The sequence below is a fragment of the Carica papaya genome, chromosome 8 (assembly GCF_054855325.1).
Source record: "Carica papaya isolate Zhongbai chromosome 8, ASM5485532v1, whole genome shotgun sequence".
Classification (NCBI taxonomy): Eukaryota; Viridiplantae; Streptophyta; class Magnoliopsida; order Brassicales; family Caricaceae; genus Carica; species Carica papaya.
Window position 1 is genome coordinate 7,977,479 of NC_142316.1, and position 72,089 is coordinate 8,049,567.

At 34.8% G+C, this 72,089-nt stretch overlaps 3 long non-coding RNA genes and 1 pseudogene across 3 annotated transcripts; 3 read left to right on the plus strand and 1 right to left on the minus strand.

The window, feature by feature from the left end:
• The first annotated feature begins 26,739 nt into the window (after positions 1-26,739).
• Positions 26,740-27,059, plus strand: LOC148240451 (proteinase inhibitor-like; annotated as a pseudogene).
• A 22,109-nt stretch (positions 27,060-49,168) lies between these two features.
• LOC148240452 (uncharacterized) lies at positions 49,169-50,227 on the plus strand. The gene is made up of 2 exons (XR_015813983.1): positions 49,169-49,765; positions 49,921-50,227. It is a non-coding gene; the product is annotated as an uncharacterized LOC148240452 (long non-coding RNA).
• Positions 50,228-57,295: 7,068 nt separating this feature from the next.
• On the plus strand, positions 57,296-57,907 carry LOC148240453 (uncharacterized). Its single transcript, XR_015813968.1, has 2 exons — positions 57,296-57,433; positions 57,581-57,907. It is a non-coding gene; the product is annotated as an uncharacterized LOC148240453 (long non-coding RNA).
• A 1,282-nt stretch (positions 57,908-59,189) lies between these two features.
• Positions 59,190-62,608, minus strand: LOC148240454 (uncharacterized). Its single transcript, XR_015814118.1, has 2 exons — positions 59,665-62,608; positions 59,190-59,567 (listed from the first exon to the last, which is right to left on the minus strand). It is a non-coding gene; the product is annotated as an uncharacterized LOC148240454 (long non-coding RNA).
• Positions 62,609-72,089: the final 9,481 nt, after the last annotated feature.

Here is a 72,089-nt window from a genome sequence, read left to right on the forward strand (position 1 = left end):
GAAAACATGCATGCGTAAACCAATGTTGTTGAATGAAAAGGCTTATTAGGTATCATGGAAAAGAGTGTATGGACTTAGTACATAGGGTGAACCCTACCGTGGACATTACCCTCAACCGTACAGGGTTGGGAAGCCCCATACCAGATGGGGTTGGGAGTTTATAAGTTCCGCTCGTATCGGACGGGGTATTGAGATAGTTTTTAGTTATGGTGCCCATTATCACACAGGGTCTGGGGACAGCTGATTGATTTACAAGGAAAGTGTATGTATCCACACATAGTTAGGATCCCTATGGGCCCCTAATGATTCCGATGGGGAAAAATAAAATTGTAAAGTAGAGATGGGTATGATAAGTAACCCGACTTTAGGAAAAATAATGAAGAACCCAACGTTTCATGTCTATTGGAATGTATGTTATTTATGATTAAATCATCATTCTGATCTTATCTTCATGTATGGCGTTTGAGAGACTACTAGTTAAAGAAGAAAATCATAACGTTTTTAGTAAAACATATAAGGAATTCATTAGCATTCGGGTTTTATTAAAAGCACACTCCATTGGTCGTTTTATGTTTTCTATAATCCTTTTATTTCTATATCAATGGTAAAGTGTTGATATTCTTACTAAGTTAGTGTAGCTCACCCCTTTCTTATTAACCATTTCAGATCAAGACCAGGATCCCGAACAGCGAGAGACTAGTTAGGACATTATCACTTTTTGCTCTGCCAAATTTGAATTGAGGTTAATAATTACTTTGTAGCGGTTTTTCTCATTTTTAATAATTACTTTGTAGCGGTTTTTCTCGTTTTTAAGTTCTAAATATTTGTTTAGTCCCTTGGACATTTAAGTAAACGTGCAAGGAATGTAACCTTTAAATCTTTAATTCTCCCACTCAATGAAAATTTCAGTATTATTTATATTATTATTATGATCAGGCTAAATGCTCAAAATCCTTGTTAAGGAATTAGGCTTTTATCATTGGATCAGAGCCAGGTTCTTCGGAAATATTCCCTTCACATAGGATTGGAATGAATTTTATGCAATTCGAATCTCAAACTATTGTCATGTAATGTAGGTAAGGAAACATGAGAAAAGGAAGGCCCCTGCTAAAAAGAGCAGCCCGAGAGGGATCATTACGGGAGGATGTTGATTGGCTCTTCGAAATGCTTAAGAGGTTTATATCTACCCAGCAGGCTAAGGATGAGAGAAGGGAGTTGTTTGATCCCCCTCTACCCCTACCACAGTATGAACCACCTCAGCATCGAGAGGATCCAATACCCCCATGATACAACCCATTTCCTCCACAATACCATCTGACACCTCCACAGTACAATCTAATACCTCCATCGTATAATACGGTGTTCTAATAGCACCACCCATTTCCTCCCTAGCATAATCCAGTTCCCCTCCAGTAGGACCCAGCTCTGCCTACGATGGACCAGACTACATCGAGCAGCACAAGAGACTTAACTCATCTACTTTTGCAAGGATATCCACTTTTGAGGAAGCTAAGTACTAGTTGACAGAGACAGAGAAGGCCTTCACGATACTTGGGGTGATTCTAGAACAAAAGGTTGCCTTTGCCACGTATATACTCGTAGGTGAGGTAGGATGTTGGTGGCAACTCAAGCAGGTTACTCTGTCCTCTCTAATCACTTGGGAATAGTTTGTGCAGCCTACAATGTTAAGTACCTTCAGGAACATCTCTGACATTTAAAAAAAATAGAGTTTGCACAACTGGTCTGCGGTTGCATATGCGGAAGTGTCCAACACTACGTGAGAGAATGCCCGAGGAATCAGAATCAGGCCAGGTCTGCGATCCAGGGTAGAGTCTACACGCTCACCCACCAGGATACTGAAGCCAACCCATATGTGATTCAGGGTATGTATACTATCTGCAAACATCTTGCACATATTTTAACTGACACTTGTTTTTTGCATTCTTTTGTTTCATATACTTTTACTTAATATTTAAATGTACTACTTGAATCTCTTGATTTTGTATTATTGGTGTCTACACTTGAGAATAGAACATTACTGGGAAATGTCATATACAATCTTGTATCATGAAAATGGCAAGTAGGGAATTGAGTGTAGATCTAATAACACTAGATACGGGAGATTTTTATGTAATCCTAGGGATTAAGTCGTTAGCGACTTATCATGTTATCGTTGACTGTTACCACAAGAGACTTATATTCAACATCTCTAATAAAAAACTCTTTTACTAATTAATAAAATCTCATATATTGTTAACATATGGTGGTAATATATTGAATTTAATCTTATGCCATTAACTTAATTATTCTTTTTCTATGATAGGCAACCCCTTGGAAGATATTTGCATCCAAGATATTCCTTTTATTTGAAACTTCCCTGACGTATTCCTTGATGAAATAAATACTAGGGCTGCTAGTATATCGAGAAGTAGAATTCACCATTGGTCTTCAACCTGGCACCCAACCCATATCGATCGCCCCATACCGAATGAGCCATGTTGAAATGGAATTACTGACAAAATAGATCAAAGAGCTGCAGGACAATCGTTTCATCTAACACAACATATCTCCTTGGGGTGTCAGAATTATGTTCGCAAAAAAGAGTGATAGGATTTTGAGGTTATGCATAGACTACGGAGAATTGAATAGAGTCACAATTAAGAATGAATACCCTTCATCAGGATTGATGACCTTTTTAATCAGTTATAGGGTGCCCAAATTTTCTCTAACATTGACCTGCGTTAAGGATACCATCAGGTAAATATCAAAGTAGAAGACATCTCTAAGATGACTTTCAGAACCCAGTATGGACATTATGAGTTTCTTGTCATGCAGTTCGGATTGACTAACGCACTCGTAATCTTCATGGATTTGAAGAATAGGGTCTTCAGACCATTCTTGGATCAGTTTATCATAGTTTTCATTGATGATATCCTGGTTTACTCTAAGAACAGGGAATAACACACTCCACATCTTACCCAAGTCTTATAGATTCTTAGAAAAAAAAAACTATATACAAAGTTGAGTAAACGTGAATTTTAGCTTGAGCAAACTTCTTTCCTGGGACATAATATCGAGAGAAGAAGTGTTAGTGAATCCCGAAAAGATTGAGGCAGTGATGTGCTGGAAGCAACTGACAACGGTCAAGGAAGTTAAAAGTTTCTTGGGTATGGCAAGTTATTACTACAAGTTTGTAAAAGGATTCTCAAGTATAGTAGCCCCTCTAACACGACTCACAAAGAAAAATGTCAAGTTTGAGTGGAATGAGGAATGTGAAAGAAGCTTTACAAAACTCAAAAAGCAACTGACTACCACACCAGTGTTGACTCTACCAAATGAAACAGGTGGATATACAGTGTACAGTAATGCATCCTATCAAGATTTGGGTTGTATTTTTATGCAGCAGGGGAGGGTCACAGCTTATGGGTCCAGGCAACCGAAAACCATGAAAAAATTACCCCACTCACAATTTGGAACTTGCAGTAATTATCCACACCTTGAAAACCTGGTGCCATTACTTGTATGGAGAAATGTTTGAAATCTATACAGACCATAAGAGCCTGAAACATATATTCACACAAAAAGACCTCAACATGCGTCAGAGGCATTGGATAAAACTTATTAAGGATTATGATTGAAATATTTTATACCACCTAGGCAAGGGTGATGTGGTAGCTGATGCTCTCAGCATAAATAATGCAGGCATGTTAACTCATATGATGGTCTCTTAGTACAGAATAGTAAAGGCCACGCAGTGAATACAACTCCAACACTTAAAACGAGCCACATGTCTAGCTCACTTAACAGTCCAACCCGAGTTAATCCAGAGGATCAAGGAGGTTCAGTTGGCCGATTCTACTTTAGCAAACCTTAAAAATGATACAGAACTGAGGTTGAATCCAAGGTTCTAAGTTTCTACTGATGGGTTGCTAAGGTTCCAAGACAGGCTGTGTGTTCCAAGCGATGTTGATTTAAAAGAGATATCATGATAGAGGCTCACAGTTTGAAGTAAGGCTCACAGTTCGAAGTTCACCATGCACTTGGGAAATACCAAGATGTACCAAAATATATGGCCTTGGTTTTGATGGAATGTGATGAAAAGGGATATTGTTGATTTTGTCTCAAGGTGTCTCAAATGCTAACAGGTTAAGGCCAAACATCAATGCCTAGGCAGTCTACTCCAACCATTATCTATTCCATAACGGAAATGGGAGTATATCACTATGAATTTTGTAACATGATTACCTAAAGTTCGTTCTGGTCATGATGCAATTTGAGTAATAGTCAATCGACTCACTAAGTCCTCCCACATCTTAGCCATTAGAGTAACAGACCCTTTGGACAAGTTAGCTAGGATTTATATTTGAGGGATAATCAGGCAGCATGGGGTTCCAATAATAGTGGTATCAGACATGGACCCCAGGTTTACCTCTAAGTTTTGGACCAGTTTTCAGTAGGCGATGGGGACCAAATTATCACTCAATATGACATTTCACCCTCAAACAGATGGACAATCAAATAGGACTATTCGAACATTAGAGGACATGCTCAGGGCTTGTATCCTAGATTTCGGAGGACACTGGGATGATCAATTACCCCTGATAGAGTTTGTCTACAATAATAGTTACCAAGCAAGTATCGGTATGACTCTAGATAAAGTATTATACGGTCAACCCTGTAGATCACCAATCTATTGAGAAGATGTAGGTGATAGGAAATTAATCGGCCCAGAACTTGTAGAGGATACCACAGTGAAGATTGTCAAAATTAGGAAAAACATCTAAATAGCCCCGAGTAAACAGAAGAGTTATGCAGACACCCAAAGGAGGGATTTAAGAATTTGAGGTAGGTGATCAAGTCTTTCTTAAAGTCACCCCCCTTAAGGGCATCACTAGGTTTGAAAAGAGGGAAAAACTAAATCTTCAGGTTATCGGACCATTAAAAATTTTGGACAAGATTGGAACTTCTGCCTATAGATTAACACTTTCACCAAAACTATCCAAGGTTCATGATGTCTTCTATGTGTCAATGTTGCGCAAGTATAACCCTGATCCTTCGCATGTTTTATCCTACAAACTGTTCCCACTTCAAAAGGATCTTTCTTACGGAGAAATAACCATCAGCATCTTGGATCGAAAGGAGAGAGTACTTCACAAAAGGAGAATCCCTTTCATCAAAGTCTTATGGCTGAATCACTCGCAAGACGAGGCTACTACGAAGATATAGTCGGACTTCAGGGTTAGACATCCTTAACTGTTCAATGAGTAATAACAATTTGGGGGATCAAATTTTCTTGAGGGAAGGGGAGTTGTAGCACTTGAATTTGAGATGTGCCCATTTGATTTTCAGTTAATAAAAATAATTTCATTCATTTAATTTCATGAATTTCCATCCATTTATTTCCTTTTTTTCCTATTCTATTGCGGAATAAGTAAATAAAATTAATTCATCACAAAAATACAAAAAAATAACTAAAAGGAATTTGTTTTAGACCTTTTTGAAAATAATTTTAAAAATATGGGCATAACTGTAATATGGGGGGGCTATTTAAAAAGAAATTAAAAAAATCAGGGGTCAACTCGTAAAAAAAAAAGGAAAAACAGGCAACCTCAGTAAGCATGACAAAACATAGCACCTCGGGTGGCTGCTGCGTCAGCATGTGTTTCCACACAAAAAGTAGAGTGGTCGATCTGCGTGCTAAACAGATCGGATGGCCCACATCCATTTCCATTAGCACGAATGGCGAGATCTCAATCCTGCGCGAATCCAAATAGTTGACCCCGATCACCCACATGATGGATCCAATGGTCGCATGATCGACGATCCTAATTTGCAAAGCTGATCGATCAGACAGTCCCCAAAGCATGAAGGAGAAAAATCTGAGTTGGCCCGAATAGAAGGGGATTAAACAGTTCTTGTTGATACTCCCAGGCTCGAGTGGACGGTTGAGATTAAAATAAGAGATGTATTTAAACCTTTCTTTAGTCAGCACCCAAAAACCCTAGCAGACACCCCAACCAGAGAAGAAGAAAAAGGGGCGGTCGGGAGAAGCTTAGCCGTCGGAGGGACGATGATGCCACTGTGCCGAAAACTTAAATAAGCCGGTAAACACAATTTTTCTTCCCATTCATCCTATTTTTTCACCCTAGGTCATTATATTAACCCTAATGCAGGAGAAGCCAAGGAAAGCCACAACCTAAGAGAGAGGGATGATGGAGCACAGTTGTGTCGTCGCGCAAGAAGTCGAAACGCGACTAGTAAGGCTGAAATTTCCTCCCTTTCTCTGTAAAACACTCTCCTCTCCATGATTTAACTAATTTCGTTTTATTCTCGTTAGAAACCTATTTCTTTATTTCCAAATGTTGAATTTATTCATTCCAAATCATCGAACTCATTCCCTCTCAAGATAATTTAAGTTGTTCAAGGGTATCTAAAAAAGTTGATCACATAATTACACTTAATTATTTACTTCATGAAATTATTTACTCACTCCCTAATTTATACTCGTCCAACACTTCAATATTTCCTCATGATAATATTCGCTATTAATTTTAATTATTTAGACCCATTCTATGACGACGTAACTACGTTATTATTGCTTCTCATTCACTAATTCTTAATGAACTTTCCTTATTTTATTTAATTATTATTATTATTATTTTAATGCCATAGCTTTTATTGCAATCAATACTACTATACAAATAATACTTATCATTTCAGAAATTTAATAAAAGCTTTATTAAATTAACTTAACTAATTCTCAAGACTTTTAGTCCTTGAAATTTATTTTTATTTACACAACCCATTACTGTTTATTCACAATACGAGTAGATGATTTGTTTGGATGTTTCTTTGGGCACAAATAACCATTAGCTTCAACCTGCTTTATATGTTTTTTTTTCTAGGCTAGAAGTCCAATAAAATATTCCTCCCTAACCCATCTTAATAATCAGAACTAAGTACCCTTTCCAGTAAACCAGAAGCCCACTAAGGCTTAGCCCATTTGGTAGTACTTTTAATTTTTCTAATTTACTTATGTTTTAATTTATTTTTAAATCAGTGTAACACCTCATTTCATTCTTATTTCCTTTCTTTTCTTTTAGTTGGCCCAACTCTTCCTTCCCAGCCCATTTAAGGTATGCCCAATCAGTATTTAAGTCTCTATTACAGCTACCCCCTTTTTAAAAAAAAAATCAAGCCTAGAGGCTTACTGGACTTGGTTTGACCCAATTTGCTGCAGCTTTCTAATTTGGGCCTAATGGGTTGTAAACCCAACCTGTTACCCGCCCCCAAAAAAGGAAGGCTCATCTTCTTCCTCCCGACGCCTGGGAGATCCAGGAAACCTCAATCACTCCTTGTTTCACCATATTTCAAACTTATCACTCTACACCATCATATACATAATGATTTCCAAATTTTTCAATATCTTCATTTTCAAATATTCTTAAAATAACTAACCTCCACATAATACCATAATATTCATTCAATGAAAAAAATCAAATCATTACATAATTTCAAAAATGGGGATTTAGAATAATAAACTACTCTTATTTTTCCCTAGATTTTGGGATGAATGATGGTCGTAGTGCGGTGAATCTTTCTTTTATCAGTTATCTGTAAAAAATGAGTTGACAAACCTTATGTTACCTCGGCATTTCGTGTAGGATACCAAACTACTTTCGGGTTTAAGATTAAAATGAATAGAGGTCATCTAAGGTGAAGAATTTGCCTTTGGATTGACGATGGTACGCCACCAAAAGTGAGCTCGTGCGGCTACTCCCCCTCTCCTTCCTTCCTTAGCCGATGGCTCCTAAGTCTCTTAAGGCTCTTGTTGCTAAAATTTTAAAAAATCCTTCTTACTTTTATAGCATTTCTAATTAAATCTGAACCGTCGAAATTTGAGAAATAGATCATAACTGTTAATTATACAACTTTAAATTTCTCAGTAACTTTTCAATTAAATCCCTGTGGTCTAATTTTTTTCTCAATTTATTAAAATTTTTCAATATTTTAAATTTATTTAATAGATTTTACCAATCCACTTCATCTATCATAAAACATCCATATACATTTTTTTTTGGGGTCATTACATCATCGATTATATGATGTCCATACTTGAGTGACGGACTTATATCTTGCAAAAAGGTTGGCATAAAAAGTAGTCCTGCAGCGACAAATAGTGCCAAAAAATTGGAGAATCCAATTTTGCCATATTGGAACCAAGAGAAAGTTTTTGGAATAGCTTGTATACAGTGGTTCTTTAGTTTCAGTGACTAATTATATAGATACTTTCTGTAACGCTCGCTATAATAAATTAATTTAATATGTACACCCTTAATTAATTAGATCTCTTAATTAAATTATTAATTTAATATAAAAATTCAAATTTTAATCATCAAGCAAACTTATATTAACAAATATATTATGTTATAAAAAAATTACTTTCATATTTTTTGGCTTTGAGGTATTTTATGTTCAATGCACATGATTGAAAATATTTGCCTAATCATTCAAAAAGAGAAAAACAAAAGAAAATGTTTATCCAATCCCTCAAATTATGGGTCAGATTTTCCTTATTTGGGCAGATCATTGGACTCATTAGCAAGTTCAATGCAAAGTTTGTAATGGTACCTAGAGTTTATAATAGTGGTAAAATTCGGTATATACTAAATAATTAATATTAGATGGAATTAAATAGAACGAATTAGAATACAGTAGTTTAATTTAATTTTCAATTTGGAATTAAATATTCTGAAAAATCTTATCTGATTCCTTTCAGATTAAATGGAATGACATTTTAAGATATATGTATTCTTTGATTATTGTTTTGTTTTATTAATTCTGTAAATTACACATTAAATGAATAATTAATGTTTATAAAATTTATTATTTACTTTTTATTTTGATTAGATTTATTAATTATTTTTTAATTAAAAATACATGTAAGCAAAAAATGTAAAATTTATTTCGAACTGAACCAAATGAATTTCGATAGTCTTTGTGGTTTTTTTTCGTATTCATTTTGATTCAATCCAATTTTATATTAATAAACATCCAAGAAATATCATACATAACATATTGTTTGAGTATTAATTTTCGAATGATTTTTTTCTTTGTGAATTTTTATAATTTAACCAGATGTATTCCATAAAATTAAATTATTTAGCAATATATAACTTTGAAAATATTTTAATAAAACAGTATATGAAGGATATATCAATATATAACTTTGTAGATATATATTTATATTTACTTTACTAAAAGATCTATACTTTATACGCTTAAAATTATATTTATTATTAATAGTCCAGAAAAATGGACATATACATGACAAATTATAAACTACAGTTATGTATTATAACTCATTGCTTCCTTCCTATAATTCAATATGCATTAGTTCTATATTTCCTTTTTTTTTTACGAGCTACAAGTTCATATCCCTGTAACTATTTCATTGACAAAGTGACATCTACCAGAAGATGGAGACAATCTATCCTGAAGTCTATTATTTTCAAACAACAATTTCATCTCACGTTAACCTGAATTTCGTGAGATAAAAAGTATTCTAACGCTTCTATGTTGTATCTCCTATTAACTTTATTGACACAAATTTGAAAGAATTCCTCATCAATTATATGATGTTCATACATGGGTGATGAACTTATATCTTGTGAAAGTGTTGGTATAAAAAGTAGCTTGGCGGCAACCAAAAGTGCTAGAAAAGTGATAGAACAATCCAATTTTGCCATATTGAGACTAAGAAAAAGTTTTTAGAATAGCTTGTATACAATAGTTCTTTAGTTTCGGAGATTAATTATATAGATTTTTTTAATGCTCTCTATACTAGATTAATTTAAAATGTACAACCCCCATTAATTACATCTCAATTAAATTATTAATTTATGATAAAAATAAAAATTTTAATTATCAATTAAACTAATATTGTCGTATATATTATGTTATAAAAAATTAATTTCACATTTACTAGCTTTGAGGTATTTAATGTTCAATCCAGAAGATTAAAAATATTAGCTCAATCTTTCTCAAAGAGAAAAACAAAATAAAATATTTCTCTAACCCCCCAAAATTACGGGGCAGATTTCCTTATTTGGGGAGACCATTGGACTCGTTAGCAAGTTCAGTGCAGAATTTGTTATGTTACCTAGAATTTATAATAGTGGTAAAATTCGATATATACTTAAAAAATTAATATTAGATGGAATTAAATAGACCGAATTAAATTATAATAGTTTGATTTAATTTCTAATTTGGAATTAGGGTCCTAAAAATTTTTATTTGAATTCATCCATATAAATGGATTGAGATTTTAAGATATATACATATAGATTCTAATATTATTATTTTGTCTTGTTAATTCCATAAGTGGCCTAATAAATGAATAGTTATTGTTTATGAAATTTGTTATTTAGTTTAATCTTTATTAGATTTATTAATTATTTTTTAATCAAAAAACCATGTAATGAAAAAAATTTACAATTTAATTTGAGCTTAACCGAATGAATTTAAATAGTCTTTGTTGTTCTTTTTTTTTTTGTCTATTTGGTCTGATTCAATCTTTTGTCATATTAATAAATACTCATGAAATATATTTTTTAATATATAACTTACTATTTGAATGTTAATTTTCAATTGATTTTTTTGTGAATTTATATAATTTAACTAAGTATTTGTAATGAAATTAAATTATTTTGCAATATAACTTTTCAAATATTTTGACAAAACAATATATGAAGGATATATCAATACATAATGTAACGGCCCCGAAATCTTGAAATAAATTATGTGTATTAAAAAGGTCAAATGCGGAAGCGGAATAAAAATTTGATTAACATCCCTTACACTAAAACCAAAAACGTGCTCAAAGTATAAAAGAACAAACTAACTAAAAGAGAAACTCGAAAATAAAAGCTATAAATATAACTACGGAGTCTTCAGGCGTCCCCTTCGCCGTCTTCCTGCGGAACGGGCTCGGGAACAATATCTTCCTGATCTGAAATGATTAAATAAGGAATGAGCTACACCAGTCCAGTAAAGACATCACACTATCTCACCGTCACGGAGGTAAAGGTGGGTAAAAAACACAAAAAAACCAATGGAGCATAATTTACAATAAACTCGTTTATTAACATAAAAACCTTTACTATCCACTTACCTCGGTGAAATTCATAAAACAATATACGAAAGCAGTAACATTATCATTATCATGAAATCATATGAGCTGTATAACATAATACTTATCACACCTTTTGCAATTCAATCATTACACAACATATTTTTCCTTATTTACCAGCCTACTAGTTTCCATGGGGATCCATAGGGGTCCCGCTACCCGTGAACCCTTAACACTTGTAATCAGATTCTAGGGCCGTCCCCATACCCCATCCGGTATGGACGCCAAAACTATAAACCTCCCGTCCGGTATGAGGGTGAAACGGGCCGTCCCCATACCCCATCTGGTATGGGCGCCAAAACATATAAGGTCTCCATACCCCGTCCGGTATGAGAGACCACAATCCCGGTAGGGTTCCCTACAGACCCGGTCCGTCCACCATCTCTCAAGATATCTAGTCAGGCTGACCACAGTATACAATTATCAATTTACATAACCTCTCATTCTCCTTTTCCTCAGTCAGCATCATCAATTCACACACAAACAAGCAAACCAGTAATTTATGCCAAACAAGACAACATACAACATCGGGTTCTCAGTCATTCAACCTATAATCAATAAAATAGTGATATATGCACACGAAACTACGAAATGAAAACATCAGACCTCATACTGCATTTAAAGCCGTAAAATAGGCCAAACAACAGCTAACAGACAAACATACCAGACTCGGGCTCCATTAACGACCTTAAACAATTTGACACATCTGTTGATTCATGAAATACCGTTTTATCATTTATTGAACTTTAATACCATGATAGGAAATAGGGTCAGGGGTCCTTACTTGTTTCGGGATCCGAATACGGCTCTACAGTGCGCCTGCAGGCTGTCCCTAATTTCCCTGAATTTTTTCCGGGGAACTGGAACGTACTACTGGTACCTGCACGTGTCCCAAAAAATCCCAAATTAGACCCAGGGCCCTTTTCGGCCAATATCGCAATTCCGGCACGGCTGCTCCGCCGTGCTCTGGCGACGGCGCCGCCGCTTGCGGCGGCGATTTGCCTCGGGTTGGCCGTTTTCGGCCAAATTCGGCCACACTTGCATCGGTCCCTGTGATAAAACAACCCTAGGGCCCTCGGGGGGCCAAAAAATTACGAAAAACCGAAGCTTACCGGCGGCGGTGCTCTCGGGTGCGGCTCTCCAGCGAGGTTCGTGTTTTGGTGATTTAGCTCCGATCAACCTGTAGAGAAAAGAATGGTGATCACGGTGATATAAAAATTGTATCAAACGGAGGCCAGGAAGGGCCTCATCGGAGGCAAAAATTGAGGAGGGGCGCGGCGCCGCCGCTGGGTTTCGGCCGTGTTTTCCGGCCGTTTGGCTGGGATTTTGGCTCCGATTTGGCCACAGGGAAACTCAGCATTGAAAAACGAGCTGGGAGTATGAAATTTACCTCGATCGGCGGTCAGAAAACTCCCCGGTGCTGCGGCGGGTGGCGGCGGCCGGCTCCTCCGGCGTCTGGTTCGTCTTCTCCGGCAAGGGCAAGCGGCTAGGGTTTTTGTGGTCAGGTGTGGGGGTTCTATTTATACCCTTTTGCCTTTTGATCACAGCCGTCCATTTTGATTAAATCTGGGCCGTCCGTGCGCGTGCATCTGGGCCATCCGTGCGCGCGGGGACGCATCTGGGCTGTCCGATCGCGCGCACGCGGATCGCCCACGTGGCCCGTTCCCGGGTCGACGTGGTCTTGCCACGCGGCAGGTCCTGGTTGGCCAGGGCTGCTGACTGGGCCGCTGACGTGGCGTTGACGGGGCACAATTTTTCTAAATTACGTTTTGACCCCCGGTTTCCGATTTTCTTTTCAAAAATACCTCCAGAATCCTAATTTTCACCCCTTTTTTTCAAAATCAATTTTAATTAAATTCAAATAATATTTTTACCCAATTTTATAATTATTGTTATTTTTATTTTAATTAAATTAAATTAAAATAAACTAAATAAAATAAAATAAATAAAAATAAAATTAATAATAATAATAATAAAATATTAAAATTATTGGGCGTTACATGTACAACCCCCATTAATTACATCTCTCAATTAAATTATTAATTTATGATAAAAATAAAAAATTTAATTATCAATTAAACTAATATTGTCGTATATATTATGTTATAAAAAATTAATTTCACATTTACTAGCTTTGAGGTATTTTATGTTCAATCCTGAAGATTGAAAATATTAGCTCAATCTTTCTCAAAGAGGAAAACAAAAGAAAATATTTCTCTAACCCCCCAAAATTACGGGGCAGATTTCCTTATTTGGGGAGACCATTGGACTCGTTAACAAGTTCAGTGCAGAGTTTGTTATGTTACCTAGAATTTATAGTAGTGGTAAAATTCGGTATATACTTAAAAAATTAATATTAGATGGAATTAAATAGACCGAATTAAATTATAATAGTTTGATTTAATTTCCAATTTGGAATTAGGGTCCTAAAAATTTTTATTTGAATCCATCCATATAAATGGATTGAGATTTTAAGATATATACATATATATTCTAATATTATTATTTTGTCTTGTTAATTCCATAAGTGGCCTAATAAATGAATAGTTATTGTTTATGAAATTTGTTATTTAGTTTAATCTTTATTAGATTTATTAATTATTTTTTAATCAAAAAATCATGTAACGAAAAAAAATATACAATTTAATTTGAGCTTAACCGAATGAATTTAAATAGTCTTTGTTGTTCTTTTTTTTTTTTTTTGTCTATTTGGTTTGATTCAATCTTTTTTCATATTAATAAACACTCATGAAATATCTTTTTTTCAATCTTTTTTAATATATAACTTACTATTTGAATGTTAAGTTTCAATTGATTTTTTTGTGAATTTATATAATTTAACTAGGTATTTGTAATGAAATTAAACAAAACAATATATGAAGGATATATCAATACATAACTTTCTAGATATATATATATACCTTGCTAAAAGCTCGATACTTTATACGCTTCAAATTAAAATTATTGTTAATAATCCAAAAAATTGGACATATACATGAAAAATTATAAACTATAATTATGTATTATAACTTATTTATCAAGAGAGATTGGAACATGTGCTTCCTTCCCATAATTCAATATGCAATAGTTCCATGTTTCCTTGCTTTTTATGTGAGCTACAAGTTCATATGCTTCCAACTCTTTCCTTGACAAAACGATATCTACCACAACATGGTGACAATTTATCCCAGAATCTATTATTTTCAAACAACAATTTCGACTCACATTAACCTTATTTTTCTAAGAAAAAAAAGAGTCTAACACTTCAATGCTGCATCTCCCATTAACTTTATGGACACAAGTTTGATAGAATTCCTCGTTGATTATATGATGTCCATATTTGGGTGACGGACTTATATCTTGTATAAAGGTTGGTATAAAAAGTAGTCCTGCGGCGACAAAAAGTGCCAGAAAATTGAAGGAACAATCCAATTTTACCATATTGGGACCAAGAGAAAGTTTGTGGAATAACTTATGTACAGTGGTTCTTTAGTTTCAGCGATTAATTATATAGATACTTTTCTGTAGCACTCGCTATAATAGATTAATTTAATATGTACACCCTTCATTAATTACATCTCTTAATGAAATTATTAATTTAATATAGAAATTCAAATTTTAATCATTAAACAAACTAATATTGTCTTATATATTATGTTATAAAAAATTAATTTCATATTTATTGGCTTTGAGGTATTTTATGTTCAATCTAGAAGATTGAAAATATTTGCCCAATCTTTCTCAAAGAGAAAAACAAAAGAAAATATTTCTCTAACCCCCAAAAATACAGGGTAGATTTCCTTATTTGGGGAGACCATTGGACTCGTTAGCAAGTTCAGTGCAAAGTTTGTTATGTTACCTAGAATTTATAGTAGTAGTAAAATTCGGTATATACTAAAAAAATTAATGTAACACCCATTAATTTTATCATTTTTATTATTATTATTATTAATTTTTAATTTATTTTATTTAGTTTATTTTGTAATTATTGAATTTTAATTGATTTATTTAATTTAATTTAATTTAATTTAATAATAATAATAATAATAATAATAATAATGATAAAATTGGGTAAAAATATTATTTGGATTTAATTGAAATTGATTTTGGGAAAAAGGGGTGAAAATTTGGATTCTGGGGGTATTTTTGAAAAGAAAATCGGAAACCGGGGGTCAAAATATAATTTAAAAAAATTGTGCCCCGTCAGCGCCACGTCAGCAGCCACGTCAGTGGCCCAGTCAGCAGCCCTGGCCAACCGAGACCTGCCGCGTGGCAAGGCCACGCCGACCCGGGAACGGGCCACGTGGGCGATTCGCGTGCGCGCGATCGGACAGCCCAGATGCGTCCCCGCGCGCACGGACGGCCTAGATCAAGCGTGCCCACGGACGGCCCAGATGCACGCGCACGGACGGCCCAGATTCAATCAAGTACAGACGGCCCAGATTTAATCCAAATTAAATCGCGATCGAACGGCCCAGATTAAATCAAGATGGACGGCTGTGATTAAAAGGCAAAGGGTATAAATAAACCCCCACACCTGACCACAAAAGCCCTAGCTGCCAGCCCTCGCCGGAGAAGACGAACCAGACGTCGGAGGAGTCGGCCGCTGCCACCCGCCGCCACACCGGGGAATTTTTCGACCACCGATCGAGGTAAATTTCATACCCCCAGCTCGTTTTTCAATGCTGAGTCCTCCTGTAGCCAAATCGGAGCCAAACTCCTGGCCAAATAGCCGGAAAACACAGCCGAAGCTCAGCGGCGCCGCCGCGCCGCCGCGCCCCTCCTCGATTTTTGCCTCCGATGAGGCCCTTCCCGGCCTCCGTTTGATACAATTTTTATATCACCGTGATCACCATTCTTTTCTCTACAAGTTGATCGGAGCCAAATCACCAAAACACGAACCTCACCGGAGAGCCGCCGCACCCGAGAGCACGGCCGCTGGTAAGCTTCGATTTTTCGTAATTTTTTGGCCCCCCGAGGGCCCTAGGGTTGTTTTATCGTAGGGACCGATGTAAGTGTGGCCGAATTCGACCGAAAACGGCCAACCCGAGGCGAATCGCCACCGCAAGCGACGGCACCGTCGCCGAAGCACGGCGGAGCCGCCATGCTGGAATTGCAATATTGGCCGAAAGGGGCCCCAGGTCTAATTTGGGATTTTTTGGGACACGTGCAGGTACCAGTAGTGCGTTTCAGTTCTCCAGGAAAAATTCAGGAAAAATTAGGGACAGCCTGTAGGCGCACTGTAGAGCCGTATTCAGACCCCGAAAACAAGTAAGGATTCCTCACCCTATTTCCTATCACGGTATTAAAGTGCAATAAATGATAAAATGGTATTTCATGAATCAATAGCTATGTGAAATTGTTTAAGGTTGCTAATGGAGCCCGAGTCTAGTGTATTTGTCGGTCAGTTGTTGTTTGTTCTATTTTACAGTTTTAAATGCAGTATGATGTCTGATGTTTTTATTTCATGGTTTCGTGTGCATGTATCACTGTTTCATTGATTATGGACTGAATGACAGAGAACCCGATGTTGTGTGTTGTCTTGTTGGCGTGAACTACCGGTTTGCATGTTTGTGTGTGACTTGATGATGGTGACTAAAGAAAAAGGGATAAAAAGTTATGTGAATTGGCAAACGAATAATGTGGACAGCCTGACTAGGTATCCTAGGAGATGGTGGACGGACCGGGTCCGTAGGGAACCCTACCGGGAACGTGGTCTCTCATACCGGACGGGGTATGGAGACCTTATGTGTTTTGGCACCCATACCGGACTGGGTATGGGGACAGCCCTGGAATCAGGTTATAAATGTTAAGGGTTCACGGGTAGCGGGACCCCTATGGATCCCTATGGATATTAGTAGGCTGGTAAAGAGGAATTATGCTATTTAAAGATTGAAATACAAACGCGTGATAAATGTTGTATAATAAAGTCTATGTGATAACGTGATGATGATAATGTGTTGCTTGTGTAGTGTTTTATGGATATCACCAGGTAAATGGAAAGTAAACGTTTTTATGAATAAATGGGTTTATTACAAATTATGCTCCATTGGTCGTTTTTGTTTTCTACCCACCCTTACTTCTGTGGCAGAGAGGTAGAGTGATGTCTTTACTGGGCTAGTGTAGCTCACTCCTCACTTAACCATTTCAGATCAGGAAGACGTGGTTCCCGAGCCCGTTCCACAGGAAGACGGCGAAGGGAACGCCTGAAGACTCTGTAGTTATATTTATAGCTTTTATTTTTGAGTTTCTCTTTTAGTTAGTTTGTTTTTTTATACTTTGAGCACGTTTTTGGTTTTAGTGTAAGGGATGTTAATCAAAATTTTTATTACGCTTCCGCATTTGATCTTTTTAATACACATATTTCATTTTAAAATTCTGGGGCCGTTACAGTTGGTATCAGAGCCGCATTTCCTCGGACCCATCCCTTACACAATAGTGCCTTAGAGAAATACTCACCGATAGATCGTTACTCAACCATTCCTTGTGAATGCAGGTACACGAAAATGAGGAGAGGAAGGCCCCCACTAAACCGAGTAACCCAAGATAATTTGCTTCGGGAGGATTTAGACAGACTATTTGAGATGGTGGAAGCTCTCGTAGCTACCCAGCAAAGGCGAGAGGAGAGAAGGGACTTACCCGGACCTCCTCCGCTATCGCAGGTTGAGCCCCCGCTACAGCAGGCTGATCCCGAGCCACCCCGGCAGGAGCCTGCTCCTCCACAGTACCACCCGGCACCACAGCCGTGGTACGACCCGGTACCACAGCCACGGTACCACCAGGCACCGCCACAACACATTCCAGTACCCCCACCACATCATCAGGTTCCACCACCGAGCCCCCCAGTTCACCCTCAGCCGGCTCCAGTCCCTCTACCTCGGGACCCCGCTCCTTCCTTGATCGACCCCGGCTTCATAGAGAGGTACAGAAGACTGAACCCTTCTACTTTTGCAAGGGGGATCCTCTTTTGAAGAGGCTCAATACTGGCTGGCAGAGACTGAGAGAGCTTTCGAGACCTTGGGAGTAGTTCCTGAGCAGAGGGCTGCCATTGCCTCCTACATGCTGGTAGGGGAAGCAGTACGCTGGTGGGAGCTCAAGCGGACCACCCTGCCTACACCAGCTACTTGGGAGCAGTTCTTAGCGGCCTTCCAGGCGGAGTATCTCCCTAAACACATCTGACACCTAAAGGAAATGGAGTTTGCTCAATTGGTCCAGGGAAACATGACGGTGTTGGAGTATGCCCGTAAGTTCCTGGAGTTGGGCCAATATGCCCCGGAGACATTGATGGATGAGGGCCGAAAGGCCAGGAAATTCCAGTGGGGTCTCCGCCCGGAGATCAGACAGCACTTACTGGTAATGGAGCTCGAGACATATTCAGCGGTCCTAGCAAAGGCGCAGATCATAGAAAGGAGTTTCGACACCCACCCTCAGCTAGCGGGGAGTTCCCGACCCTCAACCCCACTCCGCAGGCCAGCACCTACCGTGCCTGTCCAACCCAGTAAGAGGCCCAGACTCGCCATCCAGGCCCTTCCTCAGGCTACGGGGGCAGCACGTGGGAAGATCTGCCAGCACTGCGGCAGGGATCACGGGGACCAACCCTGCTACCGCCTCAGCAACACCTGTCGCATATGCGGCAGTGCCCAGCACTATGCAAGGGAATGCCCGAGGAACCAGAATCAAAGAAGGCCTCCAATCCAGGGCAGAGTTTACAACCTTACCCAGAAGGATGCCGACGCAGACCCGAACGTGGTACATGGTATGTATACTATATCTGGCCACATTACTCATGTTTTGTTTGACACTGGTGCATCACATTCTTTTGTTTCACATGTTCTTGCTTCCAAAATTTGTGTATCACTTGATAGACTTGATTCATTGTTGCTTGTATCTACCGCTGGGGGGGAGACATTGCTAGGAGAGGTTATCTACAGGGCATGTGCCGTAGAGATAGCAGATAGGAAACTGAGGGTAGACCTAATAGGGTTAGACACGGGGGATTTTGATGTAATCCTAGGAATGGATTGGTTAGCGGTGTATCACGCCACCATAGACTGCTTTAACAAAAATGTTGTATTTAATCCTCCCAACGAGGAGCCATTTACAAGTTAATAAAATCATTCAGTACTGATCTTCCCTGATGGCAAGTTTTCTTAATTCCCAGTACCTTAATCTTGTATTTTCTCTAACTAGGTAAGCCCAAGAAGGAAGTTTGTATCCAAGAGATTCCAGTAGTCCGAGACTTTCCAGACGTATTTCCGGATGAACTGCCCAGTCTACCAGTGGACAGAGAGGTCGAGTTCACCATAGACTTACAGCCAGGTACCCAGCCCATCTGGGTTGCTCATTACCGAATGAGCCGCATTGAGATGGAAGAACTAAGAAAACAGATCACTAAGTTACAAGACAGTGGTTTCATTAGACACAACGTTTCTCCTTGGGGTGTCGGAGTTACTTTTGCAAGGAAGGGAGATGGAACGTTGAGACTGTGCATTGATTACAGAGGGATAAACAAGGTAACAATTAAGAACAAATATCCTCTTCCCCGGATTAATGACCTTTTCGATCAGTTGTAGGGTGCACAGGTCTTTTCTAAAATAGATCTACGATCAGGTTACCATCAGGTAAAGATAAGAACAGAAGACATCCCCAAGACGGCCTTCCGAACCAGGTACAGACACTATGAGTTCCTGGTCATGCCATTCGGGCTAACCAATGCCCCGGCAATCTTTATGGATCTGATGAACAGAGTTTTCAGAGAGTTCTTGGATCAGTTTGTCATCATGTTCATCGATGATATCTTATTCTACTCAAAAAGCATAGAAGAGCATGCTCACCATCTGGCCCAAGTTTTGCAGGTCCTTAGAAACAAGAGGCTATATGCGAAGTTGAGTAAGTGTGGATTCTGGCTTGAGCAGACTGCCTTCCTAGGACACATCATATCGAAGGAAGGGATATCAGTGAATCCTGAAAAGGTTGAAGTGGTACTTGGTTGGGAGAAACTGACATCAGTTAAGGAAATCCGTAGCTTCTTGGGAATGACAGGTTATTACCGCAGGTTCGTTGAAGGATTCTCCAGTCTAGCAGCTCCTCTAACCCGACTCACAAAGAAGAATGCCAAGTTCGAGTGGAATGAAGACTGCGAAAGAAGTTTTTCAGAATTAAAGAAGTGGCTGACCACTGCACCCGTACTAGCCTTACCGAGTGGATCGGGAGGATATACAGTTTATAGTGATGCCTCATATCTGGGCCTGGGTTGTGTCCTAATGCAGCATGAAAAGGTTATAGCATACGGGTTCAGACAGTTAAAGAATCATGAGAAGAACTATCCCACCCATGACTTGGAACTTGCCGCAATCATTCATGCCTTGAAAACCTGGCACCATTATTTGTATGGAGAGACCTTTCAGATCTATACCGATCACAAGAGTTTGAAACACATATTCACTCAGAAGGATCTCAACTGCGTCAGAGAAGGTGGATGGAACTCCTTAAGGACTATGATTGTGACATCTTATACCATCCGGGTAAGGGCAACGTGGTAGCAGATGCCCTCAGCAGGAAAAGTGCAGGTATCTTAGCCCATTTGATGGTTTCAGAATGCAGACCAATTGGGGCCACACAACAGGTTCGACTTCATGATCTGAAGAGAGTCACATGTTTGAGCCACCTGACAGTCCAGCCCGAGTTAATTCAGAGGATAAGGGAAGCCCAGACAGTTGACCCCGCCTTGGTAGCCCGCAAGAAGGATGCAAAACAGGGAGGGAGCTCAGAATTCCGAATATTTGCTGATGGACTACTTCGTTTCCAAGACAGGGTGTGTGTCCCAGATGACAGTGAGTTAAAAAGGGACATCATGACAGAGTCTCATGGCTCGAAGTTTGCCATGCATCCAGGAAGCACCAAAATGTACCAAAGCATACGACCCCGGTTTTGGTGGCATGGGATGAAGAAAGACATAGCCGACTTTGTATCTAAATGTTTGGTATGTCAACAAGTCAAGGCAGAGCATCAGCGCCCAGGTGGGTTACTTCAGCCTTTACCGATCCTGGAATGGAAGTGGGAACATATCACCATGGACTTCGTATCGGGGCTACCTAAGGCGCGTTCAGGACACGATGCCATATGGGTAATCGTTGACCGACTTACCAAGTCTTTCCACTTCCTAGCCATCAGGATGACCGATTCATTGGACAAGTTGGCAAGGATGTATATCCAGGAGATAGTCAGATTGCATGGGGTTCCAATAACAGTAGTATCCGACAGGGATCCCAGGTTCACCTCTCGGTTTTGGAGTAGCTTCCAGCAAGCTATGGGAACAAATCTGTCTCTTAGTACTGCCTTTCACCCCCAGACTGATGGACAATCAGAGAGGACAATTCGTACGCTTGAGGATATGCTCCGAGCTTGTATCCTTGACTTCGGGGGCCATTGGGACGACCATCTACCCCTGATAGAGTTTGCCTACAACAACAGCTACCAAGCAAGTATCGGCATGACTCCATATGAGGCGCTATATTGGCGCCCGTGCAGGTCAACGATTTGTTGGGAGGAAGTGGGCGATAGAAGATTGTTCAGCCCGAAGTTGGTAGAGGAGACCACGTCCAAGATAGTTAAAATCAAGAAGAACATTCAGACAGCTCAGAGTAGGCAGAAGAGTTATGCAGATATCCGGAGGAGAGACCTAGCGTTTGAGAAAGGTGACCGTGTGTTTCTTAAGGTCACTCCTTTCAAGGGAATTAGTAGGTTCGGCAGGAGGGAAAAATTAAACCCCCGATATATTGGATCCTTTGAAATCTTAGACAAGATTGGTACCGCTGCCTACAGACTAGCACTGCCTCCCGAGCTCTTCCGAGTTCACAACGTGTTTCACGTATCTATGCTACGTAAGTACAACCCGGACCCTTCTCATGTCTTGGCTCATGAACCGCTTCCACTCCAAGAGGACTTGTCTTATGAAGAAGTACCGGTCGGTATCACGGACCGAGAGAGCAGAATACTCCGCAACCGGGAAATATCATTTGTAAAGGTCGTGTGGCAGAACCACACGCCCAGGGAGGCTACTTGGGAACTAGAATCAGAATTTAGAGCCCGATATCCCCATTTGTTCGACCAAGAGTAAGAGGCAAATTTGGGGGACCAAATTTCTTTAAGGGGGGGAGAGTTGTAACACCCATTAATTTTATCATTTTTATAATTATTATTATTAATTTTTAATTTATTTTATTTAGTTTATTTTATAATTTTTGAATTTTAATTGATTTATTTTATTTAATTTAATTTAATTTAATATAATAAAAATAATAATAATAATAATGATAAAATTGGGTAAAAATATTATTTGGATTTAATTGAAATTGATTTTGGGAAAAAAGGGTGAAAATTTAGATTCTGGGGGTATTTTTGAAAAGAAAATCGGAAACCGGGGGTCAAAAAGTAATTTAAAAAAATTGTACCCCGTCAGCGCCACATCAGCAGCCCTGGCCAACCAGGACCTGCTGCGTGGCAAGGCCACGCCGACCCGGGAACAGGCCACGTGGGCGATCTGCGTGCGCGCGATCGAACGGCCCAGATGCGTTCCCGCGCGCACGGACGGCCTGGATCAAGCGTGCGCACGGACGGCCCAGATGCACGCGCACGGACGGTCCAGATTTAATCGCAATGGACGGCCCAGATTTAATCCAAATTAAATCGCGATCGAACGGTCCAGATTAAATCAAGATGGACGGCTGTGATTAAAAGGCAAAGGGTATAAATAAACCCCCCACACCTGACCACAAAAACCCTAGCCGCCAGCCCTCGCCGGAGAAGACGAACCAGACGCCGGAGGAGCCGGCCGCCGCCACCCGCCACCGCACTGGAGAGTTTTCTGACCGTTGATCGAGGTAAATTTCATACCCCCGGCTCGTTTTTCAATGCTGAGTTCCCCTGTGGCCAAATCAGAGCCAAACTCCCGGCCAAACAGTCGAAAAACACAACCGAAACCCAACGGCGCCGCCGCGCCCCTCCTCGGTTTTTGCCTCCAATGAGGCCCTTCCTGGCCTCCGTTTGATACAATTTTTATATCACCGTGATCACCATTCTTTTCTCTACAGGTTGATCGGAGCCAAATCACCAATACACGAACCACGCCGGAGAGCCGCCGCACCCGAGAGCACCGCCGGCGGTAAGCTTCGGTTTTTCATAATTTTTTGACCCCCCGAGGGCCCTAGGGTTGTTTTATCGCAGGGACCGATGCAAGTGTGGCCGAATTCGGCCGGAAACGGCTGAAAATGGCCAACCCGAGGCGAATCACTGCTGCGAGCGGCGGCGTCGTCGCCGGAGCACGGCGGAGCCACCGTGTCAGAATTGCGATATTGGCCGAAAGGGGCCCTGGGTCTAATTTGGGATTTTTTGGGACACGTGCAGGTACCAGTAGTGCGTTTCAGTTCCCCGAAAAAATTCAGGGAAAATTAGGGACAGCCTGTAGGCGCACTGTAGAGCCGTATTCAGACCCCGAAAATAAGTAAGGACCCCTCACCCTATTTCCTATCACGGTATTAAAGTTTAATAAATGTTAAAACGGTATTTCATGAATCAATAGATGTGTGAGATTGTTTAAGGTCGCTAATGGAGCCCGAGTCTGGTGTGTTTGTCGGTCAGCTGTTGTTTGGCCTATTTTACTGTTTTAAATGCAGTATGAGGTCTGATGTTTTTATTTCATAGTTTTGTGTGCATATATCACTGTTTTATTGATTATGGATTGAATGACTGAGAACCCGATGTTGTATGTTGTCTTGTTTGGCATGAATTACTGGTTTACTTGTTTGTGTGTGATTTGATGATGCTAACTGAGGAAAAGGGGAATGAAAGGTTATGTAAATTGATAATTGTATAATGTGGTCAGCCTGACTAGATATCCTGGGAGATGGTGGACGGACCGGGTCCGTAGGGAACCCTACCGGGATTGTGGCCTCTCATACAGGACGAGGTATGGAGACCTTATGTGTTTTGGCGCCCATACCGGACAGGGTATGGGAACGGCCCGTTTCACCCTCATACCGGACGGGGTATGGGGACGGCTCTAGAATCTGATTACAAGTGTTAAGGGTTCACGGGTAGCGGAACCCCTATGGATCCCCATGGATACTAGTAGGCTGGTAAATGAGGAAAAATATGTTGTGTAATGATTGAAATGCAAAAGGCGTGATAAGTATTATGTTATACAGTTCATATGATTTCATGATGATGATAATGTTATTGTTTTCGTATGTTGTTTTATGAACTTCACCGAGGTAAGTGGATAGTAAAGGATTTTATTATTGATAAAAGAATTTGTTGTAAATTATGCTCAATTGGTCTTTTTATATTTTCTACCCACCTTTACCTCCGTGACAGTGAGATAGTGTGATATCTTTACTGGACTGGTGTAGCTCATTCCTTATTTAATCATTTCAGATCAGGAAGACATTGTTCCCGAGCCCGTTCCGCAGGAAGACGGCGAAGGGGATGCCTGAAGACTCCGTAGTTATATTTATAGCTTTTATTTTTGAGTTTCTCTTTTAGTTAGTTTGTTCTTTTATACTTTGAGCACGTTTTTGGTTTTAGTGTAAGGGATGTTAATCAAAATTTTTATTACGCTTCCGTATTTGACCTTTTTAATACACATATTTCATTTTAAAATTCCGGGGCCATTACATACTTATTCACTTAATATGTAATATACAGAATTAACAAAACAAAACAATAATCTAAGAATATACGTATCTTAAAATCTCAGTCCGTTTTGTCTGGAAGGAATCAATAAAAATTTTTAGGACCTCCAATTACAAATTGAAAAATAAATCAAACTACTATATTCTTATTGATCTATTTAACTCAATCTAATAATAACATTTTAGTACATACTGAATTTTAGCACTATTGTAAATTGTAGGTCCCATAACAAACTTCGCACTTAACTTGCTGACGAGTCCAATCAGCCTGCCCAAATAAGGAAAACCTGCCTCATAGTTTGAGGCATTGGAGAAATATGTTCTTTTGTTTTTCTCGTTGAGAAAGGTTGGACAAATATTTTAATCTCGTGGATCGAACGTAAAATACCTCAAAGCCAATAAATATGAAATTAATTTTTTATAAGGTAATATGTATGTCAATATTAGTTCGTTTAACTATTAAAATTTGAATTTCTATCTTAAATTAATAACTTAATTAATGGATGTAATTAACGGAGGAGGGTGTAGATGTTAAATTAATATGTTATAGTGACCGTTATAAAAAAAATATCTATATAATTCATCTCTAAAATTGAAGAACCATTGTACACAAGCTATTTTGAAAACTTTCCCTTGCTCCCAGTATGGCGAAATTAGATTGTTCCATCACTTTTCTGGCACTATTTGTCGCCGCATGACTACTTTTTGTACCGGCACTTTCAGAGGATATAGCCCCGTCACCCAAGTCCGAGCATTGAAGTGTTGGGATTTACAGCATTAAAGTGTTGAGATATCTTTCTCACAAGAAGGAGAGTCAATTAAATAATTAATGAGAATATCCCAATTCGAGAAAAAATTATTTTGAAGAAGGGGGTTGATGCGAGAAAAGAATGGGGTGCAACTCACACTAAGATCTTATGATAAAGATGATTATAACAAAATGGTCAAAAAAGTCTTTCCAATCATAAACTCTCAAGTATTTCACATGAGAGAGTCATTACTCTTGTTGGGAGAGTCCTAACTTGATACTCATCTCTTTTAAGACACAATAGTCATATAGATAATAAAAGTTCTAAAGATTTTTTATACATAATCATTCATTCTTCCGCAATCAAACATAACTCTCCTCATGAATAGCTTTCAACTTCAAGTAAATCTCATAAGAATTCAAAAATACTTATCCTACAAATTAAGACGAGATTCTAAGAGATTTACTTCATCAAAACTTATATTCTTTATCAATTTAGAGTTCTTGTCACAACAAGAGAAGAAAAATCCTTTCAAATTAATTGGTTAACTGTTACAAATTATCACTTTTTAATTTTATATTTAAAAATTTTAACTAACTAATTATTATATATATTATTACTTTAACTGAAAATTTAAATATATTATCATTTTTTTTATTTTTAAAAATTATAAGGAAATATCAAATTCAATTTCATCTGAAGATAAATCAGGCATATAGTCCTTGAGGATGAGCAGGGATCCTTTCAAATTCCATACTTCACGACTGCAGACTCTTTTCTTATCTTCCTCTTGATATATATATATATATATATAGGTAAACACTAAGAACATCTCTTTTATTATATATGGTGTTCTTCCCTTGTTAATAGATATGGATAAGCTCTGTACAGTATAGGACAGGTAAGCTGCGTAAAACCTATGAACAGCCACCATTAATCAAAGTCAAAGCCATACTTTACAAATTAAAATTCATGAAATAATTTCCCACATCTCCACCGAGCCGCCTCATATGCTATATAAATACCCTACAACCTCAGGAACTCATCCTCACTTGTTCTATTGAATTTTACATATAAGAGAAACAAAAACAATTTAGAGAAGAAAGGAATGGTGTCTGAATGCCCTGGTAAGTACGGATCAACTCTTCTTTTCATATGTAAGGGTAATTAATTAGTGCACAATTATAAGAAATTATATACATATATATATATATATGTATGGGTGTTGCAGGTAAAAACTCATGGCCGGAACTTGTTGGGAAAAACGGAGATGAGGCAGCGGAAACCATAAAGAGAGAAAATCCAAATGTCTTGGAAGTCATCGTGTTGTTGGAAGGAACTCCGGTGATCAAGAATTTTAGCTGCAACAGGGTTTGGGTTTAGGTAAACGATTGCAAGATTGTTACTCTAGTTCCTACTATAGGCTAACATTGCCCACGTAATTTCATATAATAAATGTAATAATACATGGGCTAGTTTCTTGACCGATCTAGCTTCCATTGTAACCAAATAAATAAATAAGTAGTTTTTATTTAATTTTCAATAATTAGTAAATTCTCTTATGTTATCTTCCTTTAGATATTTATTTGAATAATTGGAAATAAATAAATGTGACTGATATTTTATGTGATTTAATAGTTTATTATATATTAATATCATATCCTATTTTCTAATTATATACAATTTGGATTTTAATTTGATTTAAAAATTTTATTTAATTTCAATGCAAATCAAATTTTGGAGGGTAATTAAAAACTAAACTAAATTAAACCATTTCGGTTTAGTTTTTCAATTGGGTTAAATTTTTTAGTTTGGACAAAATAACTTGTAATACCCAAATTAATTTTTTGTAATTTAAATTAATTTGTAAATGTAGTTTTTTTAATTTTTTATTTTAATTTAGTATAAAAATGAAAAAAATTTGAAAGAGAATGAAATTGAAAATAATTTTGAAAAAAAAAACAAGTGAAATTTTGGATTTTGAGGGTATTTTTGAAAGAAAAATCGAAAACTATGGGTCAAAATGTAATTTAAAAAAGTTATACCACATAAGATGCCCGGTTAGTAGCTCTTACGAACCAGAACGCGCCACGTGGCAACAGACACTGACACAGTGCCACACGGGAGGCCACGCGGGCGATCCGCGTGCCCGCGATCAAACCGTCCATATTCGCTCCCGCATGCACAAACGACCTGGATGTGTTCTCTCCCTAAACGCGCTTGGACGGTCAGATTTAAATGAGATCAACGGTCCAGATCCACTTTTTATTTAAACGCGATTGGACGGTTCATATCAGATAGCGATGAACGGTCTAGATTCACTCCCTATTTAATTGCGATCAGACGTTTCAGATCAATCGCGATGGACGGCCCATATTAAAAGGGGACGAATATAAATAATTCTCTTCACACCAAATCCTAAGCCTAGCCGTCAGACACCCTCATCGGAGAAAAAGACCCAATCGCTGGAAAGGAGAACCACCACCATCCAACGCCACGCCGGAGCCACTTCCGATCGCCAAAAGAAGTAACAAAATTTCTTTTTGCTCAGAATTCAATTTTAAACACCCCCATGGCCATATTGGAGTAAAATGATCGGCCAATTGGCCAAAAACTACGGGCAAAGCCCGGCAGTGCCGCCGCAAAAAATTTTAAAAACCACCTCCGATAAGGCCCTTCCCGATTTCCGTTATGCAAAATTTTTTCACCGTTTTCTTCTCTACAGGTTGACCAAAGTAAAACACTCAACCGCAAAAGCGAGCTAGCGGAGCCGCCTCACCGAAGAGCCCTGCTGCTGGTGAGTTTCAGTTTTTCAATTTTTTCGGCCAACTGAGGTCCCTTAATGTGTTTTCTCGCAAGGATTGATGCAAAACTGGCCAAAAATAGCCAACCTGAGGTGTTGTAATGTTAAAGGAAATGGTTCACGTGTTGTAGGAACATCCTTATAAACCCCCGTGGATACTAATAGGTTGATAAAGGATAGAATTGTTATTCAAATCGATTGCATATGAAATCATTATTTGAGTTATGTTATTATCTCTATAAGTTGTTTTGTAAATCTCACTACGGTAAATAGATGGCAAAGGATTTTGTTTATGATAAATGAATTTGTTTAATTAAGAGTTCCATTAGTTGTTTTGATTTTTCTACCAACCTTTATTTCTATGTCGTTGAATAGCGTGATATTCTTACTGGGATAGCGTAGCTCATTTCTTATTTAATAATTTCAGATCAAGATGACCAGAATCCAGAGGCTGATCCATTAGAGAGTTGCGAGTAGCATACCAGTTTTATTTATTTTCCGTTTATTTCATTAATTTTTTGTATTTCCTTCAAAAGTGTAATTTATGTAGCACTATTTAGTACTTTAAGTGTACTATTTAGTACTTTATTTATTTTCCGTTTATTTCATTAATTTTTTGTATTTCTTTCAAAAGTGTAATTTTTGTAGCATTATTTAGTACTTTAAGTTATTGTGTAAGAAATATAGACACTAACTAATTATTTCGGTTCCACACTTAATTTATGAATTATTTCTTTTAAAATTTCGGAACCGTTACATAACTTACAACCTACACAACGCATTATTTACTTAAGGCACACATGAATATTACCTAAAGAAAACCAATAATATATTGACGTATAAATTAATGTCACTACAATGTATATAAATCTATTGAACTCAAGAATGGTCTTGCCCATAAATAACATCTTAATTTGTAATTAATTCCCTTCTTTAATGCATTTTTAAGTTTCTGATTTAAGAAAAAACACTTATATCCCACCTCATCAGCTATGTAAATCCATCAACTCATCTTCACTTGTTTTATTGAATTATAGAGAGAAAATGTCATCTGATTGCCCAGGTCAGTATGGATCAACCTTTTTTTCTCTCAATTTTATTTTAATAAAAGTGAATGATTAATTCTTATTTTCTAGTAATATCTTACTAATTGATACAATTGGTTAAATCTCGTAAAATTATTTCATAGAAATTTATTGATATATATATATATTTTATAATATTAAATAATCAGTATTCTTTCTGTTTTTATTGTAACAAAAAATTCAATTTTTGTGTAAAAAAGACCCCTATTATCTCTTTAGTTTATGACATATTTTATTAAGTAATCAAATTATTTAACCTAACATGTCCGGTTGACACCTAGACTAAACTCTTACAATTTTATTAGGAAAAAAAAATGTAAAAAGTGAAGTCTCTTATTTTGTCAGTAATTTAATTTAGAAATATTACATGTGTATATATAAGTTAATGAATTAATGCATAGTTATAAGAAAATATACATATGTATATATGGGTGTTGCAGGTAAAAACTCATGGCCGGAGCTTGTAGGGAGAAACGAAGATGAGGCAGCGGAAATTATAAAGAGAGAAAATCCACTTGTGGCTGAAGCCACTGTGTTGCCGGAAGGAAATAAGGTGATCCTAGATTTTGACTGCGGAAGGGTTTGGATTAGGGTCAATGCGTGCAACATTGTAACCGTAGTTTCTCATACAGGCTAATATTCTCTACCTGGATTTTTAATTAATTTTCTTAAGTTCAGAGTCGTTCTCATAATATTGTGATATTAATTTAATTCCTTATAATAAATAAATAAATATATAATGTGTCTTTATTTGAAATTAATTAAAATTTTTGTGAATCATTTCCATTTTCGAGAATACTCAATACAAAGGTAATTTTTGAGAAAATATTTTTATTATTGTGGGTTGAACATAAAATACCTCGAAACCTATGAGACTAATTTTTTATGACATAATATATATGTTAATATTAATTTATTTAATAATTAAAATATGAATTTCTAAGAGATGTAATTAATAGAGGGTGTACATTTTAAATTAATCTATTATAGCGAACGTTACAAAAAAATATCTAGGAGATTGGATTAAATTTTTATTGGACCGAGCCCAAATGGAAATGGGCTAGATATGTGTTCAGATTTTATTGGGTCTAGGAGACAAAAACAAAAAATGAAGGGATGTGAGGGATCTAAACCTGAGTTGGCCGACCCTAATAGAAAACCAGGCTAGGGAAGAGAGAGAAGCCCCTGGTGGGCTGAACGTTAAGAAAAAAAGAAATCATATATGTACATATAGAAGACAGCTGAAGTTTGATCCAAATAATGGTGGGTCGAACCCATAGAAAAGATCTTTTAGAAAGAAAGATTTTGGTCTAATGAACCTGGTGAGGCCAAGTCCATAGGAAGCGTATAAGAAAAATTTAAAATACTAGTGGGCCAAATCTTCCTAAAATGGATTAGAAGTGAAAGGTTTTGGGTAGGTCGAAGGATGGGAAAGAAAATAAAACTTAGTTTGAGGTAATAAATATGAAATTAATTTTTTATAACATAATATATATGTTAATATTAGTTTGTTTGATGATTAAAATTTGAATTTCTATATTAAATTAATAATTTAATTAAGAGATGCAATTAATAGAGGGTGTATATATTAAATTATTACAAAAAAATATCTATATAATTAATTTCTGAAACTAAAGAACCATTGTACATAAGCTATTCCAAAATTTTTTTTTTTGTTCCCAATATAATAAAATTGGATTGTTCCATCACTTTATTGGCACTTTTTGTTCTTACAGGACTACTTTTTATACTAACATTTTCACAAGATATAAGTTCGTCACTCAAGTATAGACATCATATAATTGATGAGGAATTCTATCAAACTTGTGTCCATAAGGTTAGTGAGAGATGCAACATAGAAGTGTTAGAATACTTTTTTTTCCAAGAAAATTAGGTTAACATGAGTCGAGATTGTTGTTTGAAAATAAAAAATTCCGGGATAAATTATCACCATCTTATGATGGATGTCGTTTTGTCAATAAAATAATTACAGGCATATGAACCTGTAGCTCACAAAAAAACAAGGAAGTATGGAATGCATATTGAATTACAGAAAGGAAACGCGTGCTCCAATCACTCTTGACAAACGAGTTATAATACATAATCATAGTTGATAATTTCTCCCACATATATCTATTTTTCTGGGCTATTAATGTTAATTTTAATTTGAAGCATATAAAGTATCGAGCTTTTAGCAAGGTATATGTATACCTACAAAGTTATATATTGATATATCCTTCATATATTATTTTATCAAAATATTTAAAACATTATATATTGTAAAATAATTTAATTTCATCACATAGACCTGGTTAAATTATATGAATTCACAAAAAAATCAGTTGAAAATTAACATTCAAATAATAGGTTATGTATGTTTCATGAGTTTTTATTAATATGAAAGAAGATTGAATTAGATCAAATAGGCCAAAAAAAAAAAATAGACTATCTAAATTTATTTGGTTAAATTCAAATTAATTGTAAATATTTTTCCTTACATGAGTTTTAATTAAAAAATAATTAATAAATCTAATAAAAATAAAACTAAATAATAAATTTCATAAACAATAATTATTTATTTAATAGATCATTTATGGAATTAATAAGATAAAATAATAATCTAAGAATATATATACCTTAAAATCTCGGTCCATTTAATCTGGACGGAATGAAATAAAACTCTTTAGGACATCTAATTCCAAATTGAAAATTAAATCAAACTATTGTATTCTAATTCGTTCTATTTAATTTCATCTAATATTAATTGTCTAGTATATGCCGAATTTTACCACTACTATAAACTCTAGGTACCATAACAGACTTTGCACTGAACTTGCTAATGAGTCCAATGATCTGCCCAAATAAGGAAAATTTGACCCATAATTTGAGGGATTGGAGAAATATTTTCTTTTGTTTTTCTCTTTTTGAATGATTGGGCAAATATTTTCAATCTTGTGGATTGAATATAAAATACCTCAAAGCCAATAAATATGAGAGTAATTTTTTTTAACATAATATATTTGTTAATATCATTTTGCTTAATGATTAAATTTTGAATTTCTATCTTAAATTAATAATTTAATTAAGAGATATAATTAATGAAGGGTGTACATATTAAATTAATCTATTACAGCGAGCATTACAAAAAAGTATCTATCTAATTAGTCGTTGAAACTAAAGAACTATTGTACACAAGCTATTCCAAAAACTAAAGAACCACTGTACACAAGCTATTCCAAAAACTTTCTTTTGGTCCCAATAAGGCAAAATTGGATTGTTCCTTCAATTTTCTGGCACTTTTTGTCACTGCAGGACTACTCTTTATACCGATATTTTCACAAAATATAAGTTTGTCACCCAAGTATGGACACCATATAATTGATGAGGAATTCTATCAAACTTGTGTCCATAAAATTAATGGGAGATGCAACATTGAAGTGTTAGAATATTTTTTTCTCAAGAAAATAAGGTTAACGTGAGTCGAAATCGCTGTTTGAAAATAATATATTCTAGGATCGATTGTCACCATCTTGTGGTGGATATCGTTTTGTCAATGAAACAGTTGCAGACATATGAACTTGTAGCTCACAAAAAAAAACAAGAAAGTATGGAACTATTGCATATTGAATTATGGGAAGGAAGTACATGCTCCCATCTCTCTTGACAAATGAGTTATAAAACATAATTGTAGTTTATAATTTTTCCTATATATGTCCATTTTTTTGGATTATTAACAATAATTTTAATTTGAAGCGTATAAAATATCGAGTTTTTAGCAAAGTATATATATCTACAAAGTTATATATTGATATATATCCTTCATATATTGTTTCATCAAAATATTTGAAAAGTTATATATTGCAAAATAATTTAATTTTATCACATAGACCTAGTTTGTAACAACCCCAGTTTTCAAAGGTGGTTGTTATACTAATCAAACATGTAAGATTTATTCACATTATTTTTAATAAATAACACATCAAATCTCAAGACATCAACCTGCATAAATTTTCATTCCATTTGAAACTCATGTATACATATATATACTCGTGTATACTAATTCTCATTTACCTCATTTACAATGCCAAACTAGATTATCAAGTGTTAATAATGGAAGTATAAGTAATTCCATCTAAATGAGACATGTATATGTGTAATGATATCAAAACAATCTCATACCATGCTCTAAATCAACGATAATTGCTCTATGGTACGCCTTACTTATTCCAAAGTTTGAACACACGCTTCTTGTACATCCGATTCTTACTCTTGTTTTATCTGCTCTGTAATATATAACATGTAATGAGCTATATAGCCCAGTAAGTAAAATTTAAAATTCACATCAAAACAAGTAAAAAATTTACATCTAACTTCCCGGTACTGGGCATTATCCAACTTAACCATTTCCCTTCCTTTCTCTCACTATCATTGGTCATATATGTAGTCTCTGCATTCAGCATAGCAAACCCTAACCCATTACAACAAGTTTTTGCTCTGCTTACTCCTAATTTCCCTCCTAAAAAGTCATCTATTCACAACCATATACCTCCATTTGCCTGTCCCTAATTCTTCCCAACTTAGTCTACCCCTAGCAGGTCTATTTTCCTTTAACCATAATTTGCCCAGTATCTTAGTCTAACTCCCACCGTAAACCTCTCCTCAACTTCTTAAATTTGCCTAATGGAGCACCAACGCCTCTCAAATTATTAAGAACACCCTCACCAAACTCCCTACGTTTTTCTCTTCAGTTCAGCCCGTATTTCCCCCCTCTTCCCCTGATTTATTTTATTTCCCACAGCCCCTATCCTAATTTCTACCCCTAACGCTAATTACCATCAATCCAGCTTCCCTCTTGACATATTTACAACATTTCCTTGGTGCTTAAGCCACTGGATATTCACCCATTCCACAGTTATAGCCATTAGATGTACCAAGATTGCAAACATAAAAGAAAAGAGAAAAGTAACTAAAACGAAGAAGAAAGAAGGAAAAAAATATAGATAAATAATTAGTTCTTGGGTCATCAAACCCTCGACCCAGCCACTGGGCCACAATAGAATCCCATATTCCTTCACCTCCAGATCATAGAACCGCAAATATTACAATTGCCCACCAATTGCATGTCAATGCCAATCACACACACCTGACGCATCGAACCCTCGACCCAACCACTAGGCCATAATAGAATCCTATATTCCTTCAAATTTGGATCACAGAATGGTAAATATTACAATTTCCCACCAACGACATATCAATGCCAATCACACACACTCAGGGCATCGACCCCTCAACCAAATAACTGGGCCTACTGTATTGTAATTTTAGCATATTCCAAGCACAACAAGCACATGAACACAATGAATATACTATAGTAAAGCAAATGTGTAAATCCCCAAGCATTAAACGTATGAGGGTCACCATGCATTTTTTAAAAAATATTCACCAAGAAAATACATATATATATAAATCGACACACATTTCAATTTTCCTCTTCCCCCTCTCTTCTCTTAATTAGTTCGGTTAGCCATTTTTTCCTCTCTCTGTCCAAGCTTAATTAATCACAGAATTTTCTCCATTCCCTTAGTTCAGAACCTCTTTAAACCAATCCAGTAAAGACCTCCCAGTTTTGAGCTCCTTCCCACAAACTTTTACTCTGTCTCTCTTTTCGTTCTTCTCTATTATTATTAGGAACTTTAACATAACTATCTTTGCCTCCTAGATCCTCCTCCTGAATCAGTTCTATACCACCCAAACACAAAAAGAAGAAATCACAAAGAACTTATAATGTAAATTTCTATTTGAGCAATGAAGAGCAAATGGTACTTGCTTCTCGGATATGTATAATGATGATTCAACACAGTCTCTCCTTCCTCTCCCTACACCCCCGCATCAATGATGTTGCTCTGGTAAGTTCACTTATTGTTCACCCTCCCCTTAGCTTCTTTCGATATCACTATTCCCTCTCTCTTTTTCTCTCTAGGTCACCACTCTCATTCTCCCTCAAGTTTCCTCTCCTCTCTTTATACTAAACTCATCCTCCCCCCTTGTTGTGTTACAGGTGAGAAGAGAAAAGGGAGGTCATTCAGGCTTGGGGCTAGGCCTATGGGCTTAGGTCTTTTGGATTGGGCTGAAGAAAACATTGTGCTAGCTGGGTGTTACAAATCTCTCCTTTAAAAAAAAAAAGATTGGGTTCTCAAAATTTACGAGCAGGGGTTCAAAACATATTTACTCATTTCCAAGTTCTTCCTCAACTTGGTGGTGTCGTTATAATGTTTAGTTTGTAAACACTTCTTTCCTAACTTCTATGACTAAGGTATAATTGTTAGGATTTGGTCTCTTAATTCTAAATATTTTAACAGCTATAGTTATTAGTGTCTCACTGTAATTTCTTTAGAATTTTTTATCAAGCAAAAGGAATATTGATGTGATCTTAGACAACCTATAATTAGTTCTAAAAATGAAACCTTGCATCAATGAGGAATGCCCAGAATAGGAGAGTAGTTTCATCCCTGAACGCTGTCCTAATTGGGATTATTCCAATAGATGGCCCAAGTTTGTCCAAGCTAGAATGCTTAAGGCCCAAGTAAGATTAATGGGTTTGAAGAATTGTAAGAAAGCCCACGCTCGAGGAGGAGGCCCACACGTGCGCCGAAAAAGTGGCCCAGCCCATATGGCCCATGAACATGCACATGTGCCCACATGAATCGTGTGTTTGAGTGCCAGGAGCGCCCACGCACGCGACCCTCTAGGCCCGCATGGAACCAACCACACGCGCGTAGGCCCAAGGGGCCAAACACTTGCACCCCACGCGGACAGGCCCGCAGACGGCCCAAACGGCCCAAGCCTAGCCTGTGCTTCTCGCGGGCCTCTTCCCGCACAACCCGCGCAGCCCAACTGGGCCGGCCCATCCGGGTAGCCAAAACCAGCCGACCCCTCTTTTTCCCTTTTTAAAATATTTAAATTACTTAATATTTATTTATTTTATTATTTTAAAATATTTTAAAAGGCTTGGGACCTACTTTTCAAAATACCCATGTGTTAAAATTAATTTTCACATATTTTTTAAATGGATTTCACATGGGATAAGTACGGATTTAAATTAATTATTATTTTAATTATAAATCTATAGGATTATTTAATTAATTTATTTGGGATATAATAATTATTTTATTTTATATTTATCTTACATTAAGATAGAATTTTATCTAGGATATTATTTTATTAATTATCTGAAGATTTTTGTACTCATCTAGATTGTCCGGGAAAGGCTATAAATACACATTTACCCCTAGGATTTAAAACACACATTTGAGAATAAATTTGAGAGAATTCTTGAGAGTTTTAACTTTTTTTCTTTTATCATTTTTGCTAAAAATTAACTTCTTCAAGTTTTTCGGGAAGAAGGAGTATTTAGAAGTCTTGTTGAGTCAATGAGCGATGATCAACTTATAGGTAACTCTGTGATTTTTTTTTTCTTGTTTATTTCTCTAGTATTTGTTTTTACTTTCCTTTAGGATTATAGATTTAATTAGAGAGAAGAGTTTAATTCTAGGTGGTTATTTTTTTGGTATTGCATACGCTGAGTGAGTTTCAAGAGTAAATTCGATCCTCCCCCATACCTTATCGCGTCATCTGGTGTAAGAGCTTTGGCTCCTTGAAACCTAAATCTATCTTTATTTGATTTAGCATTTTGTTCTTAAATTAGCACTCAAAATGATTTGATTATTAATTCATATTGCATCCTGCTTGAATTCATATCTATCCGTTCAATTCAAGTAGTTCGTGTTATTATTCAAAAAAAAAATTATATATCCAAAATTACCAAAAATGCCCTAGTTGCACCCTATAAGACAATTGGCACATGTTTGCATTTTGTATCACAAAAGCAAAATAACTGCCTACTTGGTGATCGGAAATCATTTGAGAAATCAAAGGCAAAGTATGTTGCCTAACTCGTGTGAGCGAAAACTTTTATTTTCTTTCCGCACACTATCCACATTTAATTCTAAATTGCATTTCTGTAATCTGCATCAATGTTGCATAAAGAAACTTAATCGGTCGTAGATCGTAGCCGATAAATTGGGTGTAGTATAGGAAGATACACCTACTAATTATATCCATCAAGATTGATCAGATCCTTACGCATCAGTCCAAATTGTCATTCTTTGTGATCTATATTTTTGTTTTCTTTATTTTATGACTGTTACATAATTAAGTGACTAATTATTACTAGTTGTTTAACGCATAAAGAGCACACCATTCTTTTTTTCTGTGTGCTTGTTTCTGAGCTTCAGTAGAAATCAGAATCCTTTAGGGTTCCTTGTGTCATAAGGACTAACGTGTAGACCTGATTTAAGTGATTTCGATTTCAAATGCTCAACTCGACAGACGAAGCTGTCAACTGAGAGATTGCAAGGTAAACATGAGTGAAGGTGAGGGAGATATTTTCTTTCATTAACCTTTACCTTGCAGGAAAATTCACTATGTTTCAATAAAGTGACATGCTTTCATTCCGAGAAAGTATCATTGTTGTCCGAAGGGTCATGAACCTATAAGCCCAATGAGAGGACAACGACCAGAGGGAGAACATATTCCACATGCGATGCCTTGTCCATGATAAGGTATGTGGAATGATCATTGATAGTGGTAGCAGTGTTAATGTGGCAAGCACTCTATTCGTGAAAAGAGCAAGGTTGACATGCATCAAGCATCCAAATCCTTATCGGTTACAGTGGTTGAATGAGTGTGGCGAAATTCAAGTTACCAAACAAGTCATAGTATCGTTCTTCATCGAAAAATATCACGACGAGGTATGTTGTGATATCGTACCTATGCATGCTAGTCACCTGATACTTGGAAGACCTTGTAGTTTAATAGACAGGTACAACATTACGGCCGCACCAATTGATATTCACTGAGAAAGGAAGGTTTGAATCATGTCCTTACATCTTTATCAACAAAAGAGGCACATGAAGATCATGTTAAAATTAAATAGTCTTTTAATGAATACTCAAGAAGTGTAGAAGAAAAAAAGAAGGCCATAGAGAAAGTCAATGGCCCATTAAGCATAAAGGATGCCCAACAGACAGCTAAAGATGGTCCATTGCGAGGAAGACCAAGACAGAAAACAAAGGAGTGTCCTGAAGACAGAGACATAATGTTGAGGAATATCTCTTATGAAAAGGGACGTTAAATTGTAATTACCTACAGGGAGATTCATTTTGACCTTAACCACTCTTTTTAAAGTCGTACTGTTTTTCTCTTACAAATAATTACCATAGTAAGAGGGCTACGAAGATTTGATCAAGATTCTAGAGGAATTATGAATGAAGTCATGACGTGCATCAACAACAAAGCAAACATGCCAGGGAGGTATGCGTGTTTCCTACTATAATCCCTAATCTTTTCCCTTGTGATGAAGGCTCAGATTTGAGGATGAATCTTTTTAAAGAAATGAGAGATGATGTGATCCCAGACAGCTTAGAATTAGTTCAAAAAATACAACCTTACATCAATGAGGAACGCCCAGAATAGGAGAGTAGTTTCATGTTTGAACGCTTTCCTAATTGGAATTATTCCAAAAGATGGGCCAAGTTTGTCCAAGCTAGAAGGCATAAAGTGCAAGTAAGATTAATGGACTTGAAGAATTGTAAAAAAGCCCATGCCTAAGGAGGAGGCCCACACGTGCGCCAAACAAGTGACCTAGCTCGCACGACCCATGAACATGCATGCATGCCCATACGGATCGCGCGCGCAGGCCCAAGGGGCCGAACACCCGTACCCTGCGCGGACGGGCCCGTAGATGGCCCAAATGGCGCAAGTCAGTTCCGCACGCACGCAGGCCCAAACGGCTGAACACCCACACCCCTCGCGGACGGGCCCACGAACAGCCCAAATGACCCAATCCCAGCCCGCAATTCTTGCAGGCCTCCTCCCTCGCAACCCGCACGAACCAGCCGATCCGGCCCATCCGAGTAGCCCAAATCGGCCGTCCCCTCTTTTCCCCCTTTTAAAATATTTAAATTACCTAATTCTTATTTATTTTATTATTTTAAAACTTTTAAAAGGCTTAGGACCCACTTTTCATAATATCTATGTGTTAAAATTAATTTTCACATGGTTTTTAAAAGGATTTCACATGGGATAAATATGGATTTAAATTAATTATTATTTTAATTATAACTCTATCCGTTAATATTAATTAATTAATTAATTTGAGATAGAATAATTATTTTATTTTGAATTTATCCTACATTAAGATAGAATTTTATCTTAGATATTATTTTATTAATTATCTGAAGATTTTTGTACTCATCTAGATTGTTCGGGAAAGGCTATAAATAGACCTTTGCTCCTATGATGTAAAACACACATTTGAAAATAAATTTGAGAGAATTCTTGAGAGTTCTGGCTTTTCTTCTTTTAGTATTTTTGCTAAAAATTAGCTTCTTTAATTTCTTCAAGAAGTAAGAGTCTTTAGAAGTCTTGTTGAGTCAAAGAGTAGGGATCAACTTATTAAGTCTGTGACATTTTTTCTTTCCTTGTTTATTTCCCTAATCTTTATTTTTACTTCCCTTTAGGATTGTAAATTCAATTAGAGGGAAGAGTTTAATTCTAGGTGGTTATTATTTCGGTATTACATACATTGAGTGAGTTTCAGGAGTAGATTCGATCCTTCCCATACCTTTTTGCGTCAAATACTGTCTTGGGCTATAATGATCTTCAAAATTCATTAACGTCTAATGTTTTCCAATCATAGTGTATGCAATTGTTATTACTGTACTACATGTTTTGAAAACATCATTTCCTATTCTCATTACATGGATCAATTTTTGATTACCTAGAAACCTTATCACTGTGGTACATCTGCAGTCTCCCAAGTTTCCCATGTCTACTTTAAGCTATTGTTTCCTAATTTTTGAAATTCAATATTTGATTATTTGGAGTATATTATCTTAAATCTTTAATAAACCCTCTAAGTATCACCAACATAGACATCATTCGTAAGGGCTTAGGGTTTTAATCTACTGTGGCTGTTCGTATTCATATAGGAAAGTTCACCAATACAACGGTTTACTTTTACTATTCTGTTTCATATTCACATCCTCCAGGATAGGTGTGTACAAAACTAAATGGGTGTGATGGTTTTTGAAGTAACAGATGTTATTTGTGGTTCCTTATCATACTAGAGTTTTCAAGATCCTTTTTCCCTTTTTCTTTTAATTATTGGCATCTTTATGAATTTTCTTTAGTTTAATCGTACTATTCTTCTAAATCCGTCAAGGCTAAATGATTCTTAATATACCCCAATACTTGATCAACTTATTCTTAAAGTCCCTTTGAATGTACATGGTAAGCATGGAATCCACGGCTATTGTCAAGAATCATTAGGAATTACTTGGGGGAAGGGTTCATTTATGAGTTTTATTTATGAGTGATTAAGTTTGGTTTTATCTCTTGCAGGATTAGGTATTACACTTTTGAGTTTTCAAAATTTTTAAGTGATCACTCTTAAATATGACCTTAAGATATGAGTTACTTGTTTATCATATTATTGATTTCTCCTTGTTGGTTCAGAGAGAAATCTTCCATGTGTGGTGGGTTATGGGTCTACTACACTTCTGCTGTGCTACTCTAATAATATCTACTTGGGAGTCTATCCTAATATATTAGTATATTGTACTACTTTGTGTTCCCTTTAGGTATATGAGAACTATATGCTGGATTTATCGTTATTTTATTAATGATTTATTTGTCATAACATGTCCATAGTGTCATGGCTTTCTTCTAAGTTTGTAGCAAATCTAGAAAGATTCCTAGTTAGGCTTACTTTGTTTCACTAACTAAAATCACTTTGCATTCACCAAGTATATGATTTATTCATTCTCCTCAAAGCACATGATTACTTAATGACTTATAATTTTAAATCGTGATTGTATCCCTATTTGGAACTTTGCTAGTAGCTTTCGAACAAGTACGGTACCCATTCTTCCTAGGGAATATTCAAAAGGAATTTCTAAAATCCATCAAAGTCTTGATATGTATCAGGTCTCCCAACATCCTTGGATATTAGGAAAGGTTCAAAAAGCATAACTGGTCGTTCAAATATTTCTTTAGTTTATTGTTTTTCCTAGTCACTAGAGAACTTAGAAAAGATATTTTGCTAGAGATTTCTCCATGTTATTTGTGCATTTAAAAATTCTCCTTACAGTCTCTATTCAAATTTGGTTTGTCCCATTTTTGCGTCCTACTTTGAGGTGGAATTTATCGCTCCTATTTGCACTTCCTATTCCTTAACACTATCTCTTACATGCCCACATGTTTTACTTCTCAGCCCTACTTTCTCTAAAATGTTTCCTAATGTTTGTATACTTCATATAGTCCAAACCCTCATGAATCAAAGGAGGCCAACAAAAGTTGCTCTGATACCAACTGTAACAATCCCAGTTTTCAAAGGTGGTTGTTATACCAATCAAACCTTAAGACTTATTCACATTCTTTTCAATAAATAACACATCAAAACTAAAGACATCAACCTGCATAAATTGAAAATTAAATCAAACTATTATATTTTAACTCGGTTTATTTAATTCTATCTAATATTAATTTTTTTAGTATATACCGAATTTTACTACTACTATAAATTCTAGGTAACATAACAAACTTTGCACTGAACTTGTTAACGAGTCCAATGGTCTATATTAAATTTGAATTTCTATCTTAAATTAATAACTTAATTAATGGATGTAATTAACGGAGGAGGGTGTAGATGTTAAATTAATATATTATAGTGAGTGTTATAAAAAAAACATCTATATAATTCATCTCTAAAACTGAAGAACAATTGTACACAAGCTATTTTGAAAACTTTTCCTTGCTCCCAGTATGGCGAAATTGGATTGTTCCATCACTTTTCTGGCACTATTTATCGCCGCAGGACTGCTTTTTATACCGGCACTTTCAGAGAATATAACCCCGTCACCCAAGTCCGAGCATCATATAGTCGATGAGGAATTCTTTCAAACTTGCGTCCAGAAAGTTAATGGGAGATGCAGCATTGAAATGTTTGGATACCTTTTATCTCCTAAAAATTAGCTCAACGTGAGTCGAGATTGTTGTTTGAAATTAATAGATTCCAGGTTGATTGTCACTGTGATATGTCAAAAATACCTTCGAGTTAATTTCTTATATTTTATATATTTAATTTAGCCTTTATATGTGTTTGAAAATGTATAATGAGGTTAAGAACATAGTTTAGAGTCAAATGTGAAATGATGGATAATGATGAAGGAGTTAAAATAACTGTTAACTATTAGATAAATTGTATAATGGAAAATGACAACTTTTAGATGAAATGAAATGTAAAAAGTGGTAACTTTTAGATTAAGTGACATATAAAAAGTGGTAACTTTTAGATGAAGTGACATGTGAAAAATGACAACCTTTTAAATAAAGTGGTATGTGAAAAGGCCTTTTAGATAAAATGACATGTGAAAAGTGGTAACCTTTTAGGTGAAGTGACATGACGAAAGGTGTTAATTTTTAGATGAAATGGTATGTTAAAATGGTGGTAACCTTTCTCTCATAGCTCCCCACTCCTATAAATAGGGGATAGGAGAAGAGAGGAAGAGACATTAGGATGTGAGAAAAATAGTGAGAAGCATAGAGGTGAAGGAAGAATAGGGAGTACGAAGTGTGTGATTTTTGAAAGTATTTTGAGATTTTAGATAAAAACCTTGGGGAAGTTCTGCTAAATTTATGAGAGCAGAGAAAGAGAAATAAAAGAGGAATAAGGCTCAAGATTAAAAGGAAGTTATAAACTGTTAGAAAGGTAAGATTTTTCTTAAGTTTTAAAGTTTGATTTCTCTTTGATTTTTGGGATTAGTTTTTGAGTATTATGTTGGATATTTTTGAGTAAAAAAATTGATAAAGATATCCCAAAGCTCTACATGATTTTTTAAAGAAAAAAGTTATAAATAAAGCCAGAACTCTACCGAAATTAAGACTACAATTGCTAAGGACCTAAGATAAATGGATATTATGGATTCATAGCCTATGTAGTTTTGAAGTATTTTACGTATTTTTAATATAAAAATGTGCACGTGTTTAATTTGTCTTCTGTATTTGCTAAGTAAGTATTTGTTAAATTTTTACTTCGATATAAGTGTTATTTCGCTTTGTATTTTCGAAATATGATTTTAATATATGTGAAATATGATTTTAATATATGTGCATCACTCATTATGGAAAGAAGTTATTGCGAAAGCACTTGCATTATGCTAGGCTTCAATCTGGCCGTATATAACTGTTTTGTGTTTGGGTGTATTGGCGAAGTGATAAGTGTATACACATACATAACCATTCCGTATTCGGCTGTATGAGAAAATAGTGTAATCTGCATACCTTAATTGTTCCGTGTTCGGGGAGTAGTAGTGTTTCAAGGTACTCATGTATGTCATTCCGTATCCGGGTACATGGAGAACCAGTGATAAGTATTTATGCCTATGCATAATGTATGATAACTTATTAATTCTCCAGAATAGTGATGAACTATACAACATGCATCTATTTTTTTATTTATGCCTTCGTCTTCTGGTTTGTATATGTTTTAGAAAGATTATATGATATATGTTTTGTTGTGTGTAAAAGAACTATATATTGCATGTATTATGCTGTGATTTCATAATATCGTTTATTGAGATATTTTATCTCATCTCTATCACCCTCCAGATACTAAATCTACCATTACAGAATGAGTGGCGATACGGAGGAAATTTTCGAAGCTAGACTCTGATATTAAGGTTATTGTTTTGTACTTTTGCTTATTAATATAAGTAAGAAAATTTAGAGCCTCGTACATAAGTTTATGTTTTATATTTAAGGGATGTAACGCTTATGTGACTCTTTTATTATTAATAAGTTAAGTTATTTTACTTAACTTGAGTCTATATGATTTAAATAAGTATGCTTTAGTTATTATCCTATAAGACGGTGTGTGGTCTGTGACAAGTGATATCATAGCACGATTCTAGGACATCCCTTGAATATAGGGTTACATGAGACTTAGACAGAGTTATGAAACATAAGGAAATGTCTCTAAGTTTGAATTTCATGAATGTAGGAAATGGCGAGGATACTAAGAGAGCAAGTACATCAGGTTCGGGAAGACCAGATCGAGTAGAGTCTAGATAAACTCATGCATACAGTTGAAGGCTTGGCTATGGTGGTAAGTCAACATGTAGTCCATAGCCAAAGTGCTACTAACGGTAATAATGCTAGTACCAGTAGCACCTAGTCGATGGAGGGAAATAATGGAAAACTCATTGAAAGATTTAAGAGGGTGAACCCACCATCATTTGTTAGAGTAACCGAAATGATATTAGTCGAACAGTGGATCATGGAGTTGGAGAAGATATTCGATGTTCTCAGCCCCACTTTAGAGCAAAAGGTCCAATTAGCCACATTCATGTTCAAGGGAGCTGTAGAACACTAGTGGCGCCTAAAGAAGGGATCACTGAGGACACTGATCCTTTAGGAAGTATTTGGAGTGGCATTCTACAAGAAGAATTTTCTTGACTTTGTTCAAGAACAAAAGTAAATAGAGTTTCTAGAATTAAAGCAAAGGAATATGAGGGTGGCAGAATATGCAAAAAAGTTTATAGAGCTGGCGCAGTTCACGCCCAACTTAGGAGCAGATGGAAGCATAAGAGCCAGGAAGTTTTAGAGAGGCATGCGTAAAGAGATCTCAGATAAAATCTCCGTTACGAAAATTAATGACTATCAAGAAACACTGTGCTAAAATAATTTCAAAACTCTATTTATTCAGGCCTTTGCCCGCTTTGTACTTAATTAATTTACGCTATTTAATATTTATCGTGATTCGTAATTTTGGTTAATTTTTATTTATTTAGTTTTTAGTTAAATTTTATTTTAAATGATTTTAATTTAACTAAATTAAATTGAAAATGAAAATTTAGAAAAAAAATTAAAAAAACAGTGAAATGGGAAAAAATTCCTACGAAAAAAATTTTACGAGAAGGCTGGTTGCCCGCGCAGCTGCTAGGCATTGTGCGCGCGTGCATGCGCACACAGTGGCCGTGGGACATGCGCACAGCACGCACGTCCCCTCCGCATGCCCATGTGTATGTCTTGTTCGCACGCACGGTGCGGGATTAGGACTTGCGTGCACGTCTTGTCGCCTACAGGCGAGGCTCATCCACGCGTCACCTTGCACGCAGATAGGCCCTGTGCACTTGGGGACTGCGCGCAGTAGGCCTGCAAGAGCGGTGCCCAGCGCGCCTAGGCCTTGCACACGCGGAAGGAGACTTGTGCGCTGTAGGCTTGCCTGTAGTGAGTCATCGCTGCCTTGGGCGGTGCACTGCCACCGCTGGTGGAGGAGGCCCTCCTTCCTCATTTTTCACGCCAAGCATATTTTTCTCTTCTGTCTTCACCGGATTTTGCCACTTAGCGTGAATCCAACGGTTTCGAACTTCTATAAATTGGCCTCCCTTTTCCTTCTTCTTTACATTTCCATTTTTTCAATCCATTTTTCTTTTTTTTCTCTTTTGTTTCTTTTATTTTTTAGATAACTTTACCGATTTCATATTAGTTTAACTATATGCAAATCATCAAGTATCTACAAATCACATAGCATGCTTGAAATCAAGAACAATTCAGCTTATTAAACCTACAAACACAAAATCATGCAAAACAGGCGAAATCACAAATTATCACTTTAATAATTTTTTTTGTCTAAAAAATACCCTTCAGATATCTAAAGAAATATTAAATTTCTTACTGAAATCTTGATATTTTTTTCTTCTCATTCTCATTTTCTTCTTCCCATTCTCTCTCTAGATTTCTCTCTCTCTAATTCTTAAAAAAAATGGAAGAATGGAAGTGTGGGGAAAAATGGAAAGGAAAGACCCTATTTATAAAAATTAGGAATCGTTAGATTTGCGCCAAGTGGTGAAATTCAATGAAGAGAGAGGAAAAAAGATACTCGACACGAAAAACAAGGGAAAAAAGTCTCCTCTACCGCCTGAGGCGACGGCGACGCATTGCTTGAAGAAGCAGCGGCCCGCCCGGCACACTGCAGGCTAGCCTATAGGTGCATAGACCTCCTATAGCGTGCGCAGGCCTACTGCGCACAGGCCCCAGGCACACAAAGGCCTATCTGTGCAAGCTTGCTACGTAAACGACACGCGCATAGTATGCAGCGCCTATCCGCGTGTGAGGTGACGCGCGGACAGCCCGCCTGTGCGTGATAAGACACGCACATGGTCTGACCCTGTGCCGCACGTGCAGATGGGACGTGCATGTTGTGTGCACGTCCCACGCCTTCTGTGCGTGCGCATAGTGCACAGGCATCCCGTACGAGCAGCTCCTCTTCCTCACGAGATTTTTCTGCGAAATTTTTCATGTTTCGCCATTTTTTCAAAATTCTATTTTTTTGTACTGAAATAAAATAAATAAAATTAATGTAAATTGAACTAGAATTAAATAAAATTAAAACAATTAAAAATCAACAAAATTCATGAATTACGATAAATAATATGCAGATTAAATTAAATGAGTTCAATGTGGCTTAAAAGTCTGAATAAATAGGATTTTTCAAATTAATTAAGCACAATGTTGGACGGGATATTACATAGTGAGTTGAAGGTGAAGAGATGGGGATTGATGGAGTGTATTATATAGTGCTTAAGGACAACCACAAGATAAGTGTGGGAGAGTTTGATAGTACCTAAAAACAACATCATTATCACCAACTTTTGAGTTGTTAAATTGATGGTATATTATCTAATCCGAGTTATTTTTTATGTTTTGTTGCAGGATAAGATATAAGGATGAAAAGAGAAAAAATAACATGAAAAGAGGAAGAGTTCGTAAAAAGAGTCATCAGCCATAAACAAGCCTTGGGCAAGACTTGGGTCCTGCCCCAGACAACTTAGCCTTGGGCAAGGTTAAGAGTCACGTACAAGAGCAGATTTAAATTAAAACAAGCGCTTTTTAAATCTGAAAAAAGATATCATTCAAGCTAAGATCTGGGGCCGAAAATCAAGGAAACATATTCTGGAAGGCTCATGATAAGCCAAAAATTAAGAAAAATAATCCTAATCAACAAAAAAAAACCCTAATTCCTTTTCTATAAAGAAGGTGGCTCCCAAGCAGATCCATCACCTCTCTCCTCTCCAACGCTGCACACAACAGCTCATGCTGTCTTTACAATTTTTCTTCTTCATCTTTTTTCTTCTCTTTACTCTCCAAAAACTCTTTTGTATTGAAAAGTCCACCATGAGTGGCTAACTCACTTTCTTTTCCTAGTTGATAGATCTAGTAAACTCTAACAATATATTTGTGAGGTCTAATCGAATTATTTGGGTTTTATTTAAGAGTTAGTATTTATTTACTTCCTGCACCTATATATATATATTTGTTGGTTCGAATTCGTTTAAACAAGGTCCGTCATATGAGAAGAACAAATGTAGGCAGCTAGTCGAACCTCTCAAATCCGTAATTATTTAAGTGGTTCTGGCACCGAGTAATGACTAGTAACGCACTGGAGAAGGTGAGTAATCTAGTTGACCAGTTCACGCTTGAATCAGGTCCTTTTATAGCTCAAAATCGTTGACAAGTTAAATCCTATGGACATTCTCAGGACTGTTTGGCAGTGAAGAACTAATAAATGAATGTTTCTTGGTTAGTTTAAGATTAAGGAATGATTGATTGTTGGAACATTTTCGATAACTATAACTGATTTACTATATTTTGGGTGAAATGAATCCTTGCATGTATGATCAATTACAATGCTAGAGCTTGTTATTTCATCAACTAAGAATTTTTTTTATAATTATTTTAGGTTTTAATTTACAGCTAAGAGTTTGTTTAATATTATTATGCTCAGTGTTCATTTTATATTTTGTGTATTGGATTTTATAAACCCCCCTTTTGTTTGTTTTTTATTCATCGATTAAGAAAGAAAATTGGTTTTCAAGTCTCTGTAGATTCGAGCCTTCTTACCACTGCTACAATATTATTTTATTGGTTAATTAAGAATTTATTTTTAGTGGGTTCGGCTCCTATCAACAATTGTTCCCAAAAATCAAAATGTTGTCTAAGCCAAAAGTAGATCAAGTACCTAAGCCACCTAATATTAACAGAAAAAGTAAAAACATACCCCTTTAAAATCATAGCTGTAATTTCATAGCCTTGTTTAAAATATCTCAAACACAATTATTAAGTAACCTTGGCCATGTTATCATTGGGGGTCTTATCAAAGACCGCCTGGGTTTGTGAGTGAGTGGTTTCATGAATAAACCCACCCATGATTTTTGAACCCCATGGTATTTCTCAAGGTGTGAGTCTTACGTGGAGTCATGATATTTGTAAGCCTTTTGTAGAAATTGATTCCCTCTTTGTAAAGTAACTTTTTGACCAGATCAACACCCACATAATCTGTCTACTAATATGGAGTAACAATTGAGAGACATGTTCTCATCCGGCAACAATGGCTAATGAGACTCCAATGGGTTTCACTATGTTACCTTCTCTCAAAGAGCTCCATCAGTTATTATATTTATAATAGTGTGACATTGTTTGAAGTCGCTTAGTTCCTCTCTAGGCTTTCTCTTGTTTTCGTTCCTCTTTTTTGTAGCCAAAAATATATGATCAACTTTGTTTTTAATTGGTTTTAAATGATGTTTACTTTCATTGTACTTATAACTGTATTTAAAAAATGATTTAATTTTTGTAATCTACGTAAGTGTGCTTATGGAACACCCACATGGGTAAATGTGAATTTGAAAAATTAAACCGTAAGTTTAAAAAAAAAAGCACTTGAACTACAAATAATCAAATGGTATATACATAAAATGATTTATTTATTTTTTTTCTAATTTCTATTGCATTAGTAATTGTGGATATTATCATGAATTAGATAAGCTCTAAGAAGACAACATTACGACTGACAAGCAGGCTGCTGCAGGAAGCAGAGCTCGTAGGTTGACATGAATGCTTATCATGGTCAAAGTCAATCAAATTCATGCATATTTTACATCTGGCTTAAAAAGTTCTAGCAAATTCTATTTGAAATTTCACAGCATCCAAACAAGCTGCCTTGGTCTGTATACATTTAAATATAAATACCCTACCACGTCCATAAACTCATCACTTAATTTAAAGTTATAGAAGGAAAAGTAAGAGAAAGAAACCAAAGAGATCGGAAATGGCAACCATATGCAAAGGTACGTTTCTCTTTTTAAATTAGTTTATTTATTAATACAATTAATAGGATTAATTATAATTTGAGTTAATTACTAGACTAACTAAATACAATGTGTGTGTATCTATATATAATATATATATATATATATATATGTATATATATAATGGGGTACAGGTAAAAATTCATGGCCAGAACTCGTTGGAAAAAACGGAGATGAAGCAGCGGAGATCATAAAGAGAGAAAATCCTAACATCGTTGATGCCATTGTGGTGTTGGATGGAAGTGGAGTGATTGGGGACTTCAGATGGTTTGGGTTTTGGTCAACGACTGCAGGATTGTTACTGTAGTTCCTACAATAGGCTAAAAATGTTCAATCGGGTTTGTAGTTTTATTTTCTTAATTAATATATATTTATGTCTAGGGTTATAAATAATATTATTGTAATAAAATAATAAATAAATAAATAATATATTTAAATTTATTTATCTTCTATTTAAACGTATCTTTTTAAAAAAATTAAAAAAAAAAAAAAAAAAACTATTTTGGACACATATTATTCAACTTCACATGTTTTAGTATTTTTTATTTTATATTTCTTTTTCAAATATCTTGAGCATAATACTGATGTTAAAGTTAGAAAACTGGCTTACTTTTCTTTGAAATTCACATGAATTTATAGTTGACAAAAAAAAAGTTTGTGAAAATCTTGCTCGGGCCTTTTTTTTGAAAATGAATTCATGTCTGTGCAGCATATTATTGTAGGACTTTAAATTTCATACTTAAACATGAGGATAATAATAATTAAGATAAATGATTCTCTTTGCAATCAGGTAATAAGATTATGGATTGTCTTTTGCACTTTCTTCCATAATAAAAATTGACATCTTATTTGATACTAAAAAATTTTTTATTTTTTTGTCCAACATAAGCAAATTAGATTCAAAAAGTTCAATTAAGTTGGTGCCCCCTTCTGATTTGTTTATTTCGAAGCAACAAGGGATGTATATTATATGATAATATTGGTTTATCACTTGGTTTATCATCTTAACAAAACTAAATTAACATCATTTTCTTCAACAATTTCAGTAATTAACTCTGGAGTTAGACAATATTATCATGTATATATTACCTAAAGTTAAGCATTTTTACTGGCATGTTATGTAAAATATTCTTCCTCCAACATAGTGGAGAATTATGTATTTTTTTACCTTATAGATTCAATATATGGGGAAGACACGGAAACATTATATGCATTATGTGCTTATCAAGTAAGTGTGGTATCTAAACCCTATTTATTTAGAAATTATTGAGAAATATTTTTTTAAAAGTAAAAAATATATATATTCATCAATCAAAAGATATACATACACCAATTACAATACAACATAGATAACTTCCTTAGGAAGACATATATGGAAGTGTAGTTCGACTCAAAACTACAACCTTGTGTAGAAAAAAGAGACATACTAATTTTTAAGTTAAGTAGTGGTAATAAACTATTGATAAATATGAGAGGACAAATTGATGATTGGCTAGTCTACTTTCTTTCATAAGATTGCATTGATTTCAAAAATTAGGAATTATGATCAATAGGGTAATTTGGTCTCTCAACCCATTGGTTTTCTAAGATTTCAAGAGGGAACTTACTAACATCATCCTAATGTTAAGAGCTTAGCCTAGTGGCAGGAACAAATTCAAGGGATAGTTTTTTATTAAGATTTCTGAATGTTTTTGTAATTTTTGTTCTGTTATATATTAGTGTACCAAGTAGTACAAATCACAATTGTATTGTCATGTGCATGAATATTATTGTTATCTCTTTTTCTTGATCAGTTGAGGTAATAGTATTTAAGGATATCAATGCCTACTGAAATCATTGAGAAATATTGAAATATTTTCATTATCCTTCCCTTACTTTTCTTATGTCCTCTCACTTTATTGCTCTACCTTCTTTAGTCTCTCTCTTATTCTTCCTTGGTCACCTTAATATTTTTTGTGTGACTATTAAAATTCATGAGCTAGAATCCTAATAAACTAGTATTAAAGTTTAACAAACCTACGGAGATCGCTTATTCCACTGTTAAGTAGTTAAGAATAAAGACGGATCTATCTTGACTGAGTACCCAATGAATTAACCTAATGGAGGAGTCTTGAAATGGCATGAGCAAAGGCAACAGAACCCATGACACATTATGAAATTGTAGATTCCAAGTTAGAGGAAAGGTTGGATGTCAAATTCTTTGTAAAGTTAGATTCTAAGTTTGCTGATAATAATGTCTAACTTCAACTCGCCATGATCAGCACCTTGAAAATATTACTTAGTAACTCGCAATCCACCTACTAAAACCCCTCATTGTTCCACTTCTCAAGTTGTCCTCTAAACTAACAAATCATAGAGGCTCCACATTTTTCTCTACAAACTTAGCTATCTCTATTAGCATCTAATTAATTCTCACACGAACCTCCAAATCCAACTTACCAATTACAAGCTAAGTGTATTATCCCTACCTACGAGTGATGGAGACCAGTGCTTGCAGCTAGTCAGTTTTTGTACCTTAACGCTTACGTATCAATACCCTCCAAAAGTCAACATACCATTTGTCAATGGAGAAAACTCATGGCCTTGGATTAAAAAGTGTCAACATTATTTTTCAAGTTTACATAGTGCTCAAGAGATAGAACGTAGGAACAACCATTCTCTATACAGGGGATAAACTAATGTGTGGTATTAAGGTTGGCTCACGTAGTATGAAAACATGAACTAGGGCGATTACAAAGAAGAAATATATAGTAGGTTCAAATATCACAACCTAACAGACACAATAAAGAATTTAAAAAGTTGAAGCAAGAGAACAACTTGTCCAAATATTAGGAGAGGTTCAAGGGATAGAGGTTAATGGGTGGCTTTATGAATAAACTAGGCACCAACCATCCGATGAATATTGAAGCCTATGGTGTTTTTCAAGGTGCAAGGCTTACTTGGAGACATGATATTCATAAGATTTTGTAGAAATTGACTTCCTCTATGTTAAATAGTTTCTTCACCGATCAACACCCGCATAATATGTCTACTAATGTGAAAAAGCAATTGAGAGACATGTTCTCATTGTCGGCAACACTGGATCATGGGACTCCTATGGGTTTCGCTATGTTACCTTATGCTTTCAAAGAGCTCAATTAGGTGTTATACTTAGACTAGTTTGACATTGCTTAGAGTCGCTTCGTTCTTCTTTATGTTTTATGTTGTTTTTTTTCCTCTTGTTTGTAGCAAAAAAATGGCCATCTTTGTTTTTAATTGGTTTTAAATAATTTTTAACTCTCTTTTTAATAGTAATTATCTTTATAAAATGATCTAACTTTTGTGATGTACATGAATTTGCTTATGAACACCCACGTGCTTAAATGTAAATTCGAAAAACTAAATCTCATGGTGTTAATTAAAAAAAACACTTAAAACTATAAATAATCAAATGACATATACATAAAATGATTTTTTTTTTTTTTGTAATTTATATTGAATTAATAATTGTGGATATTATCATGAATTTGATAAGTTCTAAGAAGACAACATTAAGACGACAAGCAGGCTGCTGCAAGAAGCAGAGCTCGTGGGTTGACATGGATGCTTATCATGGTCGAAGTCAAATTAATGCATGTTTTACGTCTGGCTTAAAAAATTCAATCAAATAGAATTTGAAAGTTTCCCAGAATCCAAAGAAGCCGCCTCAGTCTTATATATAAATATAAATACCCTGCGACGTCCATAAACACATCAGTTAATTTAAAGTTATAGAAGGAAAACAAAGAGAAAGAAACGAAAGAGATCAGAAATGGCAACCATATGCAAAGGTACCTTTTTCTTTTCAAATTAGTATATTTGTTAATACAATTAAGTAGGATTGGTTATAATTTGAGTTAATTACTAGACTAACTAAATATAATGTGTCCATATGTATATATATATATATATGTATATATATAATGGGGTGCAGGTAAGAATTCGTGGCCAGAACTTGTTGGGAAAAACGGAGATGAAGCAGCGGAAATCATAAAGAGAGAAAATCCTAACATTGTTGATGCCATTGTGATTTTGGAAGGAACTGCAGTGATTGAGAACTTTAGGTGCGATAGGGTTTGGGTTAGGGTCAACGAGTGCAGGATTGTTACTGAAGTTCCTACAATAGGCTAAAATTGTTCTAATTGCGTTTGTAATTTTATTTTCTTAATTAATATATATATATGTCTATAAATATAATATTGTAATACTCTCAAAATACTATAATAGAATAATAAATAAATAAATAAATAATATATTTAAATTTATTTATTTTCTATTTAAGCATATCTCTTTTTTAAAAGAACATTTTGCATAAATGTTATTCTAACTTTACATTTTTTAGTATTTTTTATTTATAATATACTTTTTCTTTAAATATCTTGAGCATCATACAGCGGTTGAAGTTAGAGAACTAGCTGATGTTTCTTGGAGATTCACGTGAATATAATAATTGTGAAAATCCTACTCAGGATTTCTTCTTTTTTTTTTTAACATAAATTTATGGCTATGCAGCATATTATTGTAGAACATCAAAATTTATGGCCAAGAAAATCTGACCCTTATCATATTGAATTGCTTGTCTGTTAAAAAATGAGGAGATTATGTGGAAACAAAGGACTTAAATTTCATGCTCAAACATTTGGATAATAATAATTAAGATAAATGATTCTCTTTGCAATCAGGTAATAAGATTATGGATCGCCTTTTGCACTTTATTCTATTGGTAAAAATCAACGACTTGTTTGATACTAAGACAGTTTGATAGAAATTTTTTATCACAAAAAAAGTTGGTGCCCCCTTCAGATATGTTTGTTTGGAAGCAATAAGGGATGTATATTATATGAAAATATTGGTTTATCACTTGCCTTATTATCTTAACAAAACTAGATTAACATCATTTTCTTCAATAATTTCAACAATTAATTCTGGAGTCAAAAAAATATGCATATATTACCTAAAGTTAAGTGTTTTTACTGATATGTCATATGCAAAATATCCTTCCTCCAACATAGTGGAGAATTATATCTTTTTTACCTTATAGATTCAATATATGTGAAAGACATGGAAACATTTTTGCATCATGTGCTTGTCAAATAAGTGTGGTATCTAAACCCTCTTTATTAAAAATCATTGAGAAACATTTTAAAAATAAAAAATAAAAAATATATACATTCATCAATCAAAGAATATACATACACCAATTATAATACTTCATAGATAACTTCTTTATGAAAATACATATGGGAGCACAGTTCGACTCGAAACTACAATCTTATATAGAAGAAGGGACATACTAACTATTAAGTTAAGTAGTAGTAATAAACTATTCACAAATATGATAGGACAAACTGACGATTGATTAGTCTACTTTCTTTTATATGATTGTATTGGTTTTAAAAATTAAGAATTATGATCACTTTGGTAATTTGGTGGTCTCTCAACTAGTTGGTTTTCCAAGATTTCAATAGGGAACTCATTGACATTATCCTAATGTTAAGAGCTTAGCCTAGTAATAGGAACAAATTCAAAGGGTAGGTTTCAATTAAGATTTTCGAATGTTTCTACAATTTCTGTTTTATTATACACTGGTGTACTAGAAAGTACATATCACAATTGTATTGTCTTGTGCATGAATACTACCGTTACCTCATTTCTTAATTGGTTGAGGTAATAGTATTCAAGGATACTGATGCCTACTGAAATCAATGAGAAATATTATAATATTTTCATTATTCTTTCCCTATTTTTTATGTTATCTCACTCTATAGCTCTACTTTCTTTAGTCTCTCTCTCATTTTTCCTTGTTCTCCCTAATATTTTTTTGTGGCTATTAAATTTCATGAGCCAGAATCCTGATAAACTAATATTAGAGTTTGACAAACCTATGAAGATCATTTCTTCCATTGTCAAGTGATTAAGAACAAAGGAGAATCTATCTTGACAAGTACCCGATGAGTTAACCTAATGCAGGAGTCTTGGATAGACATGAGCAGAGGCTCCAAAACTCTATGATTGACTATGAAATTGTAGATTCCAAGTTGGAGGAAGTGTTGGATGTCAAATTTGATGCAAATTTGGATGCTAAGTTTGTTTATAACAATGTCTAACTTTAACTCGCCATGATCAGAACCCTTACTAAAAACCCTCATTGCTCCACTTTTCAAGTTGTCCTTTAAACCAACAAATCATAAAGGCTCCATATTTTTCTCCACAAACTTAGCTATCTCTACTAGCATCTCACTAGTTCTTACACTAACCTCCAAGTCTGCCTTATGGACTATAAGCTAAGTGTATTATCCCTACCCCACAAGTGATGGAGATCAATGCTTACAGCCAGTCACTTTTTGTACCTTAATGCTTACAAATCAACACCCTGCAAAAGTCATCATATCCTTCTTTAATGTAGAAAACCCCTAGGTTTGGATTAAAAGGTGCCAACATTATTTTTCAAATTTACATAGTGCTTAAGGGATAGAACATGATAACAACCATTCTCTATCTGGATATAAACTAGTGAGTGGTATTAAGGTTGGCTCATGCAACATGGAGACATGAACTAGCGCGATTTCGAAAAAGAAATTTATCTGTAGGTCCGGATATCACAACCTAGCAAATATAATGAAAGAGCTTTAAAAGTTGAAGCAAGAGAACAACTTGCCCAAATACTAGGAGCTATTCAAGGGATAAAGGTTAATGAGGAGCTTCATGAATAAACTAGGCACCAGCCATTCGATGATTATTGAAGCCTGTGGTGTTTTTCAAGGTGCGAGGCTTATTTGGAGACATGACATTCATAAGCTTTTTGTAGAAATTGACTTCCTCTATGTTAAATAGCTTCTTCACTATATCAACACCCACATAATATGTCTGCTAATGTGGAGAAGCAATTGAGAGACATGTTCTCATTGCCTGGCAACACTGGCTCATGGGACTCCTATGGGTTTCACTACGTTACTTTATGCTCTTAAAGAGCTCAATCAGGTATTATACTTAGATTAGCGTGATATTGTTTAGAGTTGTTTAGTTCTTCTCTATGTTTTTTGTTGTTTTTTTTCTCCTTTTTGCAGCAAAAAAAATGACCAACTTTGTTTTTATTTGGTTTTAAATTATTTTAACTTTCGTTTTACTTGTAATTACTTTTAAAAAATGATCTAATTTTCGTAATATTTATGAGCGTGCTTATGGAACACCCACGTGGTTAATGTGAATTTGAAAAATTAAACCACACCATATTAATTATAAAAAAAAAAAAAAAAACTTAAATTATAAATAGTCAAATGGTATAAACAGAAAATGATTTTTCTGTAATTCATATTGAATTAATAATTGTGGATATTGACATGAAGACAACATTAAGACGACAAGCCGGCTGCCGCAAGAAGCAGAGCTCGTGGGTTGACATGGATGCTTATCATGGTTGAAGTCAAATTAATGCATATTTTACATCTGGCTTAAAAAATTCAAGCAAAGTGAATTTGAAATTTCCCAGCATCCAAATAGGCGGCCTCAGTCTATATACAGATATAAACAGCCCACGATGTCCATAAACTCATCACTTGATTTAAAGTTATAGAAGGAAAAATAAGAGAAAGAAACCAACGGGATCAGAAATGGCAACCACATGCAAAGGTAGCTTTTTCTTTTTGGAATTAGTTTATTTGTTAATACAATTAATAGCATTAATTATAATTTGAGTTAATTACTAGACTAACTAGATATAATGTGTGTGTATATATATATATATATATATGTATGTATATATATAACGGAGTACAGGTAAGAATTCATGGCCAGAACTTGTTGGAAAAAACGGAGATGAAGCAGCAGAAATCATAAAGAGAGAAAATCCAAACATTGTTGATGCCATTGTGATTCCGGAAAGAGCTGCAGTAATTCTGAACTTCAGCTGCGAGAGGGTTTGGATTAGGGTCAACGAGTGCAAGATTGTTACTAAAGTTCCTACAATAGGCTGAAATTGTTCAATTTCGTCTGTAATTTTATTTTCTTAATTAATGTATATTTATTATGTCTATGTTTATGAATAATAATATTATGATATCTCTCACAATACCATTGGCTGGTTTTCGAACTGACCATTTAATTTCTGTAATCAAATAATAAATAAATAAATAAATCATACATCTATATTTATTTATCTTCTAATACAAGCATGACTCCATTTTTTTTTTTTTATTTAAGAAAAATATTTTGGATAAGACTGGGCCTTTCCTAAAAAGTCAGTTTCCAGCATTTGACCTTAGAGAACAAAATTCTACATGAAGGGAAGGGAATAAGCTCAAAGTGTAGTTTTCTTTTTAGGGTTTCAGAATTTTTCTTTTTAGTCTTCTTGTTTTTGCAGTTTTTTATTCTGTTATGCACTGGTAGCAGAGGTTGCAGCTATATTCTCATCTGTAGAAATATTACCAACGAATCAAATCAGATTGTTCTATTTCTCAATCTTTTTTACTTGCTCCTATAGAATCAAGGAGGAAAAATTGGGAAAAAAAAAAAAAATCAGTCATTCACAATTATTAATGAAGGATTCCTCGAGAGATGTTAAGAATCAGTAATCAATTTTAAAAATCAAATGGGTTCGATCTTATGCATGCGCAAGAAAGGTAATCAAAAAAGAAAAAAAAAAAAATTTTATTTTATTTTTATCACTTAGGAGCCCAATTAAATGAATGAGACGTATCATAGTATTTCCATTATTCCTCCCCTACTTTTCCTCTCTTCTCTCCCTCTTTATCTCTCTACCTTCTCCTCTCTCTCACTCTGTTCTCCCCATTTATTTCTGGCGTGGCTGTTAAAATCCATGAGCCAGAATAATCCTAACACCAGATTAGCCAACAAATACTGTAGGAATACAGGGCAATACTCTCCTAGTCAACCCTCATTTCTACCCAAGTGGTATTGTTTGGCTGACACGTCATGATGGTTAGATATGGATAATTTTCAATTAAGATTCTTGGAAACTAAGCAAAGAACGCAAGGTTTTGCGCTCAGCAAGTAGGCACATTTACAAGCCAACTTCTGCCACAATAGAAGATACTGAAAATATTTATGGTCTGTATCTAAGCCAAATCATAATTTACTCATGGGTTTCTAGATGAATGTGATGCAAAAAAAGTTATTCATGACATCAATTATGCCCTAGAACTGCAAAAATAAAAAATAAAATAAAAAAAAAGAAAAAAACAATATATTTCTTATTGTATTCACTCATGCAAATAAGAATCTTAAACACAAATCTTTTAAGGTAGAAACAGAGTGTATAACAGTATCCTAAACACAGCCAATGCCCTCTTACCCATTACCAAAAGAAAAGCTGACAAACTCCAAGGTCCGTGTAAAATTGACAGATTGTAGAAAGTAAAATAATCCGGAGCCTGCAAATAAGCATCCATTGATTACAAGAACAAGCACCTGTAATATCAGTATCTGCATTCAGAAATATTATATCAACAAAACCATTATCAGGCTTGAACTGATTTGCAAGGCTATGATTTGACACGGTCTCCTTAAACAAGAAGAGACACTCCTTTGTACAGAAATAGTTCATAGCATTGGGCAATAAAAAACAAACAGAATGCTATCAGTTACAATTTTAGCTGCCCCCTTAACATTTGAAGCCACCACATACAAGGAACCATACTATGAGGATCATAACAAGGATTGCTCCTCCTACCATCAGCTTCATTTGAAGATTCTGCAGCCACATCTTCCGCCGTAACTGCCTACCTTGCCTCTGGAAGCTGTCAGCCTAAATGAAAAAATAGCATGTGAAAAATAGCAAAAATAAATTAAAAAAGCTGCCAGATTCTGTTTCGACCTGCATGAAGAGCAAGAGAACAAGGTACCTGAAATTGTAGGTTTTCTGTCTTGTCCACTAGAAGTTCGATTCTTTCCCCACGATCCAGGACCTATATTAAAGCAAGGATAGCATGTTATATGAGTTCATAAACAGATTTCCATAATGTTCAAGGAGAGCAGCAGAAGTATAGTTTGTTATTTCTTTCCAATGCATGCTTTAAAATATATCTCATTACAAGAAGGCAACAAACTTCTTAAGTGAAAATGAACTCTCAAGAGTAAATTTAAAGCCTCCTGCTGGTATTGCTGGACCCTAAAACTGGAGAAGTATCTTAAATCAATTGTTAAGGATATTGAAAGAATGTAGCAATTTATTTCATATTCAAAAGGAGCTTAACTCAAACTTTCCAGCATCCATGTGTATTAACTATTACATTGCTTCGAAGTTCACCAAAAAACAAGTTTGGTTTTTGTTTTCCAGAACCCTTCAACTGTCACATCCTCTTCTTACCCTCTCCTGTACTTTCCTGGTGTTTTTTCAGGTTTAAATGTAAAAGACTCTAAAAATTAAATTCAGATACAATTACAATATTCAAAGACGAAATAAGCGTAAAAGTGCATCTAGATCCCCTACTTGCTTGAATGTTTTAATTCTCAGCTAGGAAATACTGTTTTTGAAAAGTTACCACCACTTAATTAAGAAATCTTAGCCCAACTATCAGATCTCACCTTTAGAAATCAGGTCAAACTTACAGGCTCAATCTCTCTTTGAGCATGAGGTGCATCTCTCACAACGATTGTTTTAGTAAAACTATGTCTTTCTATTAACTTTGTTCATAATTTATCACCATTGTTAAACACAAATGTGTCCCTCAAACAAGATGGTAAGACCTCAGTTTTGTTCATGTAATAAAATAAAGTAAAAACTCCTTTGGGTTTTGAAATAACAATATACGTATACACATATATTTTGTTAACTGAAGAAAATCACGTAAGAACCTTTCAATTTTAAATGAGAGTATGTGTATATATATAGAGTAAAAAGGAATCCACTTCTTATAACATACCTGTTAAATTTGCCAAAAAAATTGTTAACATTTTAATATTATAGTTGCTGAGTTTGGAAAAACTTACCCACCTTTGTTCAAAATGGTAAATTCCAGGGAATAACAATAGGAATACAATAGAAATTGGATAAAAGTTGGATGAAGATATCGAAATCCATAGAGGATTTCAATATAAAAGTAGAACTGATTCAATTGTAAAGCAAATATGAAAATTACAATCCAAACCTCTATATAAGTAATTAAGATCAAGGAATAGAGTTGAATATTATAGGAATTAGACCAAATAATGCTGGCACCAGATTAAGGTTACCCTAATTTGAATTCATTTATCTTGGTTGATCATTCACTAATCAACATGCTCTATCATAGAAATGATGTTTTTGCAACATTTAAACTGCAAGAAAATAAGGAATGTAGCGTCTGAAACTCATCCCATCAAACTAATCACATTTCCAGATCTCCCCATAGTTCTCAAGCATCTCTCAGCATAATAGCATAATGTTATAAAATTGGACTAGTGTATTTGTTTGGCTTTGGTTTTTTCTTTTTCCTCAGTTTTTATGTTTTTATTCTGGCTTTGGCAATTGAATTGCAAACCTCAGGCTTGTCTTGCCCACTAACAAATATGATAACCACAGAGACAAAGAGCTTGTGGTTACTTCTTTGGCCATTGTTGAGCTTCTGAATTCTATTATGTCTTCCATAAACCTTCTAAATGGATCTGACAAATTCAGCTAAAAATTATATTCTATGGCCAGCATATGGAATAAGGTTAAATGAGTTTTATTTATTAGATAAGGACCTAACATCACACCAGGATCTTAAACACACTTGAAAATCTCATACTGTTGAGATCCTAAAAAATCATGAATAGTTACAATAGTTGATAACAACTCTCATGTACTCGAATAGTCATGGTTGATCGGATTCTCATGTACTCTTTTGTGTCCATAAATAATAATTGTAAATCAAAACGAAGATACGTAATTTTTGAAGAATAAAATCTCAGTTTAGTATTCTCTCTAAACTTTCTATCCCTCTCTCTCTTCTCTTCTCTCTCTGTTATCTCTTCTCTCTATATATTTTTCTCTTTCTCTCTCTAACAACCTCTCTCTATATATATTTCTCTCTCTTTCTAAAACATTTTTCTTTCTCTCTCTATTTCTTTCTCCCTCTAAAATCTCCACTCTCTCTTTCTCACAAACTCTCTTCTTCTCTCTTCCCAACTTCCTCTCTTCTCTCTTTTCAGAATCTTCTTTTCTTCCCTAAAATTCAAATTCTGCACCAATATTTTCTTAAATTCAACTTCTGCCCCACTATTTCCTCAAATACAAATTTTGCCCCAATATTTTCTAAATTTCAGATTCTGCCCAACCTTTCAAATTTTCTCATAATCACCCCAAAATCATTCAAAGTTTAATATTTTTCTAAATTGAAGGTCCGGTGAATTACATGTCAAAACCAGATCCTAACAATTTAGTATCAGAGGCAGGTTCTAGATCCCAATGGGAGCCGATGATGGCCGACATTGCGAAATTTTCGATCAGATAGAGGAAAAACTCAATCTGATGATCCAGTTGTTGAGTGGTGACGTTACCTCTCTGGAGGACGCAAAACCAATGGCCTCTATTGCAGCTGTGCGCGAAGTGCAGAGTGGGACTCTTCTTTTCCCTATGGGGCATGACGAAGAAGATGAAACAAAAAGGGGTAAACTGGCTTTTAACAAGGCAAACCCTAAAACCGGTTCAATGACTAAATCAGTTGAAAAAACCCTAAAACTGTTGGTTCGAGCCGGACTAATTCAAAGACAATATGAGGCCAGACTAAACCCGTGTCAAACCGAATTAGTTTATTGAACCAAACCGATCAGACCCCAGTGGACCGAATCGAACCACTCAATCTCTCTGTCACTCATATTCCCTTGTTCTCTCTTGTTCTCTCACTGATGAAAACAAAACAGAAGAAGGAGAAGCGGAAGAAGAGGAAGTGGAAGAAGAAAAAACAGAAGAAAAATGAAAAAAAAAGGAAACAAAAGAAGCGAAAGAAGAAAAGATACAAAGATCCACATGAAGTTCTTCGGTAGCACATTAAAATATATACATATATATAAATTAATAATATCTATATATAATCATAATAAATAGTAATAATATCCTTAGATAGCAAATGTTGGAAGCTGAATTTCAACCTTGGGGACAAGGTTGATATCCAAGGAGAAGAAATTGTTGAGATCCTAGAAAATCATGAATAATTGTAATGGTTGATAAGAATTCTCACGTACTCAAATAGTTGCAATGGTTGATAAAAATTCTCATGTAACCTTTCATGTTTATAAATAATAGTTGTAAATCAAATCTAAGGAATGTAATTTTTGTAGAATAAAATCTCAGTTTATTATTCTCTCTCTAAACTTTCTATCTCTCTTATCTCTTCTCTCTTCTCCCTGTTATCGCTTCTCTCTATAAATTTCTCTTTCTCTCTCTAAAAGCCTCTCTCTATATATATATTTCTCTCTTTCTCTCTCTAACAGTCTCTCTGTTTCTAAGACAATCTTTCTTTCTCCCTCTAAAATCTCCACTCTCTCTCTTACAAACTCTCCTCTCTCCCTGACTTCCTCTCTTCTCTCTTTTCAGAATCTTTTTTTCTTCCCTAAAATTCAAATTCTGCACCAATATTTTCTTAAATTTAACTTCTGCCCCACTATTTTCTCAAATACAGATTATGTCCCAATAGTTTCTCAATTTCAAATTCTGCCCCAACCTCTCAAATTTTCTCAGAATTACCCCAAAATCATTTAAATTTATATATTTTTAACTAACTAATTATTATATATATTATTACTTTAACTGAAAATTTAAATATATTATCATTTTTTTATTTTTAAAAATTATAAGGAAACATCAAATTCAATTTCATCTGAAGATAAATCAGGCTTATAGTCCTTGAGGACGAGCAGGGATCCTTTCAAATTCCATACTTCACGACTGCAGACTCTTTTCTTATCTTCCTCTTGATATATATATATATATATATATATATATAGGTAAACACTACGGACATCTCTTTTATTATATATGGTGTTCTTCCCTTGTTAATAGATATGGATAAGCTCTGTACAGTATAGGACAGGTAAGCTGCGTAAAACCTATGAACAGCCACCATTAATCAAAGTCAGAGCCATACTTTACAAATTAAAATTCATGAAATAATTTCCCACATCTCCACCGAGCCGCCTCATATGCTATATAAATACCCTACAACCTCAGGAACTCATCCTCACTTGTTCTATTGATTTTTACATATAAGAGAAACAAAAACAATTTAGAGAAAAAGGAATGGCGTCTGAATGCCCAGGTAAGTACGGATCAACTCTTCTTTTCATATATAAGGGTAATTAATTAGTGCACAATTATAAGAAATTATATACATATATATATATATATGTATGGGTGTTGCAGGTAAAAACTCATGGCCGGAGATGAGGCAGCGGAAACCATAAAGAGAGAAAATCCAAATGTCTTGGAAGCCATCGTGTTGTTGGAAGGAACTCCGGTGATCAAGAATTTTAGCTGCAACAGGGTTTGGGTTTAGGTAAGCGATTGCAAGATTGTTACTCTAGTTCCTACTATAGGCTAACATTGCCCACGTAATTTCATATAATAAATGTAATAATACATGGGCTAGTTTCTTGACCGATCTAGCTTCCGTTGTAACCAAATAAATAAATAAGTAGTTTTTATTTAATTTTCAATAATTAGTAAATTCTCTTATGTTATTTTTCTTTAGATATTTATTTGAACAATTGGAAATAAATAAATGTGACTGATATTTTATGTGATTTAATAGTTTATTATATATTAATATTATATCCTATTTTCTAATTATATACAATTTGGATTTTAATTTTATTTAAAAATTTTATTTAATTTCAATGCAAATCAAATTTTGGAGGGTAATTAGAAACTAAACTAAATTAAACTATTTCGGTTTAGTTTTTCAATTGGGTTAAATTTTTTAGTTTGGACAAAATAACTTGTAATACCCAAATTAATTTTTTGTAATTTAAATTAATTTGTAAATGTAGTTTTTTTAATTTTTTATTTTAATTTAGTATAAAAATGAAAAAAATTTGAAAGAGAATGAAATTGAAAATAATTTTGAAAAAAAAACAAGTGAAATTTTGGATTTTGAGGGTATTTTTGAAAGAAAAATCGAAAACTATGGGTCAAAATGTAATTTAAAAAAGTTATACCACATAAGATGCCCGGTTAGTAGCTCTTACGAACCAGAACACGCCACGTGGCAACGGACACTGACATGGTGCCACACGGGAGGCCACGCGGGCGATCTGCGTGCCCGCGATCGAACCGTCCATATTCGCTCCCGCGTGCACAGACGACCTGGATGTGTTCTCTCCCTAAACGTGCTTGGACGGTCAGATTTAAATGCTATCAACGGTCCAGATCCACTTTTTATTTAAACGCGATTGGACAAGTTCATATCAGATAGCGATGAACAGTCTAGATTCACTCCCTATTTAATTGCGATCAGACGTTTCAGATCAATCGCGATGGACGACTCATATTAAAAGGGGACGAATATAAATAATCCTCTTCACACCAAATCCTAAGCCTAGCCGTCAGACACCCTCATCGGAGAAAAAGACCCAACCGCTGGAAAGGAGAACCACCACCATCCACCGCCGCGCCAAAGCCACTTCCGATCGCCAAAAGAAGTAACAAAATTTCTTTTTGCTCAGAATTCAATTTTAAACACCCCCATGGCCATATCGGAGTAAAATGATCGACCAGTTGGCCAAAAACTACGGGCAAAGCCCGGCAGTGCCGCCGCAAAAAATTTCAAAAACCACCTCCGATAAGGCCCTTCCCGATTTCCGTTATGCAAAATTTTTTCACCGTTTTCTTCTCTACAGGTTGACCAAAGTAAAACACTCAACCGCAAAAGCGAGCTAGCAGAGCCGCCTCACCGAAGAGCCCTGCTGCTGGTGAGTTTTAATTTTTCAATTTTTTCGGCCAACTGAGGTCCCTTAATGTGTTTTCTCGCAAGGATTGATGCAAAACTGGCCAAAAATAGCCAACCTGAGGTGGACCACCATCGCGGGCAGCGGCGTCGTCGCCGAAGCACGGCGGAGCCACCGTGCTGGAATTTCAAAATTAGCCAAAAAAGGGTCCTGACACTGTTTTTGGATTTTTTGGGATATTTGTAGATACTTGTAGCGTGTTTTAATTTCCGAAGAAAAATTCAAGGAATCCGGGGACCGCGATAGGCACAGTCAATAAGTTTCATTTTTTAGGCATCGAATTGAGTAAGAATCTCTTACTCTATTCTCTGTTATGGAATTGAAGTTAAATTAATAATAATACGGTATTTTATACAATTTAAAAAATATTCATAATTAATTATGTGTTCGAAAATTATATATTATTGTTTCTGTTAATTATTTTTACGGTTTGAATGCATGATAGTATCTGATTGATCGATTTTACAGCTTTGAATGCATGTATTGTTTATTTTATGGGTTTACGGTTGAATTGGAAAAAAGAGAGATTAAAGAAAAACGGAAAATTGTGTGATTAAGTGAATGGATGAAGCGACAGCCTTACTGGATATCCTGAGAGATGGTAGACGAATTGGGCGCATAGAAAATCCTACCGTGAACGTTGCTTCATACCGGATGGGGTATCGAAGTTTGGTAATTTGACACTCATACCAGATAGGGTATGGGGACGACCCATTTTACCCTCACACTGGATGGAGCATTGAGGTTTAGTGGTTTGGGGCTCATATCGGACTGGGTATGGAGACGGCCCGTTAATTTGAAATGTTAAAGGAAATGGTTCACGTGTTGTAGGAACATCCTTATAAACCCCCATGGATACTAATAGGTTGATAAAGGATAGAATTGTTATTCAAATCGATTGCATATGAAATCATTATTTGAGTTATGTTATTATTTCTATAAGTTGTTTTGTAAATCTCACTACGGTAAATAGATGGCAAAAGATTTTGTTTATGATAAATGAATTTGTTTAATTAAGAGCTCCATTAGTTGTTTTGATTTTTCTACCAACCTTCATTTCTATGTCGTTGAATAGCGTGATATTCTTACTGGGATAGCGTAGCTCATTTCTTATTTAACCATTTCAGATCAAGATGACCAGAATCCAGAGGCTGATCCATAAGAGAGTTGCGAGTAGCATACCAGTTTTATTTATTTTCCGTTTATTTCATTAATTTTTTGTATTTCCTTCAAAAGTGTAATTTATGTAGCACTATTTAGTACTTTAAGTGTACTATTTAGTACTTTATTTATTTTCCGTTTATTTCATTAATTTTTTGTATTTCTTTCAAAAGTGTAATTTCTGTAGCATTATTTAGTACTTTAAGTTATTGTGTAAGAAATATAGACACTAACTAATTATTTCGTTTCCACACTTAATTTATGAATTATTTCTTTTAAAATTTCGGAACAGTTACATAACTTACAACCTACACAACGCATTATTTACTTAAGGCACACATGAATATTACCTAAAGAAAACCAATAATATATTAACGTATAAATTAATGTCACTACAATGTATATAAATCTATTGAACTCAAGAATGGTCTTGCCCATAAATAACATCTTAATTTGTAATTAATTCCCTTCTTTAATGCATTTTTAAGTTTCTGATTTAAGAAAAAACACTTATATCCCACCTCATCAGCTATGTAAATCCATCAACTCATCTTCACTTGTTTTATTGAATTATAGAGAGAAAATGTCATCTGATTGCCCAGGTCAGTATGGATCAACCTTTTTTTCTCTCAATTTTATTTTAATAAAAGTGAATGATTAATTCTTATTTTCTAGTAATATCTTACTAATTGATACAATTGGTTAAATCTCGTAAAATTATTTCATAGAAATTTATTGATATATATATATATATTTTATAATATTAAATAATCAGTATTCTTTCTGTTTTCATTGTAACAAAAAATTCAATTTTTGTGTAAAAAAGACCCCTATTATCTCTTTAGTTTATCACATATTTTATTAAGTAATCAAATTATTTAACCTAACATGTCCGGTTGACACCTAGACTAAACTCTTACAATTTTATTAGGAAAAAAAAAATGTAAAAAGTGAAGTCTCTTATTTTGTCAGTAATTTAATTTAGAAATATTACATGTGTATATATAAGTTAATGAATTAATGCATAGTTATAAGAAAATATACATATGTATATATGGGTGTTGCAGGTAAAAACTCATGGCCGGAGCTTGTAGGGAGAAACGGAGATGAGGCAGCGGAAATTATAAAGAGAGAAAATCCACTTGTGGCTGAAGCCACTGTGTTGCCGGAAGGAAATAAGGTGATCCTAGATTTTGACTGCGGAAGGGTTTGGATTAGGGTCAACGCGTGCAACATTGTAACCGTAGTTCCTCATACAGGCTAATATTCTCTACCTGGATTTTTAATTAATTTTCTTAAGTTCAGAGTCGTCCTCATAATATTGTGATATTAATTTAATTCCTTATAATAAATAAATAAATATATAATGTGTCTTTATTTGAAATTAATTAAAATTTTTGTGAATCATTTCCATTTTCGAGAATACTCAATACAAAGGTAATTTTTGAGAAAATATTTTTAATATTGTGGGTTGAACATAAAATAGCTCGAAACCTATGAGACTAATTTTTTATGACATAATATATATGTTAATATTAATTTATTTAATAATTAAAATTTGAATTTCTAAGAGATGTAATTAATAGAGGGTGTACATTTTAAATTAATCTATTATAGCGAACGTTACAAAAAAATATCTAGGAGATTGGATTAAATTTTTATTGGACCGAGCCCAAATGGAAATGGGCTAGATGTGTTCAGATTTTATTGGGTCTAGGAGACAAAAACAAAAAATGAAGGGATGTGAGGGATCTAAACCTGAGTTGGCCGACCCTAATAGAAAACCAGGCTAGGGAAGAGAGAGAAGCCCCTGGTGGGCTGAACGTTAAGAAAAAAAGAAATCATATATGTATATATAGAAGACAGCTGAAGTTTGATCCAAATAATAGTGGGTCGAACCCATAGAAAAGATCTTTTAGAAAGAAAGATTTTGGTCTAATGAACCTGGTGAGGCCAAGTCCATAGGAAGCGTATAAGAAAAATTTAAAATACTAGTGGGCCAAATCTTCCTAAAATGGATTAGAAGTGAAAGGTTTTGGGTAGGTCGAAGGATGGGAAAGAAAATAAAACTTAGTTTGAGGTAATAAATATGAAATTAATTTTTTATAACATAATATATATGTTAATATTAGTTTGTTTGATGATTAAAATTTGAATTTCTATATTAAATTAATAATTTAATTAAGAGATGTAATTAATAGAGGGTGTATATATTAAATTATTACAAAAAAATATCTATATAATTAATTTCTGAAACTAAAGAACCATTGTACATAAGCTATTCCAAAATTTTTTTTTTGTGCCCAATAAAATAAAATTGGATTGTTCCATCACTTTATTGGCACTTTTTGTTCCTACAGGATTACTTTTTATACTAACATTTTCACAAGATATAAATTCGTCACTCAAGTATAGACATCATATAATTGATGAAGAATTCTATCAAACTTGTGTCCATAAAGTTAGTGAGAGATGCAACATAGAAGTGTTAGAATACTTTTTTTTCCAAAAAAATTAAGTTAACATGAGTCGAGATTGTTGTTTGAAAATAAAAAATTCCGGGATAAATTATCACCATCTTGTGATGGATGTCGTTTTGTCAATAAAATAATTACAGGCATATGAACCTGTAGCTCACCAAAAAACAAGGAAGTATGGAATGCATATTGAATTACAGAAAGGAAACGCGTGCTCCAATCACTCTTGACAAACGAGTTATAATACATAATCATAGTTGATAATTTCTCCCACATATATCTATTTTTCTGGGCTATTAATGTTAATTTTAATTTGAAGCATATAAAGTATCGAGCTTTTAGCAAGGTATATGTATACTTACAAAGTTATATATTGATATATCCTTCATATATTATTTTATCAAAATATTTAAAAGTTATATATTGTAAAATAATTTAATTTCATCACATAGACCTGGTTAAATTATATGAATTCACAAAAAAATCAGTTGAAAATTAACATTCAAATAATAGGTTATGTATGATATTTCATGAGTTTTTATTAATATGAAAGAAGATTGAATTAGATCAAATAGGCCAAAAAAAAAAACAGACTATCTAAATTTATTTGGTTAAATTCAAATTAATTGTAAATATTTTTCCTTACATGAGTTTTAATTAAAAAATAATTAATAAATCTAATAAAAATAAAACTAAATAATAAATTTCATAAACAATAATTATTTATTTAATAGATCATTTATGGAATTAATAAGATAAAATAATAATCTAAGAATATATATACCTTAAAATCTCGGTCCATTTAATCTGGACGGAATGAAATAAAACTCTTTAGGACATCTAATTCCAAATTGAAAATTAAATCAAACTATTGTATTCTAATTCGTTCTATTTAATTTCATCTAATATTAATTGTCTAGTATATGCCGAATTTTACCACTACTATAAACTCTAGGTACCATAACAGACTTTGCACTGAACTTGCTAATGAGTCCAATGATCTGCCCAAATAAGGAAAATTTGACCCATAATTTGAGGGATTGGAGAAATATTTTCTTTTGTTTTTCTCTTTTTGAATGATTGGGCAAATATTTTCAATCTTGTGGATTGAATATAAAATACCTCAAAGCCAATAAATATGAGAGTAATTTTTTTTAACATAATATATTTGTTAATATCATTTTGCTTAATGATTAAATTTTGAATTTCTATCTTAAATTAATAATTTAATTAAGAGATATAATTAATGAAGGGTGTACATATTAAATTAATCTATTACAGCGAGCATTACAAAAAAGTATCTATCTAATTAGTCGTTGAAACTAAAGAACTATTGTACACAAGCTATTCCAAAAACTAAAGAACCACTGTACACAAGCTATTCCAAAAACTTTCTTTTGGTCCCAATAAGGCAAAATTGGATTGTTCCTTCAATTTTCTGGCACTTTTTGTCACTGCAGGACTACTCTCTATACCGATATTTTCACAAAATATAAGTTTGTCACCCAAGTATGGACACCATATAATTGATGAGGAATTCTATCAAACTTGTGTCCATAAAATTAATGGGAGATGCAACATTGAAGTGTTAGAATATTTTTTTCTCAAGAAAATAAGGTTAACGTGAGTCGAAATTGCTGTTTGAAAATAATATATTCTAGGATTGATTGTCACCATCTTGTGGTGGATATCGTTTTGTCAATGAAACAGTTGCAGACATATGAACTTGTAGCTCACAAGAAAAACAAGGAAGTATGGAACTATTGCATATTGAATTATGGGAAGGAAGTACATGCTCCCATCTCTCTTGACAAATGAGTTATAGAACATAATTGTAGTTTATAATTTTTCCTATATATGTCCATTTTTTTGGATTATTAACAATAATTTTAATTTGAAGCGTATAAAATATCGAGTTTTTAGCAAAGTATATATATCTACAAAGTTATATATTGATATATATCCTTCATATATTGTTTCATCAAAATATTTGAAAAGTTATATATTGCAAAATAATTTAATTTTATCATATAGACCTAGTTTGTAACAACCCCAGTTTTCAAAGTTGGTTGTTATACTAATCAAACATGTAAGATTTATTCACATTATTTTTAATAAATAACACATCAAATCTCAAGACATCAACCTGCATAAATTTTCATTCCATTTGAAACTCATGTATACATATATATACTCGTGTATACTAAATCTCATTTACCTCATTTACAATGCCAAACTAGATTATCAAGTGTTAATAATGGAAGTATAAGTAATTCCATCTAAATGAGACATGTATATGTGTAATTATATCAAAACAATCTCATACCATGCTCTAAATCAACGATAATTGCTCTATGGTACGCCTTACTTATTCCAAAGTTTGAACACACGCTTCTTGTACATCCGATTCTTACTCTTGTTTTATCTGCTCTGTAATATATAACATGTAATGAGCTATATAGCCCAGTAAGTAAAATTTAAAATTCACATCAAAACAAGTAAAAAATTTACATCTAACTTCCCGGTACTGGGCATTATCCAACTTAACCATTTCCCTTCCTTTCTCTCACTATCATTGGTCATATATGTAGTCTCTGCATTCAGCATAGCAAACCCTAACCCATTACAACAAGTTTTTGCTCTGCTTACTCCTAATTTCCCTCCTAAAAAGTCATCTATTCACAACCATATACCTCCATTTGCCTGTCCCTAATTCTTCCCAACTT